General features: G+C 42.2%; 3 protein-coding genes across 3 annotated transcripts; 1 reads left to right on the top strand and 2 right to left on the bottom strand.

Annotated features, from left to right (window-relative positions):
* The first annotated feature begins 1,367 nt into the window (after positions 1–1,367).
* On the top strand, positions 1,368–7,053 carry LOC116356275 (mucin-5AC-like). Its single transcript, XM_031801107.1, has 2 exons — positions 1,368–4,498; positions 5,453–7,053. Exons 1-2 carry the CDS (start codon positions 1,561–1,563, stop codon positions 6,160–6,162), a joined length of 3,648 nt encoding a protein of 1,215 aa, XP_031656967.1. The 5' UTR covers positions 1,368–1,560; the 3' UTR covers positions 6,163–7,053.
* Positions 7,054–17,537: 10,484 nt separating this feature from the next.
* On the bottom strand, positions 17,538–43,689 carry fbxl13 (F-box and leucine-rich repeat protein 13). The gene is made up of 21 exons (XM_020455748.2): positions 43,399–43,689; positions 43,097–43,203; positions 42,421–42,514; positions 42,079–42,146; positions 37,022–37,176; positions 36,187–36,296; positions 35,429–35,533; positions 32,538–32,633; positions 32,185–32,320; positions 28,940–28,992; positions 25,618–25,718; positions 23,103–23,232; positions 22,045–22,143; positions 21,780–21,900; positions 21,168–21,330; positions 20,952–21,071; positions 20,732–20,858; positions 20,562–20,645; positions 20,288–20,422; positions 20,042–20,205; positions 17,538–19,927 (listed from the first exon to the last, which is right to left on the bottom strand). The coding sequence occupies exons 1-21, from the start codon at positions 43,471–43,473 to the stop codon at positions 19,714–19,716; spliced, it is 2,457 nt and encodes an 818-aa protein (XP_020311337.1). The 5' UTR covers positions 43,474–43,689; the 3' UTR covers positions 17,538–19,713.
* A 3,791-nt stretch (positions 43,690–47,480) lies between these two features.
* On the bottom strand, positions 47,481–52,742 carry LOC109867301 (zona pellucida sperm-binding protein 4-like). Its single transcript, XM_031801776.1, has 8 exons — positions 52,140–52,742; positions 51,674–51,861; positions 51,308–51,405; positions 50,777–50,937; positions 50,375–50,567; positions 48,359–48,512; positions 47,943–48,015; positions 47,481–47,641 (listed from the first exon to the last, which is right to left on the bottom strand). Exons 1-8 carry the CDS (start codon positions 52,720–52,722, stop codon positions 47,544–47,546), a joined length of 1,548 nt encoding a protein of 515 aa, XP_031657636.1. The 5' UTR covers positions 52,723–52,742; the 3' UTR covers positions 47,481–47,543.
* Between the last annotated feature and the right edge of the window lie 9,129 nt (positions 52,743–61,871).

Here is a 61,871-nt window from a genome sequence, read left to right as displayed (position 1 = left end):
AAAGTTGTCAAAAATATAATTAGTTAAGGAAACTACAGATACCCCAAAAATGACTTAAGTAGTACTTTAAAGTATTTTTACTTAAGTATTTTACACCACTGCAGTGTGCTGTAGTGCAATGGTTCAAATCCTGTTGTTGCATTCAATCACTATAATAAGTGATACATAGGATTGGAGGTTGATTACATGGCAAGAAATAGTGACACCACCAAAAAAGTATGTTTTTTAACACTTTAATGACTTTCATCACTATCATTTGACACATGAGCCTGTGATATCCTCAGATACTCCTTCTCTTTTCCCTACATCCCTCAATGTCTCTCTCCACACCATCACACTGTCCCTGTCAAACAAAAGGAAAATACAACTTCTGGTTGTCTTTGCTGAAACACATCTGAGAAGCATACTCTCCATCATCAAATAGCAGAGCAGAGGTCAGTGAGAGCAAAGAGGTACAAAGTAATTGTTGTGTTGTCACCAGGGGATAAACTGGGACTTTAAATGTGGTGAAACTCTAGGTCCAGGTAAAACCTACTCCTGGACTAAAAAGCTCAATGTTGAATCTTCAGAAACTGGCCCAAAATGTATTGTTTTTCCATATTTATTTGTAAACAAAAATCAGAAGTACAGTATTGTATTTCACATTCCAAAGGCAATAAAACTATTTTATTTCCATGAATAGAATGTGTAATAATTGGCCTACAATTCTTCTAACTAAGACAAATCATTACCCATACACTGTATTTAGCAACCACAAACCCTCTGGGATAAATATGTGAAGATCAATTCTTGCCTGCGATTTCTTTGAAGCCTGAGAGAACCGAAGACAGAAAGATATGAGACATAGTATTAATGAACAGTAATGCAACAAACATTTGTTTTACCGCCCAGGATCTGACAAAGATGTGCTTTAAATGTATATTTGGACCTGTCTCATCTGTCATTCACATGTGTGTCAGCCCTATTGTCAGGAAGCATGGGTAAATGCCAGCCAAAGCAACTGTCACATATGCATATTCACAGAAGTGATACACAAGGAAAGAAAACAATGTGTGCTTATCATTACAGCATGGAGTGAGAATCCGTTGCGAATGGCCCTCATTAGATGTTTTGATTACGTTAAAGACCATGTGGAAAATAATAATAGGGATTACAATATGCTGTATTAATGCCTTTCACTTTTAAACATTTTCCGTGCCTTGTTCTTTTTAGGACCAATTTAGCTCTGTACCTGTTTGTTTGGTGACATGCTGAAGCAACCAAAGACTACTTTAATCCCCCCAAAACTCTTTCCCTTCTCCTTTCCTGTCTCTCTCACAGACATGGATACCCCCTTGAAGTGGACGCCCAATTCTTTATCCCTCATGTCCATTCCGTTTTTTTTCTCTCTCTTTCTCCATCCCTCTCACATATGCAGACACCACTCTTAAGAAATCCCTCAGCCCCCTCCTCCTTATTCCCCTCCTTTCCTCCCTCCCTCTCTCTGTCACAGCTTCCCACACACCGAGGTGGGGCTTTCACCCTCTCACCCTCTCATCATTCTTATAACTCAGGATAGCGATGGGATTAGCTGTGCTTTACGTGTGCGGAGCCCTGCTGGCCATCTCCATGACCCCTGGGAACTATGCAAACCCCAGCGAGGGAAACTTCCAGTGGGGTACAGAATCTGGGAGCTGCCTAGTAACTCTAAAGCCTGCAGGGAAGTGTGGGGGAGAGGGGATAGAAGAGGAAGCATGCCCCTACCGATTTATCTTGCCTCCGCTGGACATCATGCTGCCCTGGCAGCTCAGGGAGTTGGAGAGGACGGTGAAGGAGGTGCAAAGGCTAAAGGAGACTGTGGAGCAGCTGAAGAGAGCCTGCATGGAGTGCAAGATGAGCCAGAGGGAGAGAGAGAGAGAGAGGCTGGGGGACAGAAAGAGGGAGAAGGAGAAAGAAGAGAAGGAGAAGGTGAGATTGGGAGACCGAGAGAGGGAGAAGGAGAAAGAGGGGGAGAAGAAGTCAGAGAGACAAGGGGGCAGAGAAAGGAAGATGGAGATGGAGAAGGACGGAGTGGAAGAAAGGGCCATGGAGAATGAGAGAAATATTGTAGAGGAGAGAAAGAGAGAACGGGAGAAAGGTTGTGAGAACGAATGGGAAAGGAAAAAGGAGAGTGATAGGGAGGAAAACAGGGAATGGGAGATAGAGAGGGAGAGAAAAATAGAGGATGAGACTAAGAGAGAGGAAGAGGAGGACAGGGAGGCAGAGATGGAGAAAGAGAGCATTTTAGAAGGGGAGAGGGGAAGAGAGGGTGAGATAGACAGGGGGAGTGAAAATGAAAGAGAGAGGTTATGGGAAACAAAGATGCAAACTGAGAAGGAGAGTCAGGGGGATAAGGTAAGGAAGAAGGAGCTGGAGACTGAGAGAAAGCGTGAGGGGGATAGAGAGAAAGAGGAGGAGAGAGGGAGGGGAAATAGAGAAGAGATCCAGAAGAAGGAAGAACATCAGGTGGTGATAGAGAGGGAGAGGAAGATGGAGAAGGAGAGGCAGAGTCAACATCCTTGGCAAGGGAAGGAGATAAAGAATGAGAAAAAGAAAGAGAGTGATCAAGAAAAGAAAGAAAGTGATCAAGAAGAGACCGGGAAGAAGATAGAGAAAGAGGTAGAAAAAACTGTCCAAAGTGTGCAGAGAGACAGCATAGGACCAGTGATGACAGATGATCAGGACACGACCTCACCTAGCCCAAGCACTGGTTTTAAACATGACTCAATCCCCAGACCTGACTCCTCAGGACCAGATCAAAAATCAAACTCCATCCCTAGACCTGCCACCAATCCCAGCCCAAGATCTAGCTCAGACACCAGCCGTGGATATATTTCAAGTCCTTCCTCCAGCTCAACCTCTAGCCCCAGATCTTCCTCCATCTCCAGCACAAGGACAAGCTCAAGCCTTAACACAAGCTCCAGTCAAAGGACCATCTCCTCTTTACCTCACCAGGGAACCACCAGGTCTGACCCCATCACAACCCCAAGTTCAGGCACCAGCTACAGCACTGCCAGAACCAGCCCAAGTATCACAACAAGCACAAACCAAACAACCACCAGCTCATCAAAAAGGACTACTAGCCCAAGAAACAGACTTGTCCAGAAGCACAAGCCCAACCAAGCTAAACAGGCCATCAGACCCAGACTTGAGTCCAGACCACCCAGCCCAACTAGCTCCTCCAGTTCAACGGCCAGCTTCACTAGCCTCAGCTCATGGACCACCACCACCAGCTCCAGCCCTGCATGGACAAGGACAAAAACAACAACAGGACTCAGCACTAAACCTAAACTAAAACCTAAACCAGGCCAAAAGCCTATTCCAGGCCTAAGACCTAAACCTGGACCAAAACAACCAAAGCCTGTCCTGAAGCTCAGACCATCAAGTCCAACTGGCTCCTCCAGCTCCATTCCAGAGGCCAATCCCAGAACTGGTTCTCCTCCAGCCACCACCATTAACCTTAGCCCACAGACCATCAGTTCAAGCATCCAGGCCAGCACTTCCAGCTCAAGTTCAACTCCAGAAACAACAACCACCACAAGCCCCAGCCCAAGGACTGGCTTCACTTCTCTCAGCTTAAGGTCCACTAGTACTAGCTCCAGCCCTGAGAGGACATATGTCCAAAACCCTGAACCCAACACAACGACTACCAGACCTAGGATTAAGCCCCTACCTGGCCTGCAGCCCAGACCTGACCTACAGCCCAAACCCGGCCTAAAACCTGAACTACAGCCCAAACCAGGCCCAAAGCCTATTCCAGGCTTAAGGACTAAACCTAGACCACAATCAAAGCTCATCTTAAAGCCCAGACCACCCAGCCCAACCAGCTTCAATCCAAAGACCAGTAACAGAAATAATGCAACTTTAACCCCCACCACTAGCCTCAGCCCTGGGATCAGAAGCCACAGTCGTCAGACCTTGACGACAAGCCAAAGTAGCACCACACCGGGCCACTCTCCAGGCACCACCCCAAAGATAACTAACCCAAGTTACAAGACCACTAGTTCCGGCCCTGGGGCCAACCTCAGCAGTAGCAGTACCCCAACTCCAGGAACTACTACCTCCGCTAGACCTAGCTCAAAGATCACCCGTCCAAGATCCAGAATTGGGTCCTGGTGGACTCGCAGACCCGGCTTAAAGCCCAAACCAGGCACAATAACAATTCCAGGACCCAGACCCAAACCTGGACCAAAGCTCAAACCTGCCTTTAAGCCCAGACCACCCACTCCAACCAGCTCCTCCAAACCTGGCTCAACTCCAGACACCAACACTAGCCTCACCCCAAAGACCACCAGTCCAAGCTCCAGGACTACCAGCTCCAGCACAGGGATTAGCTTTACCCCCAGTCCAGGCAGTCTCAGCAGAACCACACCAAGTCAATCTCCATCAACCACCACTAGCTCTAGCTCAAAGATCACCAGTTCAAGAATCTGGACAGGCTCTTTCAGCTCAAGCATCATCACACTAAACCAAACCAAAGGTAAGATAAATCAATTTTACTTTACCTGCTATTGTCTGCTATTTAAATGCGTTATGATAATTACATTGCAGTTGATGAATACATACAGTGTAGTTTGAACTTAACGTTCATGTGCACTGTTCCTGTAAAAATACAAATAAACTGAAAGTCAATCTTTCTTAAGGGTTCACAGAATCAAGCCATATCAAAACATATTATGTACCATTTGTTACCAGGTAGGCTATAGTAGATAGCAAATGTGCTGACTTATTAATAGTAAGATAAAACAATGTGTAAACTTTATATGATCAAGCTATAGAAATATGGCGATTAAAAATTCAGAATACTGTCCACGAAAACCCTATTGCTATCCTCAGTGGTTAAGATAAATTATAAAGTTCTATTGACACTCATTGCAAAGGTATTCAATACCTTTTGAATAACAAGGGCTGTTAAATATGATTGGTGTTTTCCTTGTTTACCATTTTGTTCTTTCTACTCCTGGTTGACCCTTCAAAGACCAGTGAAAACATAAAGCAAAAAGGTATACACCTCACACACATGGTTATGGGCTTAAAAAAAAATTGTCAGCTATAGAGTTGAAATGTATTACATTTTGAGTTTGCATTCCAATATTACACTGTATTTACATCACAGAAGACTGAAATATAACAAAACTGTTTGACATAGCATTTTTGTCTGTTAAAAAATAAAAAAAACATTCCACGCATGAGGCCAAATCAGGCACATTCGGTCATTGACTGCAGGAAATGACCGAACATAGGCCTACAGCAAGGCCTATAGTAAGAAAGGCCTACAGTAAGGCCTATAGTAAGAAAGGCCTACAGCAAGGCCTATAGTAAGAAAGGCCTACAGTAAGAACATTTGTGTTACGCACCAAAGCACCTTTTTTCAGAAAGGATGACGGACTACTCTAAGCTTATTTTCTCATTCCAATATCCTTCCACTCAACAGTTACCATGGCACCCAGAGACTGCTCTGACCACATGGCCAAGGGGGAAAGGAACAGTGGGGTCTACCAAGTGACCCCTGACCCTAAGAATGTAACCATCGCAGTGTTCTGTGACATGGAGTCTCATGATGGAGGGTGGACCATCATTCAGCTCCGTCAGGACGGCAGTGTGAACTTCAACAGGACATGGGCTGAATACCGGACGGGCTTCGGTAACATGAGGGCTGGGGAGTTCTGGCTGGGCAATGACCACATCCATCTCCTGACCCGACACAGGGAGATGGTCCTCCGGGTGGAGCTGGAAGACTTTAACAGAGTGAGGGAGTACGCAGAGTACAGGCTCTTCCGTGTGGCTGGCGAACGGCTGCGGTACCGCCTGTCTGTGGGTGGGTACTCGGGCACGGCGGGAGATGCACTTCAATTCAGCAAGAGTTACAACCACAACAACAGGTTCTTTACGACTCCTGACAGGGACTATGACCGCTACCCTTCAGGGAACTGTGGGGCGTACTACGACTCAGGCTGGTGGTTTGATGCCTGCATGGCTGCCAATCTCAATGGGAGATATTATGTGGGAAAGTACAAAGGGGTGAGGAACGGGATCTACTGGGGGACATGGCATAATATATCTACAGAGTACTACCCAACAAATGACAGACAATCTTTCAAGACTGTCAGAATGATGATCAGGCCGAGAGGCTATGCAAAGTGAGCTAGACAGCTGGCTCTTCGTTTGGCGTACTCAGCTGTTGCAATTGTCAAACAGCGGGGCTGGGAAACCCTATAAGGCCTCAGCAATTTTTCAATGGGTCCGCGACATAAACAGGAAACATATGTATTTTTTGGGGAGGAGCACTGTTTATTAATGTGCAAATGCAGACATTCAGATTGTACTGCTGTTTCCCATTTTGGGTGTTTATAGTGGTTGTTATTTAACAAGCAGTTTGAATATATTGTATCTTATGTACTCTTTGAAATATTATATTGGGTCAACCCCTACATCTTCTTGATTTCTTCACACAGTTTTTTTCCCCAATCGCTTTGGTGCTATTTTCTCAAGAATGTGGTACATTTTCTAAAAATTTTGAACAAAACTCCAAACTGCTAATACATATAACACAGCAAGTATTTTATTCCAAACCTTTTATTGTGCATTCATTTTGTTTGGAGACATCTTTCACCACACAACCATTGAGCCAAAATATAAGTTTACAGTGAAATACCATGATAACATTGATTTAATCACCAAAATACAACATAATGATATCTTCTCAATTTAGTTGTTTTAACAACCAGTTAATTAAATAGCAAAATATGCAAGATACATGGTCCAAAATTGCCCTTTGAATGTAATATGCTACAGTACTGTAAATTACAGTACGTTACACTGTTTTAGCAGAAGGTAATACATTTGCACTACCCATCACAATTTACAAAAAATCGAATTGCCATCATTTCTATCCAATGTGTGATCAAAAGTGTGATCAACTTTCAAAATCATTGATGCAAAAAAGAAATATATTGTTCGGATACAATTACAACATAAACTCAGCAAAAAAAGAAACGTCTCTTTTTCAGGACCCTGTCTTTTAAACATAATTCGTAAAAATCCAAATAACTTCACAGATCTTCATTGTAAAGGCTTTAAACACTGTTTCCCATGCTTGTTCAATAAACCATAAACAATTAATGAACATGCACCTGTGGAACGGTCGTTAAGACAAGCAGCTTACAGACGGTAGGTAATTATGGTCACAGTTATGAAAACTTAGGACACTAAAGAGGCCTTTCTACTGACTCTGAAAAACACCAAAAGAAAGATGCCCAGGGTATTGCTCATCTGCGTGAACGTGTCTTGGACATGCTGCAAGGAGACATGAGGACTGCAGATGTGGCCAGGGAAATAAATTGCAATGTCTGTACTGTGAGACGCCTAAGACGGCGATACAGGAAGACAGGACGGAGAGCTGATCGTCTTCGCAGTGGCAGACCACGTGTAACAACACCTGCACAGTATCGGTACATCCGAACATCACACCTGCGGGACAGGTACAGAATGGCAACAACAACTTTCCGAGTTACACCAGGAATGCACAATCCCTCCATCAGTGCTCAGAGAGGGTGGACTGAGGGCTTGTAGGCCTGTTGTAAGGCAGGTCCTCAACAGACATCACCGGCAACATCGTCGCCTATGGGCACAAATCCACCGTCGCTGGACCAGACAGGACTGGCAAAAAGTGCTCTTCACTGACGAGTCACGGTTTTGTCTCACCAGGGGTGATGGTCGGATTCACGTTTATCTTCGAAGGAATGAGCGTTACACGGAGGGTCCGTCATGGTCTGGGGTGGTGTGTCACAGCATCATCGGACTGAGCTTGTCGTCATTGCAGGCAATCTCAACGCTGTGTGTTACAGGGAAGACATCTTCCTCCCTCAGGTGGTACCCTTCCTGCAGGCTCATCCTGACATGCCCTCCAGCATGACAATGCCACCAGCCATACTGCTCATTCTGTGTGTGATATCCTGCAAGACAGGAATGTCAGTGTTCTCTTCTAAGGAAGAGATGCACTGCAGTACTTCATACAGCTGGTGGCCACACCAGATACTGACTGTTACTTTTGATTTTGACCCCCCCTTTGTTCAGGGACACATTATTCAATTTCTGTTAGTCACATGTCTGTGGAACTTGTTCAGTTTATGTCTCAGTTGTTGAATCTTATGTTAATACAAATATTTACACATGTTCAGTTTGCTGAAAATAAACACAGGTGACAGTGAGAGGACGTTTATTTTCTTTGCTGAGTTTAGGTGTACTGTAATCAAATTAAACAAATTCAATTAATTAAATAAAACATGACATTTAACATAGACTAGTTTGCATCAAGGATGTCTTGAACGTTTGGCCAAAGGTTCTCATTGACATCCCAGTAAATGTCATCATTGTTAATCCACATGGGAAAAAACCTTTTGGCTTGGCGAATATAAGCCTGACATACACTACCGGTTAAAAGTTTTAGAACACCTACTCATTCTGGGGTTTTTCTTTATTTTACAATTTTCTACATTGTAGAGTAATAGTAAAGACATCAAAACTATTAAATAACACATATGGAATCATGTAGTAACCAAAAAAAGTGTTAAACAAATCAAAATATATTTTATATTTGAGATTATTCAAATAGCCACCCTTTGCCTTGATGACAGCTTTGCACACTCTTGGCATTCTCTCAACCAGCTTCATGAGGTAGTCACCTGGAATGCATTTCAATTAACTGTTGTGCCTTCGTAAAAGTTCATTTGTGGAATTTCTTTCCTTCTTAATGCATTTGAGCCAATCAGTTGTGTTGTGACAAGGTAGGGGGGTATACAGAAGATAGCCCTGTTTGGTAAAAGACCAAGTCCATATTATATCAAGAACAGCTCAAATAAGCAAAGAGTAACAACAGTCAATCATTACTTTAAGACATGAAGGTCAGTTAATACGAAAAAATGTCAAGAACTGTTTAAGTTTCTTCAAGTGCAGTCGCAAAAACCATCAAGCGCTATGATGAAACTGGCTCTCATGAGGACCGCCACAGGAATGGAAGACCCAGAGTTATCTCTGCTGCAGAGGATCACTTCATTAGAGTTACCAGCCTCAGATATTGCAGCCCAAATAAATACTTCAGAGTTCAAGTAACAGACACATCTCAACATCAACTGTTCAGAGGAAACTGTGAATCAAGCCTTCATGGTCGAATTGCTGCAAAGAAACCACTACTAAAGGACACCAATAAGAAGAAGAGACTTGCTTGGGCCAAGAAACACGAGCAATAGACATTAGACCGGTGGAAATTTGTCCTTTGGTCTGGAGTCCAATTTGTAGATTTTTGGTTGCAACCATTGTGTCTTTGTGAGACGTGGTGTGGGTGAACTGATGATCTCTGCATGTGTATTTTCCATCGTAAAGCATGGAGGAGGTGTTATGGTGTGTGGGTGCTTTTCTGGTGACACGATCTGTGATTTATTTAGAATTCAAGGCACACTTGACCAGCATGGTTACCACAGCGTTACGCCATCCAATCTGGTTTGGGCTTAGTGGGACTATCATTTGTTTTTCAACAGGACAATGACCCAACACACCTCCATGCTGTGTATGGGCTATTTTACCAAGAAGGAGAGTGATGGAGTGCTGCATCAGATGATCTGGTCTGCACAGTCCCCTGTCCTCAATCAAATTGAGATGGTTTGGGATGAGTTGGACTGCAGAGTGAAGGAAAAACAGCCAACAAGTGCTCAGCATATGTGGGAACTCCTTCAAGACTGTTGGAAAAGCATTCCAGGTGAAGCTGGTTGAGAGTGTGCAAAGCTGTCATCAAGGCAAAGGGTGGCTTTTGAAAAATCTAAAATCTCCAATATATTTTGATTTGTTTAACACTTTTCTGGTTACTACATGAGTCCATATGTGTTATTTCATAGTTTTGATGTCTTCACTATTATTCTACTATGTAGAAAATAGTACAAATAAAGAAAAACCCTTGAATGAATAGACGTTCTAAAACTTTTGAACGATAGCGTAGGTCTGGATTGATGTCAATGCATGACTCATCCACAGCATGGAGGAGGGTGGACACATGTGGATGGTGATCATACACCTTCCTCCTGTATCGTAATCATATAGTGTATTTTACTGTATTGTAGTCACTTTAGATAAAAACGTCTGCTACGTAAATGGCATATATTACTGAATTACAGTACTGTATTGGCCAATGCAATTTTAGTAAAGCAGTGTGAAACCCCCCCCCCCCCCACCCCCACACACACAAAAGGAGGCCAGCGATTTTGGATACATGTACTGTATAGGGGAATTTATTACATACAGCACATCTCTGAACTTGTCAATATCTTTTTTTTTTTACCTACAGTGAAGTAAAATCATAATAGTTATCATCATTATAGTACATTACAGTATATCATATCATTACAGTATATATCACAAACATACATTTCCATTATGTAGTTCTCAAAATCTGTTGTAGACAAACCAGTGTAAAATCTATCGGTTTACCAATCGGTTAAGTGATTATCAATTCATAAGAGCAGTCGGATTGAGTAATAGTAAAATGTATTTCATAAAATGAGAAGGCAATCATATCAAAAGTAATGTGAGCATTGCATTATGAAAAGCAATTACTTTATATGAACATGTATTGCAATATGTAACATGTATTACTAGATAAAACATTGATTAAATTGACTAAATTATTTTGTGTGTTGTACTTAGGGAATTTAAAATGTGCTTAGAGTTTAGAAAAAACTGCCTTTTTAAGTATCTGTTTTGACATTTGTACTAAGCGTTGTGAAAATGTACAACATACTTGTGAAAATTGCACAGAAGGGATTGAATTATTTTTTATCAGTGGGTTTTTGGAAAAGCCTACTTTGTTGGTACAATACTGCCACATAGTGTTCTGAAACGAAACACCACTTTTTTATGGATTAAAAAGGAACAATTTTAATCTGTGGAAAAGATGTAGAGTTCCTGAAGTAATATATTATAAGATACCTTATTATCTATGGTATGTAAGGTGAAAGTATTGTTGGAAAGCGGTTTCGTAGAAGTCTTTCGCCTGTGACGAGAAAGGAAAATACTCAGAGGGTGGTCATGTATGGCTCAGCTGTTAAAGAATGACGCTTGCACTGCCAGGGTTGTGGGTTAGATTCCCAGGACCACATCAAATGTATGCATGCATTGCTGTAACTCGCTTTGGATAAAAGTCACTGCTAAATGGCATATATTATTGCAATGAAAAGATGCAGAAAGACTTGTTCATTGTACTGGAATGATTGATGATTGTTGTAATGTTTGTTTTATTCTCAGTCATTTTTACGGGGAGAAAATGTAATGCGGTCAAAAAAACGTAACTTAATTTGCTTTTTTGATGTGTTCAGTCTCTTGACTTTCTATACAAACATGTTTGAACTAAGCCCAGGAAATGAAGTATACCTATTAATCTTCTGATTCAAATACCTACTATACAGTGCGAATATTAGCATGTAAATCTTGGTGGGGCAAAAAAAGAAAATGTGGGATGCATGCCAGCAAAGCTACAGTACACAACACTAAACAAATCATGAATTGCACTATAACGGTGACAAACGGTGCACATAAACTGTTTGGGCCTATATAAAGCTGTCCCAACAGCAGAGTCTCAACAGCAGTAACAACACCTTACCACTGCTACACCTCGCTATCAGCAGAGCCTTGTCTGGCAGCGAAACAGTTCATTCAGCCTCATTTATTGGCTTTTTAAAAACCATAGCTGATATGGCTGACTTGCTTAAACAAATGTGGTTTCTACTGACAATTGAGATGTTCAAACTATGGCATAAGGGGACAGCAAGTATATAAGAGGCAATCTGTCATTTCAATTAAGACATTAATGAGCGAGCTAGGACGGATGTAGTCAATATAACTAAACTATTTGTTCAGCACTTTTGAAATGTACAGTGACAGAATTCAGAACATGGGCCATTCTTACAATGTTCTCCCTGTACACCAAGTCAGAACCATAGGATAAATAAAGGGGTCATATAAGCGGACAAAGAAATCTCTTACAATACTCGATGATTACATCTCTCAAAAACAGGTTGCAGGCTACATGTGCACCACCAAGTCAGAACAGCAGGCGAAATTAAGAGGTGAAAATAGACCAAATTATTATGGCGAGGCACATGGGCTACTAACAACTTACTACACAACATACACTTAGTATTACTTTCTTATCTACAGTATACATATCTCCCTGGCATATTACATCATTTATACAGCAGCATTCAAGACATTGTTGGACTCACCTTGTTGTGCTCACTTGAACAGGAAGGTGGCACTGTCTGTGAATTCTGTCATCATACTTTGTCATCAAAGTCTAGCATTCTCTGGATTTATGGTGTCACGGCTCCTCCTCTGCAGTGCAGGGGCGGTTCCTCCTGCAGGCAGAGGGTCCTTAGTGATTGGAGTCACCTGGGCTCAAAGTATTTAAACTGTTTCACTAATCACTCTTGTCTCTCTCTCTGCTCCTCCAGGTATGATCCTGTTTTGTTTGTTCCTTTGTAGTTGATCCTGTTTTGTTTGTTCCTTTGCATAGTTTTCACTTAGTCATTCACACACAGATTCATGCATCCCTGCACTTTACATACACCTTACATTATGATACTTTCACACCTCATTCCTTTTTCTTTGTTTAAAGTTAATAGTTTTGGTTTACAATAAAGAAACTTTTTGATTGGCCTATAACTGTTGTTCGCGTCCCCTCATTTTTGCCACAGGCTATGAGCCGGCCTGTGACAATGGTGCTTTCAAGACTGGGAACTTGACAGCATCAAAAAAAGTTGAATCATGATGATGTCAGTGATCTTCAGGTCCTAGCTCTAGAAAGAGGCAGAGATTCCGAGTTAGATGAAAGCTCAAAATGTATTTTCCCAGTCATACCTAATTTTTCCCGAGTTCCCAGTTGTCTTGCATTCACTAAAGTCAGATTTTGCAGTTCTGAATTAACAGTTGTTTTGAGTGCATCACAAATCATGCTCCATTGGCAGCATGGCCAATGTTTATCATTTAAACTCGGAAATGAGACCCTTAATCTTATACATGGGACCACACAGCCACTCCACTGAATAGCAGACTAATGGTTGCTTTGCAATGCTTACAGTTAGCCACTGATTCCTCCCAAACCATTCATTGTTGAATTTGCGATTTCCAACTTGTTGTGTAATGGACGATGAGCATTGATACGTTTTATCTGTAATTTCTCTTCATGACAAGCATTAAAAAAGGATTTGCCAGTAGATTGTCACCTTTATTCATGATGATGACTGCTAGCTAAGATTTTCAGTCCAATCAAAGCTACTGTAGATATACTGTGATTTGACTTCATTTTATTTGTGACCAATGACCTTGAGCCTTCTTGGATGGGCACTTCTAATGTAACTCTTTGGCAGCACCCAAGGGGCTAGAATTCTTTTGCTTTACCCTTAGACTTGGCGGTGACGTTGTATCCCCATGAGTGACAGAACACTGAGCCAATCACAGTGCAACGCTCCATATTTTCTGCTGGCTTGCCCCACCACCATTGAAAGCACTGAGCTATGCTGAAACACCTCCATTTTGGAGCTGCCTTGTTCAAGAAAACAAAAGAGAACAACTTTGTACGCGGCTCAATTATATATATATATATTTTGACATTGTTTACAAACTGATTAATGCAATGTATTAATGCAAAACAGGCAAGCTATAAATGTGGCGTTCAGAGCCCCAGCTGCCCTGAACGACGGGTCCCCCCTGCTACTATATATATACACACTTCTCTAAACACTATCACACTATCCAAATGTGTCTCCTCTGTGTGAGAAGCCAAACAGTCTCTACCAAGAGGTCTGGCTGCACCCTATAACCATAGTCCCAAATCCCGCGATTCCCTCTCAATCACAACATTGGTGGCAGCAGTGGGATAATATCTCAGGTCTTCTTTGTTCGTCTTAATTTGGAACTAAGTTAATTAACATTTACAAAGTGAAAGTCTTAGGGCAATGAATCTGCAGTAACGAACAGGTAAAGGAGCCACTGGATGGCAATGTTCACGCCATCCTTCAATTATCTGGGACTACATTTCCAAACACCCAGAGATATTTTAGTGAGCCTCCTGGCCCATTCACTAGACGTTTTTGATAGGACAAGGGCGTATTCATTAGACAATTCTGTTTCAAAATGGTAGCATACTGAACGAAACTGGGAGGGACTTACATGAATGTGTCCAAAAGAAACGTGCAACTGTTTGGACTAATGATTACACCCCAGGGCTAGAAGATTACCTAGTAAAGGAGTTGGAACCTTTTACAGTCTATGGTTGGAACCTGTCCTTGACCAAAATAGTCTTGTCTTTCCGCAGGACGTGGAGCGCATCAAATGGTTTCATATTTCTACTCAACTCCACAGTAAGCACCCCTCGTGCGATGTTTATGTTCAGGATTGTTTATGGTCGGTGACCATGTTGTTCTGCGAACCAATGTGTCGGTCTCTGACTTTTACCTTGGTGGTCCCTGGCAGCATGTCCAAATGTTCTCGACCTCTCCCTGCGCTTCAACCACGAAAGAGGTGAATAAGCACTCGAAGCAGTGGACTCTAGTTGTTAACCCCTTTAGCAAAGTGCGGGTTCAGCGCCAATGTAACATCTCCATACGACGTATAGACCCGCACGCTTTTCCCGAGGCGAACCGGGCCTTCATCACCATTCATGGTACCAGCGCAGATCAGGGCGTCAAAACTAGACAACTTTCAGGTTCTCTACGATGACCAAAACAAGGAACTGTTTATCATGTCCAAGAAAGTCAATGTGACAGTTGAGCTGACAACTCCCATTAAAAGTGGTGAGTGTTTTGGTTTGTGATGTTCAATCATGAGTTTAGAGCCACTGTCTGCATCATGAATCAAAGTAGGCCAATCAGAGAATAGCTCTTAATTGTACTAACTGTACTAGGATCAGACTGTCAGCTGATGCTCATAATTACATCATTGATCTGATGACCCGTAACCAAGCACTTCCCCTAACTCTTATAAAACCAGTGATCAGATAGATATCACATGTCCTACTCTGTGTGTGTGTGTGTCAGACCTTTACATCACCACTCAAGGAGAGGGCAATGTGCGTGTCAAGAAGATGGAGTGTGATACCTGAAGGTTGAAGACAGAGAGTGGAAACTGTGCTGCACGCAGTCAAAATAAATATGAATGGGATTAAAGCTGTACTGTCAAGATAAATATGAATAAGATTATGTGACTAAAACTACAGCCACGTCGTCTTGTTATAATGCCGGAGCCCCTTCTCCCTCTGTGAATGCAAGTATAAGGAGGAGACAGCTGAGCATAAGAAATAATGAATCTTTACACCCAAAGTCAAATGGTTCTGGCCTCATGTAGCTTTCTGTGATGACATGCTTTAACCCCTTACCTATATCCCAAGGCTCTTATAGATGTGAAAAGATTAGATACCAATAAATTCAAAGTTAGAAACTCCTAGCCTATCCGTGGGCAACATACACTACATTGTCAAAAGTATATGGACATTCCAAATTCATGGGCATTAATATAGAGTTGTTCCCCCCTTTGCTGCTATAACAGCCTCCACTCTTCTGGAAAGGTTTTCCACTAGATGTTGGAACATTGCTGGGGGACTTGTTCCATTCAGCCACAAGAGCATTAGTGAGGTCGGACACTGATGTTGGGCGATTAGGCCTGGCTCGCAATCGGCGTTCCAATTCATCCCAAAATTGTTCAATGGGGTTGTGGTCAGAGCTCTGTGCAGGCCAGCCCAGTTTTTCCATACTGATCTCAACAAACCATGGTGATCTTAGGCTTGTGTGCGGTTGCTCGGCCATGGAAACCCATTTCATGAAGCTCCCGACAAACAGTTATTGTGTTGACGTTGCTTCCAGAGGCAGTTTGGCACTCGCTAGTGAGTGTTGCAAACAAGGACAGATGATTTTTACGTACTTCAGCACTCAACAGTCCCGTTCTGTGAGCTTGTGTGGCCTACCACTTCGCGTCTGAGCTGTTGTTGCTCCTAGATGTTTCCACTTCACAATAACAGCACTTACAGTTGACTGGGGCAGCTCTAGCAGGGCAGACATTTGATGAACTGACTTGTTGGACAGGTGGTATCCAATGACGGTTCCACGTTGTAAGTCACATAGCTCTTCAGGAAGGCCATTCTACTGCCAATGTTTGTCTATGGAGATTGCATGGCGGTGTGCTCGATTTTATACACTTGTCAGCAACGGGTGTGGCTGAAATAGCCGAATCCACAAATTTGTAGGGGTGTCAACATACTTTTGTATATATAGTGTACAGTTGAATTCATAAGTTAACATAACTTGTTTTAGCCAAATACATTTATACTCAGTTTTTCGTAATTCCTGACATTTAATCCGAGTAAAAATGTCCTGTGTTAGGTCAGTTGCGATCACCACTTATTTTAAGAATGTGAAATGTCAGAATAATAATAGAGAGAATTATTTATTTAATCTTTTATTTCTTTCATCACATTCCTAGTGGGTCAGAAGTTTACATACACTCAATTAGTATTTGGTAGCATTGCCTTTACATTTTTTACTTGGGTCAAATATTTCAGGTAGGCTTCCACAAGCTTCCCACAATAAGTTGGGTGAATTTTGGCCCATTCCTCCTGACAGAGCTGGTGTAACTGAGTCAGGTTTGTAGACCTCCTCGCTTGCACACACTTTTTCAGCTCTGCCCACAATTTTTCAATCTTTACTAACGACATGCCACTACCTTTGAGTAAAGCCAGAGTTTCTATGTATGCGAATGACTATACACTATACACGTCAGCTACTACAGCGATGGAAATTACTGCAACACTCAACAAAGAGCTGCAGTTAGTTTCCGAGTGGGTGGCAAGGAATAAGTTAGCCCTAAATATTTCTAAAACTAAAAGCATTGTATTTGGAACAAAACACTCACTAAACCATTAACCTCAACTAAATCTTGTAATAAATAATGTGAAAATTGAACAGGATGAGATGACTAAACTGCTTGGAGTAACCCTAGATTGTAAACCGTCATGGCCAATGTCACGCCCTGGCCATAGAGCGGCTTTTATTCTCTATTTTGGTTACGCCAGGGTGTGACTAGGGTGGGCATTCTAGTTTCTTTATTTCTATTTCTATGTTTTGGCCGGGTATGGTTCTCAATCAGGGACAGCTGTCTATCGTTGTCTCTGATTGGGAATCATACTTAGGCAGCCTGTTTTTCCACCTTAGTTGTGGGTAGTTGTCTTTTTTTTAGTGGCCTGTATAGTCGAAGTAAGCTTCACGGTCGTGTCATTATTCTTTGTTTTGTTGGCGACATTTATAAACAAATGCTGCACTTCGGTCCGGTCTTTTCCACCATGACGACGATCGTGACAGTCAAAACATTGATGCAGTAGTAGCTAAGATGGGGAGAAGTCTATAATAAAGCGATGCGCTGCCTTCTTAACAACACTATCAACAAGGCAGGTCCTACAGGCCCTAGTTTTGTCGCACCTCGACTACCGTTCAGTCGTGTGGTCAGGTGCCACAAAAAAGGACTTAGGAAAATTGCAGTTGGATCAGAACAGAGCAGTACGGCTGGCCCTTGAATGTATAGAGAGAGCTAATATTAATAATATGCATTCATCGCTACTTTTATTTATGAGAGGTATTGACATGTATAAGACATGCCACAAGAGGTCTCTTCACAGTCCTCAAATCCATAACAGACTATGGGAGGCACACAGTGCTAAATAGAGCCATGAATTCATGGAACTCAATTCCACATCAAGTAACTAATGCCACCAGTAAAATTATATTTAAAAAACAGATGAACACAAACATTGGCACACACACACACACGATATACATACACATGGATTTAGTACTGTAGATATGTGGTAGTGGTGGAGTAGGGGCCTGAGGGCACACAGTGTGTGGTGAAATCTGTGAATGTATTGTAATATTTAAAAAATGGTATAAACTGCCTTAATTTTGCTGGACCCCATGAAGAGTAGCTGCTGGATCCATAATAAATACAAATCCAAATAGTCATAAATATTCACGATTCATTCAGGATTATCTGTAATCATGGTAACATCCACATTTAATGTAGAAGTGTTTAGAAACATATTCTTACTTATAATAAAAGTGACTCCAAAATGACACATTATTTACCACAAATTTCTTCTGGGCACAAAATAATCTGAAACACAACCAAAACTAACTGCAAATGCATCCAACAAGATTGTAGAGTCACAAGCTTGATGTAGTCATTGCGTGCTAGGGATATGGGACCCAATACTAAACTTTTGACTACTTTATTCATAAGAGGTGTCAATAATTTTGACACCTACCCTTTTGAGGAAAACTATTACTTGTTAAACAAAATCTCTTTCTCTGAGAAATTGTATTAGTATAACATATTAATTTCCCAAAAAAATATTACATACAATATCGCTCAGTATTTGATTTATTTTATGACAAGGAAAAATGTGTTGTTTTGCCCCTGACCAAGGCAGTTAACCCATTGTTCCCCTGGCGCCGAAGACGTGGATGTCGATTAAGGCAGCTCCCCCGTACCTCTGATTCAGAGGGGTTGGGTTAAATGCGGAAGACACATTTCAGTTGAAGGCATTCAGTTGTACAACTGACTAGGTATCCCCCTTTCCCTTCAGTTATTATTGCTCATCTTTATCAAGGGTGCCAATTTCTTACCCAAGCAAACGGTCTACAATTGATTTCTGTTCTCAATCTATTGTTTTAGAAGTGAATAACACGCCTGAAAGTAAAGGCTATGCTACATATGTGATAACGGAAACGGCAGGCTATATTATATGTCTATATACAGTTGTAGCACATGATCATGGTTAGTAGAGGGAACTCAGTCATGTTTCTGTTTTAGCCAACTGTTGTCATGAGAGGGCTCAAGCAGAAATATAGTGGCATGTTGGCAGCCAGGCTAGTTCAGTTATTGTCTTTGTGGTCATCAGCAGAGCTCTTACATTGAAACACTGAACAACATTCAGGTCTCACATATTCAGTCAGGTATTGAGCTTGAAGTCTAACTGGACTTTTGAGAAGTTCAGAGACTGCTGTGGTTAGTGTGTGTGCAACAGTCAAATCAAGAAGAACTCTTAAGACTTTCTTACCACAGGGAGGAAACTGCAAAATGTACAAAATAGGTTTGGGGGGGATCAATTTACTGCAAATTTAAAAAAAACTGTGAAAAGTGTTGACAATGACAAATAAATCTAATCATATTGAGGACATTTATTTTTTAATGATTATTTCCAAGCTAAAATTGATGTAATTATGAAATTCAATCATCTGTCTTGTGTTGCAATGCATAGAAGAAAGCTTTGAAACAGTATGATGCAGAAGCTTTGCATAAATGTATATTCTGTATATACTGCATAAATGTATATACTGTATATACTGCATAAATGTATATACTGCATACATGTATATACTGTATATACTGCATTGATTCTCAGATACAAAATATTGTTTTCTGGTTATTAATCTTTGGCCATTCCTTTCCGTTGCTTGATATCTGAGCTAGAGTGAATGTAAGGTGCAGTGTATGTGTTAGGGATTTGATTTACCGTAGATTGTGAGGCGGTGTGTGTTTACTGTATAAACTAAGTCGGTGTGTGTTTGTTTATCTTCATGGACTGTGTGTGTATTCATGCTGTATTCATTCGTAGTCCTCTCCACAGGCCTTTGTCAAATTCCTCTTTTTGTTGTTTCTTGGTGCTGGCTCCTCTTCCTCCCAGGTGTCCTGGATCTTGTCGGGTCGTCCAATTGGCTGCAGCAGCTGGCCAAGACTGTCATAGCCGAACCAGTAGGGGGCGTCATCGTTACTGTGCTCCCACTTCTCAACACAGGGCTGGAGCCTCAGAGCCGCCTGCCTACACACACACACACACACACACACACACACACATTGCTACTGTGCTCCCAGTGTTACATCTTTAGTTTCTAGACATTTCATTTCAGTTGAAGTGTGTGTATGCGTGTCTTACTTGGATATTCCCCTGCAGTAGACCATGTTGATGGTGTTGAGCTGTGGGCAGCCTGTCTGTAGGAAGCGTGGTGTGCGATCAGTCAGCAGAACACAGCCACTCACGTCCAGCTCTCTCAGGAAGTGACGCCCTACTGTCAGGTACTGTACCGCCAGGTCTGTCATCTGATAGGGGAAGTGCATAGACAATAGGCAAGATATTTTGGTAATATTGTTTGTTTGTTTGTTTGTGTGTGTGTGTGAATACCTTTGGGCAGCCAGGCATGCGTAACGTGACTATAGTCCTGCAGTAGAAGGACAGAGCCTTGATGGCCTGGTCAGATAGAGCTACACAGTGAGACACGTCAATATACTCCAGACCTCTCGCCTGCCTGCAGAACTTCTGCTTTCACAGGGAGAACAGGAGAGAGAAGAGGAGGAGGGTTACTTTAAGAAGTGAATTCCTTTAACGCCCTTTCAATGAGGTGTCACAGACAGTCAAAAGGTACTGTGCAGACTGCAGAACACAAAGTAAACAGTACCTCTATGCCAATGTCAGTGATCCAGACACACTCAGAGGCAACCAGCTTCTTCAGGCCAGGGTTCCCACCTAGAGCAATCAACCCCTGAAAACATAAGTTGTGTTGTTGGAGTGTTTTAGATAGCTAACTGTAATACGACACACCTACTCGGCAACGTATGGGAACATTACCTGGTCCATGATGTTGCAGCCACTGATGTCCAGAGAGAGGAGAGAGGAACAGCTACTGAGCCACTCCAGACCAGAATTAGACAGGTTATCACAGTAAGACACACTCAGGTGGTTCAGCTTACTGCACCTGTACACACACACACCACGCCAGTCTGTCAGTGTGTACAGTACTTGTGTGTAATATATGCGTGTGTGTGCGTGAGTTTCTATATGACCTTACTTTTGAGCCACCCTCATGATAGCTAAGTCGTTGATGCGGCTGCAGTTGCTCAGATTCAGCTCCCTCAGTTTAGAGGCAGAAGGCCCCTCAGTCAGGTACCGTAGCCCCATGTCACTCACCCTACGAACACACACGAGTGCACACACACAAGCAGTCAGGTAGCACAGCCCGATATCATCTAACGTAGAGAGACAGAACACATGCACACACACACACCTGCTGCAGTGTGAGATGTTGAGGTAGACCAGGTTTTTGAGGGCGCCCATAGACTTTAGGCTGGAGTCAGTCATTCTAGGGCAGTCAGCAGCATGGAGTCTCGTAAGGCCTGGAGAGCTACGACACAGAGCCCTCCAACTGATGTCTGACATACGACTGTTACCTACAAAAACACACAGACAATTGTAATAACACGCACCATAACAAACAAAGTGTGTGTGTTGATACTGCCCCTGAACCATTTGTCTTACATGACTAATCACATCCTCAGAAACAAACTGACCATCTCCTTTGGCTGAAGAGCTATAATGATTGGCTAATCACTTAACAGTGACTTGTGCCAGATACAGCACTGTATAAGGCCAAGAGTTAGAGGATAGCAAAAGTTTCAGGGTTGACCAACTACATGACCTGCTGGCGGCTGCATCATGGTTTGATGTCACAGACCAATCACATGAAATGAGGCCTAGCGCCTCACTAAGTTACCCAATCAGAGCTCCTGTAGACGTCACCCTTGGGAACAAGACTCACCACAATGATTGTTGCCAAGACAAATAAAGAACACTAATAGATAGACATGGAACATGACACAACTCAGGCACACACACTCACCATCAACACTGAACTTGGAGAGGTTGGCCACCTCAGCGATGGCTTTGAAGGCGGAGTCTGAGAGATGGGGCGTGTCCCATAGGGAGATGGTAGACAGAGAGTGACACTTAGAGGCCAGCTCCTATTGGAAGAAACCAGACTAAGTGACAGGCAGAGGTCCATTCACTCATTAATGAAAGGTAGCCAATGGAGGTTAAAAATATGGTCTTACTCCCAATCATTTCGTCCAGAGCCTAAATGAGTTGTCTGGTAGCTCCATACGTACCAGCACACAGCTGTCTGACAGAGTAGGCATGTCATTGAAGACTATCTGCTGGAGCAGAGGGCAGCCCGCTGCTATGTACCTGAAACCTTCCACTGAGATCTGCTGGGACAAAACACCACACACAGAGTACATTAGAGAGTAGGTGGGTGAGAGAAAGATGGAGGGCCAGTGTGTACACTTTGTAATTTAAAACAAACAGGTTGGCTGCAGTCTCTCTCTCTCTCAATTCAATGGGCTTTATTGGCATGGGAAACATGTTAACATTGCCAAAGCAAGTGAGGTAGATAATATACAAAAGTGAAATGAACAATAAAAATGAACAGTAAACATTTTTCATAACAATAAAGACATTACAAATGTCATTATGTATATATACAGTGTTGTAACAATGTACAAATGTACAAATCTCTAATGTACTCTGTGTGTGGTGTTTTGTAAGTACACAAGGGAAAATAAATAAGCATAAATATGGGTTGTATTTACAATTGTGTTTGTTCTTCACTGGTTGCCCTTTACTTGTAGCAACAGGTCACACATATTGCTGCTGTGATGGCACACTGGTATTTCACCCAGTAGATATGGGAGTTTATCAAAATTGGGTTTGTTTTCAAATTCTTTGTGGATCTGTGTAATCTGAGGGAAATATGTGTCTCTAATATGGTCATACATTGGGCAGGAGGTTAGGAAGTGCAGCTCAGTTTCCACCTCATTTTGTGGGCAGTGTGACCATTCTCTCTCTCTCTCTGCAGAGTACAAACACTCAACCAGCTGGAGTTGGACCAACGTTGGCTCTGGTGACTGTTGCAATCTAAAACCAGTGTGTTAGCTGTAGCCACCTCCTTCTCTCTTAGAGTCAGAGAGAGAGAGAACCTCTCTCAAATCCCAGTATCAACCTACAGACTTGTAAATGAGAGGAGCACGCAAACTGACTTCAGTACAGCAGGGTAGCAGAGGACACAGACGTGTTGGAGAAGAGAGGAGCATACAAACTGATCTGGATATAGTTGAAGCAGATAGAAGAGGAGACATACAGATCAGAGAGGACCATAGGAACTGACCTGAGTGCAGCCAGAGAGGTCAAGGTGGATGAGCTTGTGGCAGCCCTCCCCTGAGGACAGGTACTGTAAGCCTTTATCAGTGAACCTACGGCAGCATGCTAAACTCAGGAACTGCAGGTTCAGACAGCTCCTGGACAGACAGGGGGGGGGGGGGGGGTTAAGATCAATATGTGAGCAGTACTGGGCAACAACTGGCTGTGTATTAGCCTCATATCCATACTGGATGTGCTTAAGGCACCTCTAAAAGTTCCATGATTTGTATTGGAAAAGTAATACTCCAGAGTATTTCTAAAGCCAATGTGCACCTGCAGTCTGTTATCAGCCTGATTTCACTAGTTCTCACAATCTTCAGTTTGTGAAGGTGTGGGGGTTGGATAGTGAGGATATGAATGATTATTTGACATCTGGCCGGGTTGCAGCAGTTGAACGACCAAGGTAGGATGTCAGGAAAGGGGTTGAGAGGGTTGGTGAGACGTGAGGTTGGCAGAGTTGTCAATTGACTGTGGCATCTGATTGGGAGAATATTTTATTTCGAAACCTAAGTTTAGACATTGTTATTCAAGAGAAATCCCACAAGAACAGCAGAGATGAAGGGTGGACAAAGAGACAGAGAGGAGGAGAGAAGGGAACTGCCATAGAGAGAGAATGGCGTGAAGGAATGTGTTGACAGCAGCAGCTGAGGGTTGAAAGTCTTTGCAATTGAACTGAAATAAGACTATTTCTCCAGGTTAATTCTCAGCCAGGTCTGTGAAGCATTTTCACACTGCTAGGTTCCAATGATTTCTAGTCTATAAACTCATAAGGTTTAAAAGAAAACTGAGCCTATGGAATTGCTTTCAGGTGTAACATTCTTTGGATACAAAGGATACATATAAACATGGTCAAGGTCCTGCATGCGCTCACACAAACATTTAATTTCTCTATTTCTCATTCTGTTTCTCTCTCTGTTCCTCTCAGTATTTCTGTTTCATCGTGCCACATCATTCCACTACATCACTGGGATAACAGTGTTGGGTAATCCTTATGACATTATGACATGAGTAATAGCTGTGGCCTGGGATTTAAGTGACTATTTTCCATTCAGAAGAGAGAGAAAGAGAGAGAGACCCAAATGGTTAAGATTAGGAGACGAGAGAGAGAGACAGACCCAAATGGTTAAGATTAGGAGATGAGAGAGAGAGAGAGACCCAAATGGTTAAGATTAGGAGATGAGAGAGAGACCCAAATGGTTAAGATTAGGAGATGAGAGAGAGAGAGAGACCCAAATGGTTAAGATTAGGAGATGAGAGAGAGAGAGAGACCCAAATGGTTAAGATTAGGAGATGAGAGAGAGAGACCCAAATGGTTAAGATTAGGAGATGAGAGAGAGAGAGAGACCCAAATGGTTAAGATTAGGAGATGAGAGAGAGAGAGACCCAAATGGTTAAGATTAGGAGATGAGAGAGAGAGAGAGAGAGAGAGAGAGACCCAAATGGTTAAGATTAGGAGATGAGAGAGAGACCCAAATGGTTAAGATTAGGAGATGAGAGAGAGATAGACCCAAATGGTTAAGATTAGGAGATGAGAGAGAGAGAGAGAGAGAGACCCAAATGGTTAAGATTAGGAGATGAGAGAGAGAGACCCAAATGGTTAAGATTAGGAGATGAGAGAGAGAGACCCAAATGGTTAAGATTAGGAGATGAGAGAGACCCAAATGGTTAAGATTAGGAGATGAGAGAGAGAGAGAGACCCAAATGGTTAAGATTAGGAGATGAGAGAGAGAGAGACCCAAATGGTTAAGATTAGGAGATGAGAGAGAGAGAGACCCAAATGGTTAAGATTAGGAGATGAGAGACCCAAATGGTTAAGATTAGGAGATGAGAGAGAGAGAGACCCAAATGGTTAAGATTAGGAGATGAGAGAGAGAGAGACCCAAATGGTTAAGATTAGGAGATGAGAGAGAGAGACCCAAATGGTTAAGATTAGGAGATGAGAGAGAGAGAGACCCAAATGGTTAAGATTAGGAGATGAGAGAGAGACCCAAATGGTTAAGATTAGGAGATGAGAGAGCAAGAGAACGAAAGAGAGAGACAGAAGGAAAGAGACAGACAGACAGACAAAGACAGAGATAGACACAGTACAGGCTCTGTCTGCTTGGGCCAATGGGTACTTCAGCACAGAGGGAACAATAACAGGCCCTTATAATGGCTTTGCTGACAAGAGGTGGTAAAAGCATCAACTGACATTAACCCAACAGGTGTTTGGGACATGAAACAATAACTGCAGCCCAAATAAGTGCTTCACAGAGTTCAAGTAACAGATACATCTCAACATCAACTGTTCAGAGACTGTGTTAATCAGGTCTTCATGGTCAAATTGTTGCAAAGAAACCACAGGACACTAATAAGAAGAAGAGACTTGCTTAGGCCAAGAAACACGAGCAATAGACATTATACCGGTCGTGTTCTACCTTGTGTTCTAATGAAATGGGAAACATTTTCCATCACTGGAGTAGCTGTGGTCTATGGGTGTTTACCTGGAGAGCTCTCTGAGAGTCCCATTGGCCACATATGAGAAGGACAGGTTCAGGTAGAGCAGAGTGGGGCAGCCTTCTAGAATCATACACACCATCTCATCCTGGTGAAGGACAACACAAGGTTACATTTTATTCATACCATCTCTGTATTTACATGTATAGTGCCTCTGGTCCTATCACATATCACACATATTATAGCATTATATGACTATATAAGCATGCATAACAGCCCATAGCACATTACAAATGAGCCATCAGAGTTCTTTATATGTCTCATAGACAGTGTTATCCAATCTAATCTAAAAACAAACAAGACCACCATTTTTCATGGTACTCAGCTGTGGCCAAAGGCATGTAAACAAAATCCCCAACAGCTGCAACCACCTAGATGAGTCTGGTACCCCTTGACTTATTCCATATTGTGTTGTATTACAGCCTGATTAAATATATATATTTTTATCTCACCAATATACACGCAATACTCCATAATGACAAAGGGAAAACATGTTTTCAGAATTGTTTTCACATTTATTGAAAATGAAATACATAAATATCTAATTTACATACACGACAGTTCAAAAGTTTGGGTTCACTTAGAAATGTCCATGTTTTTGAAAGAAAAGCATTTTTTTTTACCATTAAAATAATATCAATATGATCAGAAATGCAGTGTAGATATTGTTAATGTTGTAAATGACTATTGTAGCTGGAAACGGCAGATTTTTTATGGAATATCTACAGAGTACAGAGGCCCATTATCAGCAACCACCACTCCTGTGTTCCAATGGCACATTGTGTTAACTAATCCAAGTGTATCATTTTAAAAGGCTAACTGATCATTAGAAAACCCTTTTGCAATTATGTTAGCACAGCTGAAAACTGTTCTAATTAAAGAAGCCAGAAACAAATAACTTTAGTCTGAAACTCGTCAATCAATTCTTATTCTGAAAAATGAAGGCTATTCCACGGGAGAAATTGCCAAGAAACTGAAAATCTCGTACAACGCTGTGTACTACTCCCTTCACAGAAGAGAGCAAACTGTCTCTAACCAGAATAGAAAGAGGAGTTGGAGGCCCCAGTGCACAATTGAGCAGGAGGACAAGTACATTAGTTTACATTCGTCCTCAACTGGCAGCTTCATTAAATAGTACCTGCAAAACACCAGTCTCAACGTCAACAGTGAAGAGGCGGCTCCGGGATGCTGGCCTTCTAGGCAGAGTTGCAAAGGAAAAGCCATATCTCAGAATGGTCAATAAAAATAAAAGATTAAGATGCCTTGTTGATAGTGTTGTTAAGAAGACAGAGCAGCTATTTATTATAGAAGACTTATCCCTATCTTAGCTACTGTTGTATCAACATGTTTTCAGCTTTATATTTTGTATTAATTTGTAAAAATTTCTAAAAACATAATTACACATTGAAATTATGGGGTATTGTGTGTAGGCCAGCGACACAACATCTCAATTTAATACATTTTAAATGCAGGCTGTAACACAACAAAATGTGGAAAAAGTCAAAGGTGTGAATACTTTCTGAAGTGAAGGCACTGTATGTTGACAAAATGTTTAATGTAGAAAATGTTCATATTATTATTATAGGCATTTTGTTATTTAAAGAATGTTGTGTAATCAGTAGAGATGAATCGTAACTGTAAATCACAATATACAAGAAGCAACTGCACCCTCCAGCTGAGCCCTGATTTCATAATCTGACTTCAACTCTCTCTTTATGAGTGGTGATGAGCTTCAGAACAGTGCCATTCCATCACTGCTATGGAGAGAATTAATGAAAAGCATATCAACTAAAGATGAAAGGGAGATTTGGTGAATTTTTTCCTTCTGTTCTACAGTTGGGTTTTATTTCACTTCTGGAAGATAAGATAAGAGGGTAGTTTGTACCCGTGAGTAGACCTGACCATTACTCACTTTAAAACGTCTTAGGGCTGCAATTCCGTTAATGGGATCAATATGACAACAGCCAGTGAAAGTGCAGGGCGCCAAATTCCAAACAACAGAAATCTCATAATTAAAATTCCTCAAACACACATGTATCTTGTACCGTTTTAAAGGTAATCTTGTTGTTAATCCCACCACAGTGTCCGATTTCAAATAGGCTTTACAGCGAAAGCACCACAAACGATTATGTTAGGTCACCACCAAGCCACAGAAAAACACAGCCATTTTTCCAGCCAAAGATAGGAGTCACAAAAAGCACAAGAGATAAAATGAATCACTAACCTTTGATGATCTTCATCAGATGACACTCATAGGACTTCATGTTACACAATACATGTATGTTGTTTGATAAAGTTCATATTTATATAAAAAAATTGGAGTTTACATTGGCGCGTTACGTTCAGTAGTTCCAAAACCATCCAGTGATTTTGCATAGTCACATCAATTTTACAGAAATACTCATCATAAATGTTGTTGAAAATACAAGCGTTACACATGGAATTATAGATATACCTCTCCTTAATGCAACCGCTATGGAAAAAGCAAACCATGCAATAATCTGAGAACGGCGCTCAGAAGAAAAAAAAATGTATCCGCCATGTTGGGAGTCAACAGAAATCAGAAATAACATTATAAATATTCCCTTACCTTTGATGATCTTCATCAGAATGCACTCCCAGGAATCCTAGTTCCACAACAAATGTTTGTTTTGTTCGATAATGTCCATTATTTATGTCCAAGTAGCTACTTTTGTTTGGGCGTTTAGCACACAAATCCAAACGCTCGTGCAGGTCCAGCTGAACGTCGGACGAAAAGTTCAAAAAGTTATATTACAGGTTGTAGAAACATTTCATACTAAGTATAGAATCAATCTTTATGGTGTTTTTATCATAAATCTTCAATAACGTTTCAACCGGAGAATTCCATTGTCTGTAGAAAAGCCATGGAACGCAGGTCGCTCTCATGTGAAATGCGCATGACCAGGACCTGGCTCTCTGCCAGACCACTAACTCAAAGAGCTCTCATCCGGCCCCACATCACAGTAGAAGCCTCATTCAAGTTTCTAAAGACGGTTGACATCTAGTGGAAGCCTTAGGAAGTGCTACATAACCGATATCCCACTGTGTATTTGATAGGGCTGAGTTCAAAAACTACAAACCTCAGATTTCCCACTTTCTGTTTGGATTTTTTTCTCAGGTTTTTGCTTGCCATATGAGTTCTGTTTTACTCACAGACATCATTCAAACAGTTTTAGAAACTTCAGATTGTTTTCTATTCAAATGTACTATTAATTTTTTCAAATGTACTATTAATATATAAGACAAGAGGTTTGTTTGTACCCGTGAGTAGACCTGGCCATTACTCACTTTAATGTTGAAACACTCTGAAAGGTTCAGCTCCTGTAGGTTTCTGCATTCACCTGGGAAAGAGAGGGATACAAAGGTACAACCTAGAACAATTTCATATAGCTTATATAGCCCCCTCCCACCCCTCCCCCGGCTTAGACAGGGCTTAGACTGTAGAGAGTTATTAAAGGTTTATGTCTCTGAGCATGTTTTTGTTCAGCCTCATGTTTGTGTTTCTCTGAAAATTCCCTTCAGATATGGATTACCATAATTACATCAATTTACTTAGTTGGCAAGCAGTTTAGAACTAAAACACGAGTAAGTGTGTGTACATGTGAGTTTGTGTGACAGATATGTTTTTTTATCTCATAGGCCACGTCATGCCAACGGAATGACAAACCCCCATTCCTCCGAAAGGAGTCTTTTCATTTTTTTTTTATACATTTAACCTTTATTTAACTTGGCAAGTCAGTTAAGAAAAAACATCTTATTTACAATAACAACCCACCCCGGCCAAACCTGGATGACGCTGGGCCAATTGTGGCTGCATTATGGGACCAGATGTTATACAGCCTAGATTTGAACCCGGGACTGTAGTGACGTCTCTTGCACTGAGATGCAGTGCATTAGACCGCTGCGCCACTCGACAGAGCTAGAGACATTAACTCTCTTCCCCCACTCTCACTCTGTATACACTCAGTGGCCAGTTTATTAGACACACACCCCCCTCCCGTTCACGAAAATGGTGTGCTACTGCAGACAGTGAGTCACATGGCCGTGGCTTGCTATATAAAGCAGGCAGACAGGCATCAAGGCATTCAGGTAATTTCAATTGAATGTTAGAATAGGCTAATTGTATAATGCTCATCCACAGTACAGTTTTAGAAGTACTTAAAAAGGGAAGAAATTATTCATTTGACCTTACTATTGATGATAAAAATGATTTCCTCTCCCTCTCTCTCAGCCCGTCTGGCCTCCTCCACCTCCGTGAGTTTGACCAGTACAACAACAGCCTGCACTTCTTCAACTATGGCTTTCTAGAAGACCTCTATTTCATATCCCTGCTAAGGCTGGGGGGAAACACCTGGGTCTGTAACTACAGGTAGGTAGTACTACTATTAACATTAGCTAAATACTAAACCATTATGGGTACAATGCATTTGACCATTCAATGTGTCAATGTTTCAAAATCCCCTGTCTCTCGTGAATAAACCATGAAATAAATAAATCAACATTCCAGCATCCACTACCTGGTGTACTGGCTACGCCTGCACCCAGGGGTGACCCACTCTGGCCTGCTGTGCCACCCCCCTTCCAAGCTTGGAGGAAAGAGTGTGGAGGACTACGTCCACTCCTACAACAGAGCCTGCGGCCAGACAGAACACAATCCGACACAATACGGCCCGAAAGATTACGGCCAGACAGATCCAGAGTTGTGGAACACTGCTATGGTGTTGCAGGGGGAGCTAGAGGAGGAGGAGGTGGAGCCGGCACATCTGAAAGGACCGCCGAAATACTGCATCACTAGATTGAATTAAACAACCACCGAAGGATGGAATGACTGACATCTTAAACATCTTTAAAGAGCGACTGCCTTTAAAAAGCAATGCATCCATTTGAAAATTACATTGATATGAATCAGAAACAGTTATTCTAGTGTCAAACTTGACTACAAAGTGTAAATAGGAAAATGTTGGTCATAAAGTCTTGTCGAAAACAGAGTTTGGAAAATCCATGCGTTACAACAGGTAAATTAAGTTTGGGTTTTGATTTGACAATGTCTATTTGTCCACTAACATGGGGCGAACAACTGTGGTGATTGCTCTCTATCCAATATAATAGACAGACCTGCTCAGCAGTGCCGACTGTTTACATAAGACAACATGTCCTGCATTGTTTTACTTGAGAAATACTGCACCAAACACCTTAGTTACAGTTGGAAGTTTACATACACCTTAGCCAAATACATTTAAACTCAGTTTTTCACAATTCCTGACATTTAATCCTAGTAAAAAGTCCCCGTCTTAGGTCAGTTAGGATCACCACTTTATTTTAAGAATGTGAAATGTCAGAATAATAGTAGAGAATGATTTATTTCAGCTTTTATTTATTTCATCACATTCCCAATGGGTCAGAAGATTACATACACTCAATTAGTATTTGGTAGCATTGGCTTTAAAATGTTTAACTTGTGTGAAATGTTTTGGGTAGCCTTCCACAAGCTTCCCACAATAAGTTGGGGGAATTTTGGCCCATTCCTCCTGACAGCTGGTGTATCTGAATCAGGTTTATAATCCTCCTTGCTCGCACACACCTTTTCAGTTCTGCCCACACATTTTCTATGGGATTGAGGTCAGGGCTTTGTGATGGCCACTCCAATACCTTGACTTTGTTGTCCTTAAGCCATTTTGCCACAACTTGGAAGTATGCTTTGGGTCATTGTCCATTTGGAAGACCCATTTGCGACCAAGCTTTAATTTTCTGACTGATGTCTTGAGATGTTGCTTCAATATATCCATATAGTTTTCCTTCCTCATGAAGCCATCTATTTTGTGAAGTGAACCAGTCCCTCCTGCAGCAAAGCACCCCCGGCTTGCAAGCCTCCCCCCTTTTCCTCCAAACATAACGATAGTCATTATGGCCAAACAGTTCTATTTGTATTTTTTTTATGACTCCAATCTAAGTGTATGCAAACTTCCGACTTCAACTGTAGATGTAAAATTGCGCAACTAAAACATCCTCGGCAAAAACATCTAAATTATTTTCAGATTTTTGAGAGTTATCTTACATTCATTCTGTGGATTTTGAAGAAGTGAAATAGGGTTGGGGGAATAACATAATTAACCAAACACGGAATCGGGCTGGAAACACCTCCAAGACTGAAATCCTGTTTTTCTAATGAGCAACAGAAAAACACATGTGCCAATCAGTGTGTTCAGTGGCTCTTTAAATACTTTTTAGTCTTATTTTATAGATAATTTAAATTTAGTCTGTATCAGATGGTGAAACTAACTTTGTTTTAATATTGGTGTTCCTGCTTTGTCAGTGTTGTCTCAATCAGATGATTTAGAGATGACAGAAATGTTATATTGGTAGAGTCATTTGAATGTACATGTAGCTGTGAAATGAAACACAATCACATTTACGTAATTGTGCATTTTTGTTGTATGTGTGTTAGTGTGTGTGCATACGCTTCCATGCAGGTATGTAATCTTTACACCCCCATGCGTGTGTGTGTATGTCTGTGTGTGTATGCTAGTACTCACTGATACATTTGAAGCTGGGCCACTGTAGAGAGGTGCAGCCACGCATGTTAAGGTGAACTACAAATGGCCGGTACTTCTGTAGGATCTGTTCCACGATGCGGTCTGTGATCCAGTCCCTCTCCACAGAGAAACTGATCTGTCATTCAGAGACAAATGTTGGAGGAAACATTACAGGACACATCCGGACTCAACAGGTAACAAGGGATATATTAGACCTGAAAGCACCGTGGAACATGCTGTAGACATGCTGTAGACATAAGAGTTAAATCACTGACAACAATTAGTTAATGTTACATTAAATGTTTATGGTAATTTCAGTTCCTTTCATTGTGGTGTGTGTGAGCTATACTGACCCGACTCCACAGTGAGCAGGTCTGAGCGATGGCCTTCCAGGTCCGACACACTTCTGCACATTTCAGCAGGTCTCCTACATCTAGTCTCTGGAAGACCTGACCAAACAGAATACTATGATGGAACAGTTGTCACCAACCCAACCCTGCACAGGTTGAAGATAGACATATTTTTACGACCTAGCTTGTAGCTCTCCAGGACCTGCATTAGTGACCACTGCCATAGCAACTGTTCAGTCAATCTGGTGTTTAAAGATGTTATGCATGGCTGCATCTGAAAGTATACCCTATTTCCCAACAAATTAACTACAAGGCTATTGGGTGTCATTTCAGAACAATGTCAAATTTGACCAAAACATCTGATGACACATCTACCACTTTTCATTCGCAACACAACACTTCAACATAGGCCTTGATTTACTGCAAGTCAATTCAAACGTTTCACCCATACCGTTTATGCCCTTTGCAATGCGATTGTGAGTTCATCTGAATCTATTTCATAAGAGGAAAACACTGCAGAACAATCTCTCTGCCCCCATTCCTCTTGCTATTTTCCCACAATTATTTTGATTTTACCTTTACAAACAGACAAAAAATACTGAATGTCAACAAAGCATTTAGGAGCTGTGCTCCTTTCCGAAACATAGTCATATCCCAGTAATATTTCTTGGGCAAGATTTTTGACAAAAACAGCATAGTAATCACTGCCAAGAAATAAGCCATAACTGCTAGATGCCTACAGGGGTGGTCCCAGACAAAACAGTCCTGTATAGCATGTAATAGGCTCACTTTTTTCTATATAGGAACCATATCCTAGCATTTCCCCTCACACTAAACATGAACCCCTGCTGATTACAAAACCCCCGCTGCCACTCCAAACTCAAAACAAGTCTTGCTTGGCCAGAAGACAAAATATACAGGGGAACATGTTTTTATTGAGTAACAACTCTCAGAAATGGGTCCAATAACACTATCATCCAGAGGGAGAGAGAGTCATTCGACACACACACACACACACACACACACACACACACACACACACACACACACACACACACACACACACACACACACACACACACACACACAACTGCAATGGCAACCGATAATAGAGTATAATAGATTGTAATGTTCCAATGCAGCCATTTCTAGCTCGATATCAAATCAATTCAGGGGTAACAATTAAGTTACCTCCTTTCTTAGCAAAGAGCAATTTTTCAAGCAAGAATTTTGCTAGGACTGTCTGGGAGTGGTCTGAGTAGGGAGGGGGAAACTGAAAACTAGCTGTTAGTGGCAGAGAGGTTTGGAACTCTCTTTCTTATTAGTCTATTAACTAATATTCCACATGGTGATGTCACCAGGCAGGCCAAAACTCCATCCCACCAAAACAGGCAGAAATTTCAGGCAGTCTTTTCAAACAGCTCTTACACTAAAATAGCAGTATCATAATTTTCAAAATGTCACAATATTAGTCCAACCTCAGTGTGAAAACATCAAACACAGGTAAATCAAGTTTGACTGCACTGGGCCTTTAACGAAACCTTTCGAACATGTTTGCCCCTTCTAGAAGTGGTCAGAAAGTGACGTTTTGGACCTGAAAGCCTAAACATTCAGGAGTAGAGGTGCTCAAAGTTGACCCATTTTGCATACCCCACCCTACCATGAGACTTCCATGTCTTCATCACTGAAAAATATAAAGGGTTGAGTTTGATACCATTTGAAAGCTTACAAACAGGGTTGTTAATTAAGCTATTTAATAATTTATTTAATTTGTATTTATTTTTTATTTATAAAAATGAAGTAATTTCTTAACCTTTAACATAAATTCTCTTAACACGGGTAAACTCAGATCTTTTTTTTCATTTACACATATGTTGTAGTATAGACCCCATTTTACATTGTCTGAAGTGTTTGTGTTGTGCTCGTCATTGGTTGAGACACAGCATTCTCTTGAATACAGGGTGGGTGTCATTTCAATCATAGAAGCTAAATTCAAGAGAATGGACCTATTCCTTCAAGACCACTGCAATTTAGCTGGTACACCATTGGAGAAAGAATGTTGTGTACATGTTTTGTTCTAGTAGAAATACATCTACAGTATAACATGCTCTGTTCTGTCCTGTATTTCTATATGATATTATGACATGTAGTGGCACTTTTGGGTACTTTAGAATACCACAGGTGTCTGTAATTACGTTTGACTCACTGCTCAGCTATAATTAAAATATATTTGGTAGTGTGCAGAGACTTTTTCCTGTTTCTCCAGTTTTGTCTTTTGCCTACAGCACCGTCACAAATCAGTTTTGGGTGTGCGGTAGATTCTGCCTATCAGCTCGTACACCACTGATATTTAAATTTAAGTTTCAATTACTACCAGAAAGATGGCCGCCAGTCCACCCACCACTGAATGTCAACTTGAATGGGAATGTCTATTCTTTTATCTATACTTCTATGATTTCAATAGGTTTCCTATGGAAGACTGACAGTTGAATTCAAAACAATGTGTATTCCCATTCAAGTCAACATTCTCTGATGTGTGGACCTTCAACCATCTTTCTGGTTCTACCATGGACAAACATGTAGGGAAGGTTTCGTTCAAATCAGAAGGGGTGCAGTCAGAAAGTGACTGAAATCATATGGAACGTGTGGCCTTAGAAGGGACAAGGACTGGGGTCATCATAAGTCATGATGCATGCAATAGAGGTGACCTCAGGGTTAACTGCCCATGAAGGCTAGGAACCTTCACAAACAATTAATCTGACAGTTAAAGAAGAAAACTCAGGATACCTGGGGTGAACATGTGACTCATAAGAATGTAGGGTGAGAAAGAAAGAAGAGGCAAGTTTAGCGAGTGAGCATGAGGAAGACAGTAAGAGCGAGAGAGAGAGGAGTACCTTTATTGAGAGCTTGCAAGGTAGCAGTGAGAGTCCGTCATGTCCCTCTCCAATGGAAACGTCAGAGTCCTTACTGCTCATCTCTAACAGACCATTCTCCAGTCTCTGACAACACACACATTACATTGTCTATATGAATGCAGCTGCAACTGTATTGAAGCCATGGGATGCAGTTTATTATAGCACACTACGCTTTATTACGGGCGATAGGTTCAGTACATATCACTGCATTCTGTATCAGAAAGTAGACTGGCCCTCTCTGAAGTCTCGTAGACCAATGCATTGCACTCTGTTTGTTTATCAAGTCCTCCGGTTTAAACTTCCGCCGTACCTTACCTTGTTAACTTATATATGCAAGAGATACCAGACCTGGTCTCAGGGATGAAACTAACTCTGGTAGATCTGCTTTTAGTTATTTTGCACCTTATGTGTGGAATGATCTACAAATAGGAATAATTGTACCCTCTAAGGCTGTTAGGAGACCATTTTACTGAAGAAGGTGTTGTTTTTTATGATTGTGTTTTGCTTTTCATGTATTGAGCATAATAATGTGTATTTGAATGTTAATATTGATATGTAATTTAATGGGTATATTGTATTTTGATGTGTATTGTTGTTGTGCTAAACAGGGCTCATCTGGAAAAGAGACCTTGGTCTCAGCACTGACACCAAGTCAAAATAAAGGTTACATTTAAAAAAATTGAATTCTTAATTGGTATACCGTAAATACTAATCAGATGAATCTTGTCTAGTCATACCTCAAAGTACTCCTTTGTCCGTTTTGAGTCCTGCACCACATAGCGCCAAGCACCTATGACAATCTTACAGTGGATAGCATTCCACACTCGCTGGATCTTCTTCATGGCATCTAAGAGGAAAACACACAAGCATTATACATGTCCTGCATGAAAATGTGAATAATATACTGTCGAAAAATGATATATTTGTGGAAAAAACTTTTTTGTGGAAACATGGATGTTGCAACTGTATTTTATGCCAACACTTTAACACAATAAGCATAACTGAGTCACTGACCCAAGGGAAAAATTATATGTATACAGTCATTCATAATGCAAAACATCCTGACAGCTTTTTAAAAGACAACAGTCATGATACAGAGTACTATAAATAGTCATAGTTAGTCAAAGCATAAATCAGTTAAACTAACAGCAGAGACTAGTCTGGATATATAGTATTGGCTAATGACTTTCAGCTGACCCACTTAACATAACTGACCAAAAACAAGCCATGCTGTTTTCAGAACTATGTTCTCATACTGTATTCTGAAGCTTTGCAAAAGACAGGTGATTCACATGGATACTAAAGCATAACTTTGTTTTGTTTTTTCTGTACTGAAGCACATGAATGAACTGAGGTCAGACAAGTAATGCTCTGAAAGTAATGCATAAATGTGCATTAGAGTCATAGATTGGCCTACAGTTTGGTAAACTATTTTAACCAAAATGTAAATATCTTTAAAGGTGCCAAAATTGCACCCATTAATATTCCAGATGCTTAAACTGTACTTTCCCTACAGTAACTCTGTAGGCTATATCAATGACTCTGCAACACATGCCAATAGTAGTTGCCTACCGTTCTGCCTTCTCTTGCAGACCTGTACCCACTCCACCCACTTGCAGAGTGCGACCCTCAGGCCCCTCTGTATGTAGTGCCTCTCAGCTGTCTCCATCTTCAGCGTCAACTCCCTGGCCTCCTTCCGCTTATTCCAGATGAACCTTTTCCACGCCCTGCCGGCACCCACAAAACACAACCATCATTAATTCAGTGAGCTGGCAGGTAGGACTGATCCTGTACACCTTCATTCATTCAGCAGGGCAGAACATGAACCAAGGATGTTTTCATTCAATAGGGGTAAGAATAGACCTACAGTATATGTGCCTCAGTTATCTTGTTGAATTAAAGTCTTTGATTGTTCTATACAGTATATTTATATCTGCAACACCTTAAAAGGTTTCACTTCCTCAATGAGCTATTCCCCCTAGATACTCAGCTATTCAGAAAGCAGCATATGTTTCCTAGACAAAAGCTGTCAGTGATACTAGATACTGATATCATCCTCCCAGGGCCTGTACTACCTGCAACAGTGGGAGGTGAAAGGAAATACAGAGTACAGTGTCCCAGCTAACCCCCAGCTTGTTCACCAGTGACCCAGGGAGAAGATCTGGACTTTCAATCACACATCTTAAGTTATTGGCCGCCACTCTTCATAGACAAAAGTGTGTGTTAATAAAATTAGAATTATTAACTGTCAACTGCATTGTAGGCCTATTTTTTAAACAGTATCTAAGCTTCATATTGATGTCTAAGCTGATGATTTACTTTGGAACTGACTAATCAATTGGAAGAGTGGTGTTCTATTGGTGCTTTCAAGACAACTGAGAACCCCCCCCCCAAAAAAAATGAGGTCATATCATGACATCACATCAGTGATCTTCGGGAAGATGCCAGAGATGTTCCCAGTTTAATTTAGTCAATGAGGTCAATGAGAGAATGCCGAATTTGGTCAATAAAAAAATGGAATTGCTCATTTACTACTTGAGGCTTATTTGATCAAATAGAAGCTTCGTAGTGGTTAGGTTTTTTACGAAAGCACTGATATAAGTGGACGCACGTGGCATTTCTGAAACTTAGAAAAAAACTACTTTATAATCAGACTTGTGCCTGTTTTTAACACACGGGAAAAATCGTGGACAGATGTGTTGTTCACACAAATCAAATCCAATTTAATTTGTCACATGCCGAATGCAACAGTGAAATGCTTACTTACAAGCCCTTAACCAGCAATGCAGTTTTAAGAAAATCCCCCCCAAAAAAGTAAGAGATAAGAATAACAAATAATTAAAGAGCAGCAGTAAATAACTATAGGAGGGCTATATACAGGGGGTACCGTTGTCGAGGTAATTGGGGTAATTGTGTACATGTCGGTAGAGTAATAACAGAGAGTAGCAGCAGCGTGGGGGGGCAATGCAAATAGTCTGGGTAGCCATTTGACCAGATGTTCAGGAGTCTTATGGCTTGGGTAGAAGATGTTTAGAAGCCTCTTGGACCTAGACTTGGTGCTCTGGTACCGCTTGCCGTGCAGTAGCAGAGAGAAAAGTCTATGACTAGGGTGGCTGGAGTCTTTGACAATATTTAGGGCCTCCCTCTGACACCGCTTGGTTTAGACGTCCTGGATGGCAGGAAGCTTGGCCCAGTGATGTACTGGGCCGTACGTACTACCCTCTGTAGTGCCTTGCGGTCGGAGTCCGAGCAGATGCCATACCAGGCAGTGATGGAACCAGTCAGGATGCTCTCGATGGTGCAGCTGTAGAATCTTTTGAGGATCTGAGGACCCATGCCAAATCTTTTCAGTCTCCTGAGGGGGAATAGGCTTTGTCAGGCCCTCTTCACGACTGTCTTAGTGTGTTTGGACCATGATAGTTTGTTGGTGATGTAGACACCAAGGAACTTGAAGCTCTCAACCTGCCCCACTGCAGCCCCGTCGATGAGAATGGGGGCGGGGCCTCCCGGGTGGCACAGTGGTTAAGGGTGTGTGCCATCAGAGACCCTGGGTTCGCCCCCAGGCTCTGTCGTAACCGGCCGCGAGCGTCGTCCGGGTTAGGGAGGGCTTGGTCGGTAGGGATGTCCTTGTCCTAGTTGGCTACAGACGTGAGTGCTACAGGTCGGTAGTCATTTAGGCAGGTTACCTTAGTGTTCTTAGGCACAGGGACTATGGTGGTCTGCTTGAAACATGTTGGTATTACAGACTCAGTCAGAGACAGGTTGAAAATGTCAGTGAAAACATTTGCCAGTTGGTCATCGCATGCTCGGAGTACACGTCCCGGTAATCCGTCTGGCCCTGTGGCCTTGTAAATGTTGATGTGAGTAAGACCTGTTTAAAGGTCTTACTCACATCAGCTACGGAGAGCGTGATACAATGATGTGTCCTATGTGTCTATCTCTCTATGTGTCACACCCATATTGACCAGCGCTAACTTTTTTCCTGCCCAAAAAGTTGAGAATTCTGTCCCGTTTGGTGATAAGCATGTCTTGCATATTGACCTGAATAGCATAACAATCTTGATAATATTAGACTCAACCTTACACCCTGTGTATGTCCTTAGGAATCCCTTTTCTGCGTGGATATCCATTCAGTACACATCTACGGAGGTCTACAGAGCACCTTATGTGCAGTGTATAACATCAGAACATCTGTATTCCCAAGGCTCGATACTAGGCCCCACGCTCTTCTCAATTTACATAAACATAGCTCAGGGAGTAGGAAGCTCCCTCATCCATGTAAATGCAGATAATACAGTCTTATACTCAGCTGGCCCCTCCCCATAAAATGCTCTACAACAAAGCTTTCTTAGTGTCCAACAAGCTTTCTCTTCCCTTAACCTTGTTCTGAACACCTCCAAAACAAAGGTCATGTGGTTTGTTAAGAAGAATGCCCCTCTCCCCACAGGTGTGATTACTACCTCTGAGGGTTTAGAGCTTGAGGTAGTCACCTAATACAAGTACTTGGGGGTATGGCTAGATGGTACACTGTTCTTCTCTCAGCACATATCAAAGCTACAGGCTAAAGTTAAATCTAGACTTGGGTTTCCTCTATTGTAATCGCTCTTCTTTCACCCCAGCTGCCAAACTAACCCTAATTCAGATGACCATCCTACTCATGCTAGATTACGGAGATGTAATTTATAGATAGGCAGGTAAGGGTGCTCTCAACCAGCTAGATGTTCTTTACCATTCGGCCATCAGATTTGCCGCCAATGCTCCTTATAGGACACATCACTGCACTCTATACTCCTCTATAAACGGGTCATCTCTGTATACCCGTCACAAGACCCACTGGTTGATGCTCTTAGGCCTCACTCCCTCCTATCTGAGATATCTACTGCAGCCCTCATCACATACAACACCCGTTCTGCGAGTCACAATCTGTTAAAGGTCCCCAAAGCACACACACCCCTGGTTCACTCGTCTTTTCAGTTCGCTGCAGCTAGCGACTGGAACGAGCTGCAACAAACACTCAAACTGGACAGTTTTATTTAAATCTCTTCATTCAAAGACTGAATCATGGACACTCTTACTGACAGTTGTGGCTGCTTTGTGTGATGTATTGTTGTCTCTACCTTCTTGCCCTTTGTGCTGTTGTCTGTGCCCAATAATGTTTGTACCATGTTTTGTGCTGCCACCGCGTTGTGCTGCTGCCATGTTGTGTTGCTATCATGTTGTTGTCATGTTGTGTTGCTACCATACTGTGTTGTCATGTGATGCTGCCTTGCTATGTTGTTGTCTTAGATCTCTCTGTATGTAGTGTTGTCTCTCTTGTCGTGATGTGTATTTTGTCCTATATTTATTTATTATCTTTATCCCAGCCCCTGTCCCCTTTTTTCTTGACTGCCTCGTTAAAAAAGGTAAAATAAATCAAATAGAAAATTAGAGATGCCTCAGGCCTCTTGAAATCTAGAGGCTTCTCAGGGCCTGGTCCAGACTCTGGCTCTGCAGACACCAGCTACCAGTCCAGTGGAAGGAAACCATCCCCCAGCTTTGTCTCTATGCAGAGAGAACCTGTCCACCCAATCCCAGGAATCTGGGCAGTTCACACAACTTGTCTCCAATCCAACTGAACCAAGGCCAATGCCCAAGGGTGGAACTGTCACAAGCGAGTATGAGTCAAGATAAACTGTGGAGCAGGTCAACTACCCCAGTCACTCCAGTGTTTATGGGGATCATGTTTCTAGCCATTCTGGCTCTGCCCAGATCGGAATCTCCGCACGGCATGAGCCCAATGAGTTCATCCCAGCTCTCTCCAGCACCTTTGTTCTTGAGTCTGAACATGCTAGCACTGGTAATGATGTCCAAACTCCCTACAACCCTTTACATGATAGGCAAGCACTTAGTAACATTGTCAAGGATGTCAGTGTCGCAACCATTCATGATTTAAAACAATTTGTGAAGTCTATGAGGAACACCTTTTTTAAGCCAGGTAGATCTTTCCAAAAAACCTTGTGTAGAATGAACATGTCCCCCGTATTCAGCTGCCAAGGCAAATATCCCAAACTATCCATGTCCCTATTGAGAAAGGGCTTGCCCAAAATGACTGCAGTTCAACCCAGAGTTTGAGAGAGCCAGCCTACAGCCTCATGAGCCTGTCCAAAGCCCAATTGCAAGGACACAGTCCCTGATCCTATAATCTCTACCCAAGGTCCAGCCTCTCCCAGTGGTTATGGCAGTAAAGGCCCTAATTCTGTTCCCTTGTATCATTCTAACCAAGTCCCTGCAGGAGAATCTGTTTCAAAGAGCTATGGAAGTCTTTGTAATTCTGGCTCTAGCTTTAGAAATTATGGTGGTGCTTATAACAGCTTTGATGTCCAGAGTGAACAAATCCCTAATGTCAAGCAGCCATTCAAAGTGTCTCAAACTGGCTATGCCCCTACAGTACAAAGGCCTTTCCCTTCCAGTTCTTCCTCCAGACAGGATGAACAAGCTTTGTCTTCCAACAGTGGTGGCTACCAGAGTGCCCCAAGACTCAACCCCCCTCGCCCATCCATCCTCTCGGTATCCCAACTAAACATGGTTCTCAAAATGGGACACCATTTTTGTATTCAATAGGTGAGCTTTAGATAACAGGGGTTACTTACTTGAAGCACATATTTGTTAAACTTATTCTGTAACAGGAGTAGGCCTTCTCAAACAAATGGGAGAGAAACTGTTGAGGGAAGGAAAGAAGTAAAGGTGAGATCATTTTCAAAATGTTCATGTACAGCATGTATGTAGGAAACCACTAAACCTTACCAACCAAAACAAACTGCAAATGCATCCAACAACTTTGTAAAGCCACAAGCTTGATGTAGTCATTGAGTGCAATGAATATGGGACCAAATTCTAAACTTCTGACTACTTTAATACAGTATAAGTGAATTTGTCCAAATACTTATGACTTATGACAGTTCAACGAAAAGTGCTTTTATTTATAAATTTACCAGTGTATCATCTCGTTTCCCAAAGATGTCATGCACCATGCTTCCTGCCAGTGAGGTCACGGCGACTTGTTCTGGATCATCAACACATGTATGCCTAGAGACAGTGCTTTGTTAACATTTTCTGCAATTCACTGCAGCTTTAATCAACCTGGTATCATAAAGTTTTGAGTTTAGCTATGATTCTAAATTCTAATCCCTCTTGCATTTCAAACATGGCAATGAAACTATCACTGTCATCATACTCAGACCAAACTGCATTCATTGTGCTGTGGGCCTTGCACTGCAGTGTTCAGGAGTGTTGATAAGTAAAGCAAGTGGGTACCCAAATTGAACCTTTATCAATCAATCAATTGTATTTATAAAGCCCTTTTTACACCAGCAGATGTCACCCCAAACAGCAAGCAATGCAGATGTAGAAGCACGGTGGCTAAGAAAAACTCCCTAGAAAGGCAGAAACCTAGGAAGAAACCTAGAGAGGAACAAGGCTCTGAGGGGTGGCCAGTTCCGGTTGTGCCGGGAAATATTTCATTTTTGAAAATAAGAAAATGCACATGTGCAGTGACTTACTCCTTACACCGTTTTTCATAAAGTGGAAGTTTTGAGATGTTTTAATTTGTAGGTCACAACCATTTTATATAGACCATTCAGAAGTAGGATACTGTAACAGGTTACTCACCAATCAATCTCAGCAGTGTCCCGGTTTTCCTGAATAGACACAATCTTCCTTTCCAGAAAATGTAATGGACTTTCAGGACACGACACACATAAACCTGTTAATAATGCCTGTTGAAACACAACACGAGTATTGTACATATTACGGGACAAATGTAGCTATATAACGTTAGCTAATTAAGTTAACTACCAACTGCTATATGGCTCTTTAACTCGCTAACGTTAGCTACTGTAGCTAGCTAGCTATTTTATGTTATGGTCACGAGAGTTGGCATGGCAAAATTTGTGACATTGTAAAAGTCTCACCTGAAATATTTGGGGCAAGGAATGCTTCAGTATATATTCCCTCAACGCCGGGTCAGCATTTTGTAAAGAAGCCATATCAAAACTCCATCCCAAAGTAGGTAATATAACGTTAACTAGCTAAATAGAAAATTATCAAAATATTTGTCAACACAGAAGTTTGCAAGCAGGCCCCGGTCTGTTCTCTGATTGGACACTTCCCATGTACAGTTTACCGTTACCTAGTAACCAAGATTCCATGTTGTGGGGGTGTACGGCAAAATCTCATCTGGGTCCTTGGGATGTCCGAACTCTGACCTAACCCTACTGAAGTTGACATTTAAAACGGTTAAAGTGGAATTGACATATATGCAAATATGAAACAAACAGACAGTCATAATATCAGTCAAAAATGTGACATTCCTAGTTATGCTACAAAAACAACTTTTTTTTAAAAATGTTTTCAAAATAGGTTCTATTTGACTCAAAATTCCATGACATACAGTAAGGCATTGTTGCTAGAATAGATGGATGCGGTTCAATGCATAATTCATATTTTGGTGGTCTAAAAATATTGCCATCAGGTTGTAAATCATAGCTTGCCTGGTACGTTGTTTTCTGCCTCCACGGGATGCAGTTCCTTACAATAACTCAATATTATGATGCAGTTTCTTACAACAACTCAATATTTTGAACAAAAACTGACTACTGTAACTAATGTTGGGAATGTCGATACAATCAAACTAGCAAGGGCAATGATCACAAGTCAGTCCTAACGTGGCTAAAAGGCAAGCATATGTGTCAAACACAAGTCCTGCAGGCCGAATAGGACTCATAAGCGAGTCAACAGTTGAGTCATCTACGCTCACATCTGTGAATTAAATTTCAATTGATCTGCTTTACTTTATCCTGCTTACAAAAAAAAATGCAACAAAGCGCCATGCAAAGGAGAAACATGCAGGCCTATTACAGCAACATTTGAGAAGTAGCCTAGGCTGGCTACTCAACTACAAGACATTTGAGAAGTAGCCTAGGCTGGCTACTCAACTACAAGACATTTGAGCAGTAGCCTAGGCTGGCTACTCAACTACAAGACATTTGAGAAGTAGCCTAGGCTGGCTACTCAACTACAAGACATTTGAGCAGTAGCCTAGGCTGGCTACTCAACTACAAGACATTTGAGAAGTAGCCTAGGCTGGCTACTCAACTACAAGACATTTGAGCAGTAGCCTAGGCTGACTACTCAACTACAAGACATTGAAGCAGTAGCCTAGGCTGGCTACTCAACTACAAGACATTTGAGAAGTAGCCTAGGCTGGCTACTCAACTACAAGACATTTGAGAAGTAGCCTAGGCTGGCTACTCAACTACAAGACATTTGAGCAGTAGCCTAGGCTGACTACTCAACTACAAGACATTTGAGCAGTAGCCTAGGCTGGCTACTCAACTACAAGACATTTGAGAAGTAGCCTAGGCTGGCTACTCAACTACAAGACATTTGAGCAGTAGCCTAGGCTGGCTACTCAACTACAAGACATTTGAGAAGTAGCCTAGGCTGGCTACTCAACTACAAGACATTGAAGCAGTAGCATAGGCTGAATACTCAACTACAAGACATTTGAGCAGTAGCCTAGGCTGGCTACTCAACTACAAGACATTTTGAGTGCACCATACAGCAATGCTGCATTCAACCCACCGATAGTCCATCAAGTGCAAAAACATGTTTTAAGTTTAAATGTTACAACAACCTATAGCTACGTTTTTATGAATGGTTACCAAGAGGAAATGGGAGGGTCATGCTTTTTAATTTTCAGTAGGGGAAGAGTTTAGTATTGTAATGAAACAGGCAGGGAGCAGGTCTCGAACCCTCGACATTAATGTGGTCTCAATAACATGATCCATAGCATATACCAGCCATTCACAAAGACGTGGTGCGTGGAGGAATACTTGTCGGTCTGCAGCATATTTGTCTTGAATATGATTGAGTTTTTTTGTGCTCTACGGCATATTTGACTTGAACAAATACTTATAGTAGGCATATTTGAGCAATGCGCTGAACTATGTATGCCGTGGTAAACAAATTGTGTTGCCATGACTAAGTATAGCTTCACCAAACACACACACATACACAAGCTAACCCTCGCTGGAATTGTTTCAAATAGCAGCTGCCTGCCAAAATCGGTCTGTATATTATATTATCATTTAATAATATTAATTATAATACTATATTTTAACGACCCTGGGTTTATAATCGCGGGAATCGACTCTGCCGCACGAGCATCCTTTTGCGGCACAGTCGATAGCGCGCCGTACATCGGGCTAGAAGATCGAGGGTTCGAGACCTGTGTAACGGATGTGAAACGGCTAGCTAGTTAGCGGTGGGTGGTGCGAGCTAAATAGCGTTTCAATCGGTGACGTCACTTGCTCTGAGACCTTGAGGTAGTGGTTCCCCTTGCTCTGCAAGGACCGCGGTTTTTGTGGAGCGATGGGTAACGATGCTTCGTGTGTGACTGTTGTTGTGTGCAGAGGGTCCCTTGTTTGCGCCCGGGTATGGGCGAGGGGACGGTCTAAAGTTATACTGTTACACCTGCACCCTGCTGTTTCATTACAATATATACAAAAGTATGTGGATACCCCTTCAAATGAGTGGATTCGACTATTTCAGCCAAACCCGTTGCTGACAGGTATATAAAATCGAGTACACAGCCATCCAATCTCCATAGACAAACATGGGAAGTAGAATGATCTTACTGAAGAGCTCAGTGACTTTCAACATGTCATGTGATGCCACCTTTTCAACAAGTGTTTGTCAAATTTCTCGTCTGCTAGAGCTGCTCTGGTCAATTGTAAGTGCTGTTATTGTGAAGTGGAAACGTTTCCATGATCCAGCAGCCGATACACAAGCCTAAGATCACCATGCACAATGCCAAGAGTCAGCTGGAGTGGTGTAAAGCTCACCGCCATTGATCTCTGGAGCAGTGGAAACATGTTCTCTGGAGTGATAAATCACACTTCACCATTTGGCAGTCCAACGGACAAATCTGGGTTTGGCGGATGCCAGGAGAATGCTCCCTGCCCCAATGCATAGTGCCAACTGTAAAGTTTGGTGGAGGAGGAATAATGGTCTGGGGCTGTTTTTCATGGTTCGGGGTAGGCCAATTAGTTCCAGTGAAGGGAAATCTTAACGCTACAGCACACAATGACATTCTTGACAATTCTGTGCTTCCAACTTTGTGGCAACAGTTTGGGGAAGGCCCTTTCCTGTTCCAGCATGACAATGCCCTCATGCACAAAGCGAGGTCCATACAGAAATGGTTTGTCAAGATTGCCATGGAAGCCCTTGACTGGCCTGCACAGAGCCCTGACCTCAACCATATCGAACACCTTTGGGATGAATTGGAATGCAAACTACGAGCTAGGCCTAATCGCCCAACATCAATGTCGACCTCACTAATGCTCTTGTGGCTGAATGGAAGTCCCTGCAGCAATTTTCCAACATCTAGTGGAAACCTTCCTAGAAGAGTGGAGGCTGTTATAGCAGCAAAGGGGGGACCAACTCCATATTAATGCCTATGATTTTGGAATTAGATGTTTGACGAGCAGGTGGACACCTGGTCATACTTTTGGTCATGTAGTATTGATACCAACAGTATCACCTCCTTGTGTAAAGCTTATTTACTACAGTACAGTTATTCAGGAAATATTTATTTTGATTATGAAATTGTTTGTCTTGTTTTGGCCTTTACAATTTACAGATTTGTTTTTGTTTCCTTTATATATTAATAAAAATGTTTTGTTAATTTAAAGGGGACTGTCTCCGTGCCTCATTATTTTAGCATGTCATAAAAGAAAAGTTGAGGTTCTCCAGCATTGCGTGTTTCCAGTAAAATACTCTGTGCAATATCCCTGCCTGGGGGACTAAGCCCTCTAGTGTTGAAGCTGGGAAGTGGTTCAAAGCCAGCATATTATCAGGGCCCTGCCTCGGTTTCTCTGACCAAGTGAGGGGAAAAGGTTTGAAGGTTTTTCGCTGACCACAAAGTCCCCAACACACAACAAAAGTTTTGTAACTTAACCTTTTCATAACTCTTTCCACAAAAAAAGCAATGAGATGTCTCATCTTTTATTGTCAAGTCAGACCATATAAATGAGGAGCATATAACACATTTGATTTAATCATAAAAACGTGGGTCAATCATGATGACTTTTTGACTGGAAACCACAACATCTCCTTTAGTCTTCTTTTGGCCTTGAGCAGAAAGATCTCTCCCTGAAGAGAAAAGACAGTCAGACCACAGACAAAGACTCCAAACTAAAGATTCAAATAAACCACTCTCCAGTGGAGGCTGCTGAGTGTAGGACATAATAATGGCTGGAATGGAGCGAATAGAATGGCATCAAATGCATAGAAACCATGTGTTTGATACCATTCCACTAATTCTGCTCCAGCCATTACCACGAGCCCATCCTCCCCAATTAAGGTGCCACCAACCCCCTGTGCCAATAAAAACACACTCCAAACTGTTGCACAGTGTAAACATGACAGCCTGGTCCTTATGCGCACCACTCACTTTGCCTGTTGCACCTTTGTTCACAGGAGCCTGCTAGAGCGTGGCACACTGTTACACTACAGTGGATGTACACCTGGTGAGACAGAAATGAAATCAGCTACATCTCTGGAGCTGGTCGACAGAGCCTTGTCTACATTGATTTGTATCATGGTTATGTCTATATCTATGTTAGGTATTCCTTCACCTGATTGTGATGTTTTTATTTATGTTTAAAGCACTATAGGTGTATGAGGAAGCACTCTACAATATGTATAAAATAGGTACATGTTCAAGCAATATGGTAATAGCTACACATTGGTCTAGGGGATGTTAGGTGGAATCTTAACCATCATCTTTACATCTATGCAACGCTTTCAGATCTACACAAGTGTCTCTATGGGTTCTGATGTGATTTAGGATTGAACTGCATTCATTACGTTCTCCTGCAGGGGGACCATAGATGTCGGATCTACAAAGGTGAACATCTTGAAGAGGAAGCGCTTGTAGTGGGAGAAGAATTGTCCCGGAGGGAAATAGGAGCTGTCCGAGCGGATGGGCACGGTCAGGTAACGGTCATCCTGGTAGGGACACCTGGGGGGAGATAAACGTACAGAGAGAGAGAGAGTCATGGTGAGGAGCACCAGAGAGACAGCTAGGACAGAAACTGGGGGGAAATGGATCAATCAGAGTACTATATCGTTCACAAACTTCAAAAAGAATAGCTGGTGTTAGAAGTTTATTTAAATTACTTGCTTTTAATTTTGAACACACACATATATATATATATATATATATATATATATATATATATATACACAGTGGGGCAAAAAAGTATTTAGTCAGCCACCAATTGTGCAAGTTCTCCCACTTAAAAAGATGAGGCCTGTAATTTTCATCATAGGTACACTTCAACTATGACAGACAAAATGAGAAGAAAAAAAATTCAGAAAATCACACTGTAGGTTATTTTATGAATTTATTTGCAAATTATGGTGGAAAATAAGTATTTGGTCACCTACAAACAAGCAAGATTTCTGGCTCTCACAGACTTTTAACTTCTTCTTTAAGAGGCTCCTCTGTCCTCCACTCGTTACCTGTATTAATGGCACCTGTTTGAACTTGTTATCAGTATAAAAGACACCTGTCCACAACCTCAAACAGTCACACTCCAAACTCCACTATGGCCAAGACCAAAGAGCTGTCAAAGGACACCAGAAACAAAATTGTAGACCTGCACCAGGCTGGGAAGACTGAATATGCAATAGGTAAGCAGCTTGGTTTGAAGAAATCAACTGTGGGAGCAATTATAAGGAAATGGAAGACATACAAGACCACTGATAATCTCCCTCAATCTGGGGCTCCACGCAAGATCTCACCCCGTGGGGTCAAAATGATCACAAGTGAGCAAAAATCCCAGAACCACACGGGGGGATCTAGTGAATGACCTGCAGAGAGCTGGGACCAAAGTAACAAAGCCTACCATCAGTAACACACTACGCCGCCAGGGACTCAAATCCTGCAGTGCCAGACGTGTCCCCCTGCTTAAGCCAGTACATGTCCAGAACCGTCTGAAGTTTGCTAGAGAGCATTTGGATGATCCAGAAGAAGATTGGGAGAATGTCATATGGTCAGATGAAACCAAAATATAACTTTTTGGTAAAAACTCAACTCGTCGTGTTTGGAGGACAAAGAATGCTGAGTTGCATCCAAAGAACACCATACCTACTGTGAAGCATGGGGGTGGAAACATCATGCTTTGGGGCTGTTTTTCTGCAAAAGGACCAGGACGACTGATCCATGTAAAGGAAAGAATGAATGGGGCCATGTATCGTGAGATTTTGAGTGAAAACCTCCTTCCATCAGCAAGGCATTGAAGATGAAACGTGGCTGGGTCTTTCAGCATGACAATGATCCCAAACACACCGCCCGGGCAACGAAGGAGTGGCTTCGTAAGAAGCATTTCAAGGTCCTGGAGTGGCCTAGCCAGTCTCCAGATCTCAACCCCTTAGAAAATCTTTGGAGGGAGTTGAAAGTCCGTGTTGCCCAGCAACAGCCCCAAAACATCACTGCTCTAGAGGAGATCTGCATGGATGAATGGGCCAAAATACCAGCAACAGTGTGTGAAAACCTTATGAAGACTTACAGAAAACGTTTGACCTCTGTCATTGCCAACAAAGGGTATATAACAAAGTATTGAGAAACTTTTGTTATTGACCAAATACTTATTTTCCACCATAATTTGCAAATACATTAATAAAAAACCCTACAATGTGATTTTCTGGATTTTTTTTTTCATTTTGTCTGTCATAGTTGAAGTGTACCTATGATGAAAATTACAGGCCTCTCATCTTTTTAAGTGGGAGAACTTGCACAATTGGTGGCTGACTAAATAGTTTTTTGCCCCACTGTATATATATAACGCAAAGTAAAAAAAGTATAGAGTATTTAGTTACCCATTAACTAGAAGGTCCCACCGGGGCAGACTTTCACCTGTGGGGTATGTGTTGGCCCAGCACTGCTCCAGTATCAGGACAACATTGGGATCTGTCATCCCCAGGATGCGAACCTCAGCGTACACGGGATCCCTGAGGACCTTGGTGACAGGGTAGTCTGCCACCGTGTAGTAAGAGGTGTATGCTTCTTGCACTGTGGAGGAAAATCACATTGGTAGTGGATGAGTTCACCTTAAAATAGACTGTAAATCACTTAAACCACCATAAACTTGGAAAAGTGATCATTACTCCATCATCATTAGGTTCATATCAGGCGTTCTCCCTTTATACTTTTTAAAAGTATATATATATATATATATATATATATATATACACAGGAACAATATCAAAACTATGACTTACTTTCATCACATCCCTTGGAGAGACAACGTCCATTGGCCAGTCGGAGCTCCACGTTGAGAACTGCATCAACACTGACCACTGGGTTGGGGTTTGGATACGTTCTCACCTCGATAATCAGTGTCTCAACGGAAGTCCCAGTATACCAACACTGGAAGAGCAGGCTGAGAATAAAGCAATATATTCAGAGCTATCAGAGAGACATCACATATCACCACCTTTTTTTGGGGGGGGGGGGGGGTATAACACGTTATATAACAGGTATAACACATTATGAGGCAGTAATGAGGTTATGAGCATGTACCCTCAAGCTTATAATCATCTCATAATGGTCCTGACTAAATACCAGCCATTGTAAGTCAGTTGAAATGTTGTTGCATAGAGAGAAGAACAAATTATTATACATTATGAATGCCATATACATTTTTAATAACTTAAAAACACTGTATATATATACATATGAATGTATTTTTTTTTTTTTTTTACCTTTATTTAATTGGGCATGACACCCCATTTTAGGCAAAGATCACCTACTCATAGTGGCTGTCCCTGGTAATGTCGCCGAAGGGTCCATTCCCCACTACATATGAAGAAGACATCCTGTTCTCATAGACAATAGTATCAGGTTCCTCCTGCAGACAGACCATGCATCACATTGTAGAAATAAAAAGTAGAAATAAGTACTTTCTAACTTATTATATAGCCACGGGATAGTCAACCCTCCTCCAGAAGAGCTACTGGGTAAGTAAGCTTTTAATCCTGCCCTGTTTAACAAACTCCATTCTTCTAATCCGCTGTTTATTAGGACCTCGATTATCTGAATTAGGTGCTAGAGCAACACAGTAACTCTGGTTAAGATGCAGTATCATTGTACTGAAACCAAACCCTGGCCATGCGTACCGTCACCACAGTTCCACATTCAGTAACTTTGAACTGGTAGATGGCAAAGGCAGATGTAGTGCCGACAGGAGTGCAGTGGGCTCCGTTTGCCCCTAGCAGACTGATGGAATCTAGCTCAAGTTTGGGCTGAGTGGCATCTCTGGAAACCACCACCACAAACTGGCCATCCTTGGTACACTGGACAGTCACTGGTGATAAGGAGCATAGGAGAAACATGAAGTTAGTAGTCCTAATTGCGGAGTAAACTGGAGCATTTTGGTGCATGTTGATTGTTGGATACAAAATGGCCATATCTAAGTGGATAAGTGAAATTGTTGAGAGTGAAGAGTTCACAATCCAATTACTAGTTTTCTGGTAAAGAGAAACATACTAGTTTCTCTGAGGGAGCAAAACATTAAGTAAAATCGCACTGTTACAACTTGAGAGTGAGAGTTCTAGAGTAAAATGAGCATGGTCTGACACCTACCTGTTTTCCCATAGAAGCACATCCGTCCATCAAAACAGCAGCTGATGGCCTGGCATTGGGCAGTATTGATGCCAGAAAGTCCACACAACACCTTGTCCTTGTCCGCAACCTCACAGGTCTGTTTTGTGTCACCTTTGGTGTAGGGTATCTGTTGAGGTATGTTTTGGGCAGGCTTCTGAAGAAAGGGTTGAGCAGGTCTCTGAGGAAGGGTTTGGGCAGGCCTCTGAGGAAGGGGTTGGGCAGGCCTCTGAGGAAGGGGTTGGGCAGGCCTCTGAGGAAAGGGTTGGACAGGCCACTGAGGAAGTGGTTGGGCAGGCCACTGAGGAAGGGGTTGGGCAGGCTTCTGAGGAAGGGGTTGGGCAGGCCTCTGAGGAAGGGGTTGGGCAGGCCACTGAGGAAGGGGTTGGGCAGGCCTCTGAGGAAGGGGTTGGGTAGGCCACTGAGGAAGAGGTTCAGGAGGCCTCGGAGGAAGGTGTTGGGCAGGTTTCTGAGGGAGTTGGTAAGGCCACTTCAATTGAGCGTCACACAGACAGCCAAGCATGGCCACTGCTACGAGACAAACAACACTCCACTGCAAGGCCATGGATTCAGAACAAGAGACAATCTGAGGAACCCACAAGGCTCACTGTGCCACTTGTTGCTGCTTTTATACATAGTGGGGTGTGTTGAACTGTTGAAAAGTCCCACCTCCTTGGCTGACCAATCATTCACATCCAGTTCGGAGGAATCAAGGCTTTCCACACTCTGAAGTCCCAAACATTTATTGACAAACGCAATGTTCAGGTCACATAGATCTCTGACATGCCTTTGACCAGAGTTGAAGGTCTTTGTGACCGTAACATTGTATTTGTTAACAAATGTTTATTTTGCAGGTACACACGGTGTGCAGAACTACACTCAAGAAGTTAACATTTTATAAACAATAATAGACACAAATGTATCTATTGTATTCTATTTCTAATATAGATAAATATATTGCCACCCTTTCACTTTTCTTAAATAATTCCTTATTTCTTCAAAAATAAGTTGACATTTAAAAAAAACTTCAAACCACCAGAAAATGCTTCTTGTTGCCATCAACGAGCTTGCTGCACCTTTCTAATGGCAATTTGTCCCACTCTTCAGCCACTCTTCAAACTGCTCTAATTCTTCAATGTTTGAGTGGTGCCTTCCACTAACTAATGTTTTCAGATCTCATACACAAAATCTGAAGAACATATGAACATCCAGGTACTTATTTTCAGGTACTGGAGTTATATGTGAAAAATATCTCACCATAGGTTTTTGATGGGATTCTGATCTGAACTCATCGCTGGCCGCTCCAGAACAGTCCAGTGTTAATTTTTTAACCATTCCTGTTGTTTATTGATGTGTGTTTGTGTTTTTGTCCTGATGGAAGACCCACAACCTTCAACAGACACCCACTAGTTTACCAAAAACACATTGATAATCTACTACGTCTTTCACATGTTCAAGGTCCTCAGTACCAGAGGAAGCAAAACAACCCCACAGCATTATCAAACCTCCCCATGTTTGATTGTAGGGAGGGAGTTCTTCTCTTTTAAAGCTTCATTTGGTCATCTGTAAACATAGCACTGATCTGTATTGCCAAAGAGCTATACTTTTGTTTCAGTGGTCCACAGAACATTTTCACAGGATTTAGACTTGTTTAGGTGGGCTTTTGCAAAGTTCAATGTGGTTTCTCGTGTCTCTTTCAGTAGTAGGTTCTTCCTATAATGTTTACCAACGACCAAATGAATCATTCAAAGAAAATAACAGCATTCCTACAAAACTTTTTTTATACTATTTAACCTTTATGTTATCAGGGATAATTTTACAGGAAATACACAAATCTAAACACAAAATGCAAGCAGAAAGAAAAACACAATCATAAAAAACCTGATTTACCTAACTAATTTAGAGACAAAAGGAATTTCCAGAGTTAGCCATTCATGAGACCAGGTTTGGTATCTCATGTCAAAAGTTTAGTAATGATGTTAGGTACAGTGGGACTTTTTGTAAAAGGGCTTTATAAATGAAAACATAGCAATGTATCAACCTAGGTGACATCAAAGAGAACCAACCAACTTTCTACTAGAAAATGCAGTGATGAGTATTAAAATGGTTGCCTGTATTAAAGCACACTGCGTTATGATCACCTGCATCTACCGGCTTTAATGAAGTGTCAGCTGCGTTCATATATATGATTTCGCCATGGTCTAGGACCGGTAGGAATGTCGACTGAATAATCTGCTTTCTACTATTTAGCGAGAGGCAGGACTTACTGTATTTCTATAGAAAAGCCCATTTCTATTCTCAGATTCTTAACTAACTCATCAATATGCTTTTTTAAAGACAGCTTTTCATCTATCCAGATGCCCAGATATTTGTAAGCAGGGACACAAGTACATACAGTGCCTTCAGAAAGTATTCATACCCATTGACTAATTCCACATTTTGTTGTGTTACAGTTTTTATTAATCTACACACAATACCCCATAATGACAAAGTGGAAACATGTTTTTAGACATTTTTGCAAATGTATTGAAAATAAGACACAGAAATATCTAATTTACATAAGTATTCACACCCCCAAGTCAATCATTTGTAGAAGTAGCTTTGGCAGCGATTACAGCTGTGAGTCTTTCTGGATAAGTCTCTAAGAGTTTACTACACCTGGATTGTACAAAATTTGCCCATTATTCCGTTCAAAATTCTTCAAGCTCTGCCAAATTAGTTGTTGATCAATGCTAGACAACCATTTTCAGGTCTTGCCATATCTTTTAAAGTAGACTTAAGTTAAAACTGACTTGGCCACTCAGGAACATTCACTGTCTTCTTGGTAAGCAACTCCTGTGTAGATCTCCTATGGAGATGGTGCCGACAGAGATGGTCGGTTCGCTTCGAGTCCTTAGGAAACTATGCAGCATTTTGTTTTCTTAATGAATTATTTCTTACTTTGTTACCCTAGGAAATCTTAAGTCTTATTACATACAGCCGGGAAGAACTATTGAATATAAGAGCGAAGTCAACTTGTCAACATTATGACCAGGAATATGACTTTCCCAAAGCGAATCCTCTGTTTGCACCACCACCCAGGACAATGGATCTAATCCCAGAATTCGACCCAAGATAACGGCGCCGCAGAAGGGGCAGACAGAGTGGCCTCGTGGTCAGGCTTCGTAGACATGCACATTGCCCACCGCTCCCGAGTATACTACTCGCCAATGTCCAGTCTCTTGACAACAAGGTAGATGAAATTCAAGCAAGGGTGGCCTTCCAGAGAGACATCAACAATTGTAACATTATCTTTTTCACAGAAACAGGGCTCTCTCGGGATATATTGTCAGAATCTGTTCAGCCACCAGGCTTCTCCATGCATAGCGCCGACAGAGATAAACACCTCTCCGGGAAGAGGAAGGGTGGGGGAGTATGCTTTATGATTAACGACTCATGGTGTAATCACAACAACATACAGGAACTCAAGTCCTTCTGCTCACCCAACCTAGAATTCCTCACAATCAAATGCCGGCCATAATACCATCCAAGATAATTCTCGTCAGTTATCGTCACAGCGGTGTACATTCCCCCTCAAGCAGACACCAAGATGGCCTTAAAGGAACTCCACTGGACTTTATGTAAACTGGAAACCATAAATCCTGAGTCTGCATTTATTGTAGCTGGGGATTTTAACAAAGCAAATTTGAGAACAAGGCAACCTAAATTCTATCAGCATATTGATTGCACTACGCGCCGGGGTAATACACTCGACCACTGCTACTCTAATTTCCACAATGCTTTCAAAGCCCTCCCCCGCCCTCCCTTCGGCAAATCTGAGCACAACGCCATCTTGCTCCTACCGTCTTATAGGCAGAAACTCAAACAGGATGTACCAGTGACTAGAACCATTCAAGTTCAGTGTCAGCTGCATCCCTACAAATCCACCCTTCAAGATTGTCCCTGCCTATCAACCCTTCAAGATTGTTTTGATAACGCGGACTGGGATATGTTCCGGTCAGCCTCAGAGAAGAACATCGACCAATACGCTGACTCTGTGAGTGAATTTATGAGGAAGTGCATTGGAGATGTTGTACCCACTGTGACTATTAAAATCTACCCTAACCAGAAACCATGGATGGATAGAGGCATTCGCGCAAAACTGAACGTGCGAACCACCGGAAGTAGCCATGGAAAGAAGTCTGGGAATATGGCTGAATATAAACAGTGTAGTTATTCCCTCCGCAAGGCAATCAAATAAGCGATATGCCGGTACAAGGACAAAGTGGAGTCGCAATTCAATGGCTCAGACATGAGACGTATGTGGCAGGGTCAACAGGAAATCACAGACTACAAAAAGAAAGCCAGCCATGTCACAGACAACGATGACATGCTTCCAGACAAACTAAACACAGATTCACAGATGATGCAATCTCTATTGCACTTAACACTGCCGTTTCCCACCTGGATGAAACGAACACCTACATGAGAATGCTATTCATTGACAACAGCTCATCGTTCAACACCATAGTGCCCTCAAAGCTCATCACTGAGCTAAGGATCCTGGGACTAAACACCTCCTTCTGCAACTGGATCCTGGACCGCCCCCAGGTGGTGAGGGTAGGTAACAACACATCTGCCACGCTGAACCTTAACACATAGGCCCCTCAGTGGTACGTGCTCAGTCCCCTCCTGTACTCCCTGTTCACCCACGACTGCATGGCCAGGTACAACTCCAACACCATCATTAAGTTTGCAGACGACACAACAGTGGTAGGCCTGATCACCAACAACGATGAGACAGCCTATATGGGAGGAGGTCAGAGACCTGACCGGGTGGTGCCAGAATAACAACCTCTCCCTCAACGTAACCAAAATTAAGGAGATGATTGTGGACTACAGGAAAAGGAGGGCAGAACACGCCCCATTCTCATCGACGGGGCTGCAGTGGAGCAGTTTGAAAGCTTCAAGTTCCTTGGTGTCCACATCACCAACCAACTAGAATGTTCCAAACACACCAAGACAGACGTGAAGGGGGCACAACAAAGCCTATTCACCCTCAGGAAACTAAAAGGATTTGGCATGGGTCCTCAGATCCTCAAAATATTCTAAAGTTGCATCACTGCCTGGTACGATAACTGCTCGGCCTCTGACCGCAAGGCAATACAGAGGGTAGTGCGTACGGCCCAGTACATCACTGGGGCTATGCTGCCTGCCATCCAGGACCTTTATTCCAGGTGGTGTCAGAGGAAGGCCCTAAAAATGTTCAATGACCCCACCCACCTCAGTCATAGACTGTTCTCTCTACTACCGCATGGCAAGCGGTACCGGAGCGCCAAGTCCAGGACCAAAAGGCTTCTCAAGAGCTTTTACCCCCAAGCCATAAGACTCCTGAACAGGTAATCAAATGGCTCCCTGGACTATTTGCATTGTTCCCCCCAACCCCTCTTTACACTGCTGGTACTCTCTGTTTACCATATATGCATAGACACCTTAACTATACAGTCATGTACATACTACCTCAATTAGCCTGACTAACCGGTGCCCCCACTACCCGGACTATCTGCATTGTGTCCCGCCATCCACCACTCGCCAACCCCTCTTTTACGCTACTGCTACTCTCTGTTCATCATATATGCGTAGTCACTTTAACCATATCTACATGTACATACTACCTCAATCAGCCCGACTAACCGGTGCCTGTATATAGCCTCGCTACTGTATATAGCCTCGCTACTGTTTTAGCCTCGCTACTGTATATAGCCTCGCTACTGTTTTAGCCTCGCTACTGTATATAGCCTCGCTACTGTTATTATTCACTGTCTTTTCACTGTTATTTTTTATTTCCTTACTTATCTATTGTTCCCCTAATTCTTATTTTTTACTTTAAAATTGCACTGTTGGTTAGGGCCTATGAGTAAGCATTTCACTGTAAGGTTGTATAGTTGTATTTGGCGCACGTGACAAATAAACTTTGATTTGATTTGACTTTGATTTTAAATGGATCACTCGTCACTTTAAATAACGCCACTTTAATAATGTTTACATGTCTTACATTATCATATCACATGCATATACTGTATTTTATAACATCTATTGAACTTTGCCTATGCCGCTCGGCCATCGCTCATCCATATATTTATTTGTACATATTCTCATTTACCCCTTTTAAATTTGGGGGTATTAGGTAGTTGTTGGAGAACTGCACTGCCGGAACCAGAAGCACAACCATTTCGCTACACTCGCATTAATATCTGCTAACCACATGTATTTGACAAATACAATTTTATTTGAGATTTGGCCTTGTCTTTTAGGTTATATTCCTGCTGGAATTATCTCCCAGTGTCTGGTGGAAAGCAGACTGAACCAGGTTTTCCTCTAGGAATTTGCTTGTGTATAGCTCCGTTCTGTTTCTTTTTTAACTTGAAAAACTCCCAAGTCCTTAACGATTACAAGCATAGCCATAACATGATGCAGCCCCCAATATAAAATATGGAGAACTGTACTCAGTAATGTGTTGTATTGGATTTGTCCCAAACATAACACTTTATATTTATGACAAAAAGTGTATTGCTTGGCACATTTTTTGCAGAATTACTTTAGTGCCTTGTTGCAAACAGGATGGATGTTTTGGAATATTTGTATTCTGTACAGGCTTCCTTCTTTTCTCCTCTGTCAGTTAGGTTAGTATTGTGGAGTACCAATAGGTGACCTTTTTTGAGAGGCATTGGAAAACCTCCCTGGTCTTCGTGGTTGAATTTGTGTTTGAAATTCACTGCAAGGGGGATGGCAGGGAGGGCGAGGAGCGGGCCAGTCCAGAAGGCGATGGTGAAAATCTCGGATGATGATGGGATCTAGAATGTCATCCACCGGAACCCAACAATGCTCCTTTGGACTATACCCCTCCCAGTCCACCAGGTACTGGAGCCAGCCCACACGACGTTGGGTGTCCAGGAGGGATCTGACAGCATAGGCAGGGCTTCCGTCGATGTGGAGGTGTGTCGTGGGGGACAGCCTCAACCAGGGGACCAGGCACCACCGGCCTGAGGAGGGAAACATGAAAAGAGGGTGAGATCCGGTAGTTAGTGGGGAGCTGTAATCTATATGTCACCTCATTGACCTTGAATGGCCTCACAAATCGGGGACTCAGCTTATTACAGGGAAGGCGGAGTGGGAGGTTCCTGGTGGAGAGTATTCGTTCCAGACCTCGTTTGCATGCCTGAACCACTCGTCCACCGTAGGAGCTTCTGTCTGGATCTGGGTCCACGGAGCCAGGGCTGGCTGATAACCCAGAATACACTGGAAGGGAATCAGCCCGGTGGAGGAGTGACTTAATGAATTCTGGTCGTACTCCGCCCAGGGAAGGAATCGGCCCACTACACCTGCCGGTCCTGTATGTGACTCCTCAGGAACCTCCCCAGCTCCTGGTTCATCTCCACCTGCCCCTTAGACTGAGGCCGGTACCCGGAAGTGAGGCTGACCGTGAGCACCAGCTTCTCCATGAAAGCCCTCCACACCCATGACATGAATTGGGGGCCATGGTCGGAGACGATGCCCTCTGGAAGGCCATAGTGTCGGAAGACCTGCTGGAACAGTGCCTCCGTGACCTGGAGGGCGGTAGGGAGATCAGAGAGAGGGAAAAAACTGCAGGATTTAGAAAATCTGTCCACAACAACCATAATAGTGATGAAAACAACAGATGGTGGAAAATCCGTGACAAAATCTATGGACAGATGGGACCAAGGCCTCTGAGGCATGGGAAGGGGGCGGGATTTCCCTGTTGGAGTGTGCCAGGGAGATTTTGTTTGGGCACAGACGGAGCATGAATTCAAATAACGGGCGACGTCCTGTGCCAAATTGGGAAACCAGTACTTAGCGGAGATGGATTGACTAGTGCGGGTGATACCTTGGTGTCCAGCGGCGAGGGATGTGTGTGACCAGGTCAACAGCCGATCCCCCTCCATGGGGACGTAGATGCGTTCAGGAGGACAGGTTACAGACACACACCCCTAAACATTGTTGGTTAAGGGCTTGTAAGTAAGCATTTCACAGTAAGGTGAAACCTGTTGGCGCATGTGAGTAATAATCATAGATTTTGATTTGATTTATGGTGGTTATTAGTCAGAGTAATATTAATCAATAAAGAGTTAACAGGTTAACAGGTTTTTCACATTTAGCCAGGGAGGGTTTTGAGATCAGTTGTGTAAGATTAAAATCAATGCAAATACTCCTAAATTTATCTGAATCCTGGGATAAACAATACAGATTCAAATCCCCTAAAATGACCAACTCAGAGGACAGTGTGTTAAACACCGATATAGCACCAAAACCATCTGCCATGGCAGCAGGGGTGAGGTAGTTCCCAACCAGAAATACATGTGTATTCTGGTTTATGGACACATCTACAACCAGGGGCTCAAATTTCTTGGAAACATAAATATTTAAAGATTGGGATTCCCATTCAATTTGATTTTACATGAATGGCCACTCCTCCCCCTTTCTATAATAATTGACACATTTAAATACATTGTAATCATTTACTTCAAGCCTTTATCAGAGACAGAAACATTTGACCATGTTTCTGAGAGAACCTGAATGTCAGGACATGAGTCCTGTATCCAAAAGTCAATTTGCGGATTTTTGAAATCACACTTTGCATATTTAAGGTGCATTATCCCAAGCACCCTACGAGATGTAAAGTATTAGGCTCATTCAAATAAGAGCTAACAGGCAGCTATTTGTTTATGGGGGTGGTTTGATAATGCTGTGCGGATGTTTTGCTGCCTCTGGTACTGGGGGTCCTTGAACATGTGCAAGATTGAGAATCCAATTACAATATGTTCAAAAGTTTTTTTCAATATCAACTTATTTTAGCGGAAATATGGAATTATTTAAGAAAGGGGCAAGGGTGCCAAATTAGCACTGTCAACATATTTTGCCCACCAATGTACAGTGCATTTGGAAAGTATTCAGACCCCTTAACTTTTTCCACATTTAGTTACATTACATTACTACACACAATACCCCATAATTGTTACATCTGCTCCTGCCACACCCTCTACTGCTCATCCTGTGTCTCCTTGACCTGCCACCACTCCCCCAGTGCTCTTTCCCTCTCTTTGTGTGTGTGTGTGTGTGTGTGTGTGTGTGTGTGTGTGTGTGTGTGTGTGTGTGTGTGTGTGTGTGTGTGTGTGTGTGTGTGTGTGTGTGTGTGTGTGTGTGTGTGATTGTGTGGGCGGAGACAGGTGTGCTGGAGTCAGAGCAAATCCCCAATAGCTGCAACCTGTTCCATAATGAAGACCTCTACAAATACTCAGCCCTGCCACTTCCACGCTGCCAGATTGTAATCTCTGCTCACTCAGCCGTTTGTTTCTGTTTAGATCCTGTTATCCTGTTTTCCCTTGCCTGACGCCGTTTTCCTCTCCGCTACAGTTCTGCCCGCTCTGACTCTGGTCCCTGTCTCCAGTCCGACGCTCATCAGTCCTGCTACTCTGTCCTAGATCCCCCACTCTACTGCTCCCTTGGATTCTCCTCTGGACCTGCTTACCCTGTCCCAACACCTCTCGCTCCAGCCTCAGCCTCCGCACCTTGTTTCCTGCAACCTGCCCGAGCTTCCCCTGACCTGCACCCCATCTTCCCCATGTGTTTCAATAAATACCTTGGTTACTTTATCCCAGTCTCCTCATCTGAGACTGCTCTCGTGTTCACCTGTTCCGCTCTGCGTAACAGTATGAT

Source organism: Oncorhynchus kisutch, linkage group LG22 (assembly GCF_002021735.2).
Source record: "Oncorhynchus kisutch isolate 150728-3 linkage group LG22, Okis_V2, whole genome shotgun sequence".
Lineage (NCBI taxonomy): Eukaryota > Metazoa > Chordata > Actinopteri > Salmoniformes > Salmonidae > Oncorhynchus > Oncorhynchus kisutch.
Note: the sequence above shows the minus strand (reverse complement) of the source record. Positions and strands in the feature narration are given on the sequence as shown.

What these genes read in the sequence shown, in the direction of transcription:
- fbxl13 (XM_020455748.2), bottom strand. Translation starts at nt 43,473, where the DNA reads ATGGCTTCTTTACAAAATGCTGACCCGGCGTTGAGGGAATATATACTG. An exon ending in GACACTGCTGAGATTGATTG is followed by an intron (nt 42,515 to 43,096) that starts GTGAGTAACCTG and finishes CACTGTCTCTAG; the next exon opens with GCATACATGTGTTGATGATC. An exon ending in CTCCAAGTTCAGTGTTGATG is followed by an intron (nt 21,331 to 21,779) that starts GTGAGTGTGTGT and finishes GTGTTTTTGTAG; the next exon opens with GTAACAGTCGTATGTCAGAC.
- LOC109867301 (XM_031801776.1), bottom strand. Translation starts at nt 52,722, where the DNA reads ATGGCCTTGCAGTGGAGTGTTGTTTGTCTCGTAGCAGTGGCCATGCTT. An exon ending in CTCCAAGGGATGTGATGAAA is followed by an intron (nt 50,568 to 50,776) that starts GTAAGTCATAGT and finishes TTTCCTCCACAG; the next exon opens with TGCAAGAAGCATACACCTCT. An exon ending in ACAAAGGTGCAACAGGCAAA is followed by an intron (nt 47,642 to 47,942) that starts GTGAGTGGTGCG and finishes TTTTCTCTTCAG; the next exon opens with GGAGAGATCTTTCTGCTCAA.
- LOC116356275 (XM_031801107.1), top strand. Translation starts at nt 1,561, where the DNA reads ATGGGATTAGCTGTGCTTTACGTGTGCGGAGCCCTGCTGGCCATCTCC. An exon ending in CACACTAAACCAAACCAAAG is followed by an intron (nt 4,499 to 5,452) that starts GTAAGATAAATC and finishes TCCACTCAACAG; the next exon opens with TTACCATGGCACCCAGAGAC.